This window comes from Rhinolophus sinicus, chromosome 2 (assembly GCF_057876585.1).
Source record: "Rhinolophus sinicus isolate RSI-liver-muscle chromosome 2, RSI-T2T, whole genome shotgun sequence".
In the NCBI taxonomy this organism is placed as follows: Eukaryota; Metazoa; Chordata; class Mammalia; order Chiroptera; family Rhinolophidae; genus Rhinolophus; species Rhinolophus sinicus.
Genome location: NC_142502.1, coordinates 20,979,401 through 21,051,489, shown reverse-complemented (window position 1 = coordinate 21,051,489; position 72,089 = coordinate 20,979,401). Strand labels below are relative to the sequence as shown.

Genomic DNA, 72,089 nt, shown 5'->3' with positions numbered 1-72,089 from the left:
GAATGAATAAAGAATGTGATATACATTCATACAAATGGGCTATTACTCAGAAATAAAAAGAAACAAACGACTGGTATGCATAACATGGATGAGCTCAAAAACATTCTGAGTGAAAGAAGTCAGAAACAAAAGAGTACAAACTATATAATTCCACTCTGTGAAGTTTGGGAATAAGCACAATTTCTATGAACTAATAGAGGTCAGAATAAAAGTCGCCTCTATTCAGTGGGAGAGATTGTCTGGAAAGGAGCAAAAGAACTTTTCCTAGGAAGATCAAAATGTTCTATAATTTGATTGGGTATGGGATACATGGGTGTAATCATTTATCAAGAATCACTAAATTGTACATTTAGAATGTGCATTTGTGCAATTTACTGTACATACAGTAAAATAAATTTAGGAAGAAAGTTTAGAAATCTCATCCATAAGATACAGTACTTCATTTGTCCAAAAGAAAACTCTAGAAATAACTCTATTTATCAAATACAAAAAAAGATGTGGCAATTTGTTATATATAAACAATATAATCCTTCAAAGAATGTCAAAGATTAAAAGGCTATATTATGCTGAGTACCTGTGTTGTGCTGAAACCATTACTATTCTCTTATTGGGCAGAATTCTTCTGTAATACAAATTCTTACAGAATTCTTCTGTAAGCTTAGTATCATCTCATATTAATTGCTCAGGTGACAGTAACTATTATTAAAAATGTATAAAATATATGGAAATATTTGGAGGATAAGGGTGTCATAGTATAAACTTCAGTTAGGGTAGTCACAAAATAAAATTTTCCTCCCTCTTTTATCTAAATGGGGATAATATAATTGCAATCACACTATGATATACTTTATAGGATTTGTTTTCATATCAGGTCAGGATGTCCCCCTCACCCCAATTTTTATATTTGGTACTTCAATTTCTGGTATCTACTAAAAACTTGAGATGTGCTTTTATTTGCAATGGTGAAATAGAAAACTGACTTAAACTGAAGGGGTCAAAACAGTTAAACCAATTTTACTGGCTTTTATAAAAAGCTTAAAGAAATAATTTCTGAGGTTGAGAAAGCTTTTCTCTAGAAATGAAAAAGGCATTATAAAAGGACATTTACTGGGTTCATAAAATTCAAATGAATATATTATTACCAAGTTTCACAATATTAAAAGACAGATGAAAAAAGGAGAAATGAAATACATGAAAGCAAATTGAAATTGATCATCAAAAATGCTGGAAATAAAAGCCCTAAAAATTTCATTGGTAAACCAATTAGAATTATATTACAGTGCAAATGATTCCCATAAAATCTGATATAATTTAATATGAGATTTCAGTTTTCTATTTTCCCAAGTAAATGACAGGACTTAGCCAAGTATACTTAAAATTCCTGTCATTTATCAAGTGTCTGATAACCTAAAATAAATCAATCTCTGAAATGGTGATGTGATATAGTTATTTAATAAGATTCTGGTTAATTTGAGTAAATCTATGTGTCCTTTATTCATTTTTTATCTAGTAACTAAAATTAACAAAATGCTATATTTTGTACTTATAATGCTAATCATCATTTGTTCTGTCATTGCATCTCTTTTATAATCACTTTAGTTCTGTAAAATGGAAGCAGAAGCCAAATGAAGCTGCTATTGCTTATCTGACTGATATCAACTATATTCTAAGAAACTATAAAATCTGCCCTTAGGTAGGCCACCAACCAAGACAATTCCTTCTCTTCAGTATCAGCAGATTTCTGTCATTTACGTGCTATTAGAGGGGCAATTGTTTCTTTTAAGTACTTGACTATAGTGTTATTGTTTGCCTTATCACACATTGATATTTTTGCAAGCAACCCAATAACAGTGCTCTTTCTATAATTAATTAATTTACTTAATCAAAGTAAAGCTATTCAATATAACAATGAGAAAATGATGAGCTCTTAAAAAATTAATTGACTTCATTTTTAGGGCAGTTTTATATTTACAAAAACATTGAACAGAAAGTACAGTTACCATATATTCCCTTTTCTCTCCCCTGCCCGCCCCACAGACTCCCCTATTATTTATATCTTGCATTAGTGTGGCACATTGTTACCACTGATGAACCAATATTTATACATTGTTATTTCCTAAGTCCATAGCTTACATAAGGTTTCACTCTGTGTTGTAAAGTTCTAGGGTTTTTCACAAATGCACAATGTCATATATTCATCATTAAAAGTATTATACAGAATAGTTTTACTGCCCTAAAAATCACCGGGATTTCACCTGTTTATCCATCTCCCTAACCTTTGGCCACCAATGATCTTTTCATTCTCTCTATAATTTTGCTTTTTCCATAAAGTCGTATAGTTGGAATTATGTATTGTATTGATTTTTCTGACTGACTTCTTTCACTTAGAAATATGCATTTGAAGTTCATCCATGTTTTCACAGCTTATTTTTTTATCACTGAAAAATATTCCATTATATTCATGTATCACAGTTTATCCATTCACCTACTGAAGGATATCTTGTTTGCTTCCAAGTTTTGGTAATTATGAATTAAGCACTACAAACTTTGTATGCAAGTTTTTGTGTGGACATAAGTTTTCAACTCATTTGTATAAATACCAAGGAGCACAATTACTGAATCGTACAGTGAGATTACGTTCAGTTTTGTAAGAAACTTCCAAACTGTCTTCCAAAGTGGTTGCACCATTGTGTATTCCCACCAAAAATGATGAGAGTTCTTGTACTTGACATCTTCACAAGCATTTGGTGCCATCAGTGTTTTGAATTTTTGCCATTTTAATCAGTGTAATGGTATCTCATTTTTTTTTTTTTATGCAACTGTCTAATGACATAAGATGTTAAGCGGCTCTTCATATACTTATTTGCACCAGGCCTAGATGGGGTCACTGGTGAACTCCAACAAACCTTTAAGGTAGAAATGCTACCAATTCTCCACAATTTGTTTCAGAAAGTAGAAGCAGAGAGAATACTCCCTAATTCTTTCTATGAAGTCAGTCAGCATTATCTTCAAACTAAAAAAAAAAAAAAAAAGAGGAGAAACTTCTATACTGTAAAAGGTAATACCCATAAAGCTGAAAAATAAAGCTAAACCAGTGATACTCATCTATAGCTATATATCAGAGTCATCTTAGAAGCTTTGAAAAATTTTCAATGCCCAGTTTCCACCCTAGGCCAATTAATCCAGCATGTTTAGGGATGAACTGACCTCTCATGTATAAAAAGAAACACATAAAAAATTCAATGAGTAAACAAGCCCAATGTAACAACATAATAATGAGGAAAATATACAAACTAGCAATTCACAGAAAAAGAAATAAAAGTATTTTTAATCTTACTAAAAATCAAAGAACTGGAAATTAAACAAGGTATAATTTTTATTCATCACATAGAGAAGATTAACAAGATTGATGATATCTAGTAGTGTTGATAAATCTGTGGGAAATACTTTTGCAGGAGTCACAAATAGTTTGGAGAAAAAAATAGTGATATCTATAAATATCTTAATTCAATTTTTTGTCATACAGAAGAAGCATGTGAAAATGTACAGTGGAAGCTCTCCTAACTGACCTCTATCTACTTAGCTACTACACCAGGATTGCTGACACTCTTTTTCATTTGTAAACCACTGGAACAGATGCCCATGGCTTGTCACATACCGACAGCCAGCTAGCTACTTTGTAGTACACTCAGACACTGCTGCTCACACCGATGCATTTAATGCTCACCAAATCAATTCTGTTTGCTCCCAAACCTGCTATGCCATTGAATTTGTAATTGTAATTATATAATTTTGTTAACTATTATGCACACCAGAAATAACATACACCAGAAAAAAAGAGAGAGAATGTTATTCCTGCTAAAAACAATTTTTGAAAATTTGGGGAAGACCTGCAAAAAAAAAATGAAGGCACTAAAACATACTCATCAATTACATGCAAAAGATAATAAGAATGAAACATACAAAATTATTCTGAAGTTAAATATTTTTAATTCTGTTTAAATTCTCACAGAACATTTTACAAAAGTAAACCTAGATACAAAAGAACAGTGGATAAAAAAAAAAAAAAGATGGCATGGGAATATAATTAGTGTTGCCCTCATATAGAGAGTGAAAAAAAGTTGTACATTCATATGTATTCACATTTAAAAGTTAATATTTCTATATACCATTTCTTATCAGTCTTCTTTAATTATCTTTCCAACCATAAGTTCCTACTTTACTGAATGAGTACTTCAATTATGTGCACTAGTATTTATTGTACACTTGTTGTAACAAGAAGCTAGACCAAAATTAATTAAATAAATTGTAACATTGTAAAGAATCAGAGTGATATGAAGTACCAAGAAATGATAGAAGAAATCAATTGCTAATTAGAAATCCCCCCAAAAAATTGTAGAATATTAGACAGAACATGTTCCCCATTTTTTTGTTTTGAGATGATGATTTCACAATACAGATAGAATAATTCCAGGGTAGCTAAACAGAATAAAAGGCTGAAAAAATTTTTATCTAACGATTATATAAGTAATGGCTTCTGTTGCTCTTAATTTTCTTTTTCCTTGATGTACTTTTTTATTTAAATACACAATTTGTGAAAAAAAAATCAGTATTTTCAAATAATTGACAACAGTTTAAAATCAAATTGCCCATTTTTGTTTTTCTAAAAATGCTTTATCAACAGATATTGTATTTGTGTAAAATTAATAAAATGTATTTTACATAAATGACATTTACTTTCTCTACCACCTTTTGCTTTTGAAGACTAATGCTTGAATATACAAAGTTGTGTGGTAGAGCCTTAGACTTTAAGCAAAATGTCAGTCACTTAAATTGCTGATTAATTTTGGCTTGGCACCACTTATCATTTTAGATTAAGTGCTTGATGAAATAATCAGTCATCTGTGCCTGCTTTGAAAAATTAGCATGCGTGTTTATTTGTCAAAATGTCAGAGTGAGCCTTTAATCCATAACTACTGTCCTGGGTAGCATATGTCAACATTTCTCAACATTAAGAGAGTAATACTCTCAAAGCAAGAACAACCAAGACTCTTCTAGCAAGATCATCTTTGTAAAGCTTCCTCTTATATTTCTCATTAGAAATTAGGTAGAGCTAGAGCTTCAGATTGAGGTGATGAGCTCCACAAACCTGTCATCAGAAACCATAGCAAAAGTTAAACGTGTGTTTTTCTTCTTTTAAAAAAAGTCTATTGACATTATTTTATTTAATATAGTTATTAAATGTAAAACAAAGTGCTATTCTAGGTGTTGGGGGAATGAGCCACGAATTATCCCTATCACTGGGGGGTAAGGAGCGCTGAGCATAGGATGAGCACTTTGAAGTCAAACCAAATCAGTAAATATGTTATTATTTATGGAGATCATTATATGTGTAAAACTATATCTCTAAAATTACAAAGAAAGTCAATGATAAAAGTATACAGAATTGGCAGGCAGAAATTACAATCAATCAATGTCAAATTTCAAGATACTATGACTTGAAAAAGGAATGATGCCACTTACTCACAAATAGTAGGATCTAGGGTTTTAAGTGCTCTTCCAATAGTAGATTGCGTTTATGCTGAGACAATGTACTCTTCTTTGCAAGAATAATTTTATCATTAAAACTTACATCTTTATTTAAATGTCTGTTTGTGGTAAACTAGTGAAAATTTCACCCTTCTCTAAATACAATACCTGTGTCTTAAACATCCTTCTCACGCAATGTATGTAGGTAAAATGAAAATGAAGCTAAACAGGAATTTGTATTAATCATTATTTGAAAGTAGATTAATATACTTGCATAGAGAAAAAAAGTAAATATACTTGAAAAGAAATCACTCCTTTCATCACTGGAAAATACAATGTAAATCCCAGCTGTGTTGCAGTTTCCAACTTGCACACATTTTATAAATGAGATAAACAAGATAAATGAATAGGAGAGAGTATAGAGTTAGAAAACGTGGGAAAGAAGTGATACATAAGGACGTTGATTCCATAAATAAACATTTATTAAGTATTTATTATGTTCCACAGACCTGGATGCTCAGTAAACAATACTTACTTTCATGGGGTTTACTAATGTAAGTATTAAAAATTACAAATATACTTCTATGTGCTGCGTTAGCTTACCCCACAATTTGTTGTATCTTCTTTTACATTTGGTTCAAATAATTTTTAATTTTCCATGCAACTTATTATTTTACCCATAGGTTATTCAGAAGTTTGCTGTTTAATTTCCAAATATTTGGAATTTCTCTAAATACCTTACTGTAATTTGATTATCAATCAAATGTAATTGATTTCTAATTTCATTTCATAATGGTCAGAAAAGATACCTTGCATGACCTCAGTCCTTTTAAATTTGTTGAGATTTATTTTATGGCTCATCATGTAGTCTATATATATTTATAAATGAACATATGCCTTTGAACTGCAGCTGTGGGTAACAGGATTTGGTCGTTAACTGGTTGATGAGTACGAGAATAAAATAAAGTGGAAAAAATGATACCACATTTCTTTCCTTGGCTGGTAGTGCCTCTCACTGAAATAAAAGAGAAACAGAAGTTGTAGGTATTAGAGGTGTGGGATGTGAGTATTAGTGAATTTGTGTGGTGCATGTACAAGCATGCTGCAGAAGAAAAAATGGTGGACACAGAACATACATGTCTTGGACGTGCTGAATTTTAGCCAATGAGAAACCAAAGTGCAGATTTCCAGTGAAAGTTGCTATGCAGATATATAACTCAAATGAGAGGTTTAGGACAGAGCTATTATGAAAAGAAAAGTGAAGCAGATCCAAGTGAGACTATGTATGTTGAAAAAATCAGAAAAAATAAAGCAAAGGACAAGGTTTCCTGGCTCTAACAAATTCATTATTGGGACAATCCCTGACTTTTAAAATGTCTGCATACAATACATACACACAGACACACAAAAGGATAGTTAAATGTCTTTTGTAGAATTTTGTCATTATTTTGATCAGAATTTAGAGCTTCTTGTCTCCTGATAAAAAAAATTGTTAGCCAGTTATAACTGTGACAATGCTTTTTTAATTATTTCATGTAAAAAATATATATAATGGCATTTTCAAGACATAGTGTAAGAAAAAAATAGCAAATCTGTTTAGACAGAGTGCCATATTTCCAAAGACTTCCCTTCCTAGAGGTACCAAAAAGCTGGAGTCCTCTACTGGGGAAGGTCTTCCTTTCTAGGAGAAACAAATATGGGACCCAGTAAAGAAATGTCAGCTTAGCCATCCAGATCAGTCAATCAACACAGTGATGATTGAAGCTCCGAGGCCACACAGGCGCCACTTCAGGTCTTTTAAACATAGGTTACAGAAGTCTTATCTTTTTATTTAAATCATGACTATGAATAGTATTTCCAGGAAAATAAGAAGCATTAGTCATAGACTCCTTAGGCAAATGTGCTTAAAGTCCTTGAAATCACAAGGCAATTACTCTAAGTTTGGAAGTAGTGACATCTAATTAGAATGTTAAATTAAGTTCAGTAGTGATATTGCACTTGTTTATACATTCAAACTAATTTCAGTAAAGTAAATTTAGCCAACAGAGATTATTTACTTTGTCACCACCCATTATAGTGAAATAATGAAGGAGATGTAGAGCTTAGAAAATGACTAGCCAACTCTTCTAACTTCTCATTGATAGATTCAGTGAGAAGAAGGAGTACGAGGGACAGAAGAAGAAGAAGAAGAGAAAGAGGAGGAAGAGGAAGAAAGAAGAGAAGAAGGAGAAGAGAAAGAAAAATATACCAGAAAATCAAATGTTTTGACTTCCTTGGAAACCAGCAATATTAATCAATGCTGTCATGTCTCAAAAAATTTCCACTACTCAAAGCATAATTGAATTTCTGAAAACAAACTGGCCTAGCCTTACACATATTCCTACTACAGCAACAGAGTACATTCACAGGCCAGTAAGTCCCAGTAGGCAACCTTCATCCAGTTCACACCCTTTTTCAAAGATTTCCTTTGTTTCTCACGTTTATAGTGAGAAATCCATGTATGCACCATCTTGAATGTATTAATTAGCAGTTACTTTGCACTTTTACAAAATGAATCAGGCCTCTCACCTTGATCTTTTAAAAGGAAATGACCCAAATGAGAATCAAAGAAAAAAGAAATTAAAAACAAAACAGAACGCAGTGGATTTTAATGTGGAGAGTAAGTGATTTAGTAGGAGTGTGAAATGTAACAGACATCTGGGAGCTTTAAGGTTGACATATTATGTAGACAGAAGTCAGGAGAGTCAACTTGGGTGTCTCTCCAGCATAGAAACAACCAAACCCAGGGAGGGACCTTGTACCAAATTCTCCTCAGCCAGTAGCTATCAGTTCAGGCAAATATCACTGCTGATTCTTAAAGAAAATCAGAGAGCCCTAAGACAGTAGTTGTAAAATGAATTCCATTCAGAGCTTGATTTTAGATGAGGATTCTAAGACCTCTGATGCAAAAGAGACACTATGTAGCCAGTTGTCTGCAATGAACTGCTGTGTTGAGTGGAATCACATACCTTCAAGGTTGTAGACTTCCTGGGATTTCTCCATCCATTGCTCTAGAGTCTTTACTTCTAGGAACACTACTAACCCAGAATGCCTTTTACCACTATGCATCTTACCACACTATCCCTTCCTACAAGTATGGTTTCCTAGATGTAACAGGTGGACTCAGAGCAATTGTAGTCTTCTTCAATCCTGAAATTTGGAATAATCCCCTTTTCCCTCTAAGCAAAAGAAGGAAGTTTAAGACGTTTGGTCAAGAGAGTTTTACTTTGCCTGCTCTATTTCACTATTATTCTCTAATTGGAAGGTGGAAGAAAGGTAGCTCTGTATTCCTAGTTGAATATTCTGAATATTCCTAGTTCTTCAAATATAAATGCATACTCAGTGAAAGATGACTTCTGCATCTCTAGATATCACTGTCCTCCTTAATCATCCTTACTCTGTACCAGGACTGGGGAACTTGTTTAAGTTCACAAAGTTTGTGAGCAGCAGAGCTGGTATACAAACTCTGAATCAGAAACCCAAATCTTCGACTACAACTTCAATCTCCCCTACTATAAGATTTGGAATTAGAAATAATTTCAATATATTTGTGCATTTCAAACACTTCTAGAGGTATTACAAATTTTGCAACTTTTCTTAGTTAATGCTTTCCTTAACAAAAAGTACGATAAGATCTCTTTTGATATGTCCACGTTCTCTACTGTCATCTTAAAAATCCCCACATAGAATATTAAGACTGAGAGGGCTTTTGACTGATTCTGTTTGCTATTATATCTAAAAAATAAGAATATGTTCTATTTTCAAAGAGATTCAGATACATACTGAATCTTTTCCTGTTCAACAGACAGTCCTATTTTCATTGTGTAAGTAATGTATATTTGTATATTCTGTTTTATGCCAATATCAATGCAAAACACTCGGTCAATGTGATCTAAACAATATTATAATCATATGGAGGGGTAACCTTAAAAATTTGTGAAGTTTGGTTTAGGGTACCAAGTTCCTTAATTTTACCAAGCTGTCATAAATTTCACTCACAAATTTCAACATTCCCCTCTCATCCCCCTGAAATTTACTTGCTCAGGCCATCCTGAACTTCTAGCTTTATAGAACAGTCAATTGTCCAGCCTGAAATGACTTCATGATAAAGTAATAAATATATACCATTCCTTGTTATATATAATTTTACAGACTCATCCTAAGGGATGATACTAGGTGCATACAATGGGTGTTACCACCATGGGACACAGAGAATGTTTAGGAGGCACAGTGAAATGTAGAGTGAGTAAATGTCAACAGATGGACAAGGAAGGCAACCCAAAAAGTGAATTACTACCTAGAAGTGTGAGCCTTAGTGGGGACAGGGGGCACAGGTCTTAAAGACAGAGCTTGGGAAAATCCAAAGAAGAAGCAAAGAAAGCAATATGTCATGGGAAAGAAGTTCAGGAAGGTAAATACTACTATTATAAATATGCTCAAATTGTGATACAGGATAAACACGTGGGCCACCAGTCTTTAGATGTCTTACTGTTACTTCGCAAAGCAACTCATTCTCATTTTCCTACTTTGCTGAGTCTTTGCCCACCCTCACTAACTCTCCTGTTCTGAATTTCACCCATTGCATTTAATGACGCTGATTTCTGACCACTGGTTTGATTGCACAAAAAGTGTTATAGTTTTACTTTCTTCTTTCTCCTAAATAGTTATCAATTTTATTGTTGTCTGACACCCATTTATGTACCCCAAGGTACAATTATGTCTCCCAAGTTCTGACAATTAAGTTCACAAACTCATCCTAGACAAAGTGCTCCATACCTCATTGCTGAATATCACTACGGTCACCTTCGAAGTACTCCCCTTGGGAAGCTATGCACCAACACCAGCACCTAGTCCACCCTTCAAAGCAATTTGGGAACTCTTTTTCTGGAATGACCATCAGAGCTGCTGTTGTATTACCCTTGATGTCCTGAATGTCATCAAAATATCTTCCTTTCAATATTTCTTTTATCTTTGGGTAAAGAAAGAAGTCATTGGGGGCCAGATCAGGTGAGTAGGGAGGGTGTTCCAATACAGTGATTTGTTTACTGGCTAAAACTCCCCTCACAGACAGTGCCGTGTGAGCTGGTGCGTTGTTGTGATGCAAGAGCGATGAATTATTAGCAAAACGTTCAGGTCGTCTAATTTTTCACGCAGCCTTTTCAGCGCTTCCAAATAGTAAACTTGGTTAACTGTTTGTCCAGTTGGTACAAATTCATAATGAATAATCCCTCTGATATCAAAAAAGGTTAGTAACATTGTTGCAACAAGTTCACAAACATAATTGTCAGACCTCAGTATATTCTAAGCTCCCTGAGCATCAGCAGAGTACAGGGGCCTCCTGCTTCTGGGTTTGTGTTTTCTTTTGTTTTGTTTTTTCCTCAACCTGTTTTGACCTTCTGTTCCCCTGGTATAAATCAGTTCATTCTGTCTGTCTCTGTTCTGTCCTTCCATATCCAAACCTTAAATAGTTTTCCCAGCACAAAGATTATGTCCCAAGTAAGTGATATGCCTACACATTTTGAAAGATTATGAAATCTCAGCTATTAAATTGAGATTGTACTTTAAACCAAAGGAAAGGTTACAAAAAAAGATATAGATATGAAACATCTGTGGGAAAGAAAAGAAAATTTGGTGAATTAAAAGAAAAAAAAAAAAAAGAGTGGGGAGTTGTATAGAAGCCACCCACACTCCTCCCTAATTGATTTGGGGAGGACAGTATAACAAAACATCATTACCCCTTTAGGTTTGAGAATGTAGCAGTAACCTGTTTCTTGTCTATGATTTTAGACTCACTTTATCAATTCCTGTTGTAATTTTTATTAGAATCTCCATGGAATGTATCCCATTGCTCTAAGCCATTTGAGTGAAATCTTTAGTTCTCAACGTAAAGTAATGCATTTCATTGTTTTAAACCACTTGAGAGAAATCTTTAGTTCACTGCAGCTCAATGAACAAACCAAAACACTCCATTTTAAAAACATATCAGGTTTTTATCTCACCATTACTTAGCAGAAGCAAAACCTACACACAAGAGTCAGTGGGTCTCTAGCTAAATCATTAGAACTTCATCCTTTCCTGCTTTCTCCCTCATGCTGGAGACCGGAAGGACTGCTGATGTGTCTCTTTACTGATGTCTGCCTTAGTTTTACTTGTTCTTCTGACTCCAAGGCCTCCATAGAGAGAGACAGAAATTGACCTACTCTGTGCCCAAACATGAGCTGTTGTGAAATGTTCCTCCATCATCTCCTTGGCACATGATGCTCATTTTTATGCTATTGACAATTTCTCTTAAGCATTTGCATGATAAAATATCCTCCAGTAAACTAGTTCTAGTAACCCTCCTATGCCCATTCTCAACTGTCTTTAATCCCTTAAAGGGCAGCGCTTTGCAGTCTCCAAACTCTCTCCATTCTGGGGGTCCTCCTGACTCATATTTGGGGATAATTTGTTTTTTGTACTTTCACGTGAATTTTGTTTTTTCATCCCAAACCTCTTGAATCACGTCTCTAAATGGGTCAAGGTCAATCCCAAAACAAGTGCCAGGAACAAAGTCCTTTCATTTTCCCTTCAGGAGTGTTGACTTCCTCTGTTCTTTTTACTTGATTACATTTCCTACTGCTCCTATCCATCCAGTTTGTCTTATTAACTTAAGTTTTTGCTCTTACCATCACCATTACTGCTATTACCATCCCCACAGCAGTTTGAAAGTTTAAATCTATACCATCCCCATTCTTTACGTTAAGGCATGTAATCTTCTGTGGTAACTTTATTAATGACCATCTAGAACAGGGGTGTCCAAACTGCGGCCTGCCGGCCAACTGCGGCCCATGATCCATTGTTAATTGGCCCGCAGCAAATTCCAAAAATATATTTAGTTTACTTAAATAAACCAAGTGAGGCAATACGTACTTCACCTCGAGTGAATGGCCTGGCTGTTTGTGTATTTTACCGCATATGGCACTTGGTGAAAAACGTAGAAAAAAGTTTGGACACCCCTGATCTAGAACGTTAAAATGAGAAGCCAGCTTAATCTCTCAGCCAGTCTCTGTTTTAGACACTGTGCTAAAAAGCACTAAATGTTGAAAATACCATTGTCTTTACTTATGCAAAAATTATCTACTTTCATGTTAATTTTCTGGGATGATGGAGCTTTAAGTATGTGTTATTACCTACATAAGATTTGTGAAAAACGGTTAAAATGTGCAGGCATATCACTTGTGTGGGGACAGTCATATATTACTTTCTCCAATTTGACATATTTTAGTCAATAATTGATATATTGTGCACATTCACATATCATTTAGAGCAGGGGTGTCCAAACTTTTTGTGGTAAAATACAAAAATAGCAAGGCCACTCACTCGAGGTGAAGTACGTATTGCCTCACCTGGTTTATTTAAGTAAACTAAATATATTTTTGTAATTTGCTGCGGGCCCATTAACAATGGATCATGGGCCACAGTTGGCCCGTGGGCTACAGTTTGGACACCCCTGATTTAGAGCTAATATGTTATTTTTCTAGGAAAATAGAAGACTTTATCAGTTAATTTCAATATATATATACACATATATATGTGTGTGTGTGTATATATATATATATATATCTTAAAAGGAAGTAAATACTAATTCTAAAGTAAGCTAATCTATAGTTTCAAATATACTCACAAGGATTATATTACCATCGCCAATATTGGAAATTTTTTCCCTTTAAAATTACAGATTAGATATTTGCTCTCTGGTCTTTGAAATTTCTGGTATCATAGAAAATAACAAAGCATCATTTTATCTCTGAAAATTAGTACCCCTTACTTTTCTGTGCAGAGATGAGGGGAAGATAAAGCATGACAGTGATCAACATTTAAAAGTGAAAAAGAAAATGTCCTATAGCGTTGTCCCTTCCTTTCCAACCAATCTTTTAATCTGAATTCCTATGTTCCAGTTTGGAAAAACATTTTCTTGTTCTCTTTTAAAGGTCAGTCACAGAAGCCACCCTACACCATCTCTCACTCTTTCATTAAACTAAATTATGAACCATACATACATTTAAAGTAAAATTCAAAGCATTGAAAGAGAATAGTTTTTATTTTTGATTACCCACCACTAACCATTTAATAGCTCCTAGTTGGAAGGCATTGCATATGACTTTGTAGATAGATAATTACAAAAATCATCACTCTGCCTCTGCTTAGAGCTGCCTGATAGTTGCATACACAGTGAAGTGTAAATTTTGTAATTGTCACTATTTTATAAGGCGATAATTTAAGTAGTTACCCAGAGGGATTATGTGGCCCCATCAATTGTCAAGATGTGATGCCAGTGCACACCTGAGAATGAATACAGAGGTTGTCATGGCAACGCTGAAATTTGGCAAAACGGCTCACAAAAGCAGAAGTGTTCCTGGGTATCTCAGGAATGCGTGACTAATGGTTTCTCCTTGCAGGAATTACTGATCACTTGGTCAGAGTATTGCAACAATGATGCAATCAACTTCCTGGCTGTACACCCGTCTATAGGCTTATGATTCTCAGAGAAGCTCTGCTCCTTTTGACCTTTGCTTCATTCACTTCATCACTATCACTGGGTATTTGGAGAATACATAGTATCCAGCTGATAACAAGATGGATTTTTTTACTTAGTTTATAGCAGTGGGTTTATATGTATTTGAAATATATATATAACTTAATGTTAACTAAAAGTGACATTGGGGAATGTATTTAGAAACAGGAAGTTATTCCAAAGGTTACTGTAATTGAAAATAGTTTGTTGGGATTCGTTTGTTTGTTTGTTTGTTTGTTTGTTTGTTTGTTGGGGAATGGAGAAATACAAATGAGACAAATTATCTTGTAGACTCAAAACATTTTAGAGATGTGACCAAAAAGATATTAGTTGTTGATCTTACATCTAAGTGAATGCATACTTATAAATGAATGTGAAAGACCTTGAAAAGCAAAAATCTAACTTTCTTTCCTCTAAAACAGAAGAATAAAATGTTTTGTAAAAATTCAATTAGCAGACCAACACAGTTTATGCACCCAATTCAATAATTTCTAGCTTTTTCTAGAGTAAAATTTAGAGTACTTTTCTAGAACTTTTGAGATGTAGATCATACTGTACTTTCTCATCAAATTATTTTTCAGTATATCTCTAAGTCGCCAAGACCTGAGTGTTTACTATAAACTTGGTACCACTTGATCTGTCTTCTGAAAACATAAAAATCAAACAGGATAGTCAGAAACATTCACTCCAACAACTCTTACAGTGTACAAGGTACTATACTAAACTAAACTATAAAGCATTTTACTGCACTGTAGTTGATGAATCTTCAGAAAACGAAGAAGACAAGATGCAAGCAAAGAGAAAAATGTGAACATAGAAGCAAAACTGAGGACGTACAGGGGCAATGGTCACAATACAGTCTGGCAAGTTGCAAAGAGCAGCTGAAGGTTAAGACCTGACAGGGTCTGGAAGGGTAGTTTTAGGAAATGAGTTTAGGGAGATAGGCGTGAACCATGTTCTGAAAAGCATTAAATGTTTCAAGAAGCAGTGTGATATAATCATATTTGTAACTCTAGTATTAGTGTGGAAATGGATTGAAATAGAGAAGACCAGAGCTGGGAGACCAAGCCAAGAAAAGTGAATAAGGACAGAACCAACAGGAATAAAGAGAAGGGACTTTGACTATAATAATGGCAACAAACACTAATATTTTCCAAGGGCTTACCAAACACATTTTCAAGAAAACTGCTTTTCAAAACATAGTCTCATTTCATCTGCCCCAGACTCTCCTCAAGTACTATTATAATCCCTTATTCATTGGTGGTAAACTGAGGCACTGAAAGGTTAAAGAACTTCTTCCAAGGTCATACAACAGATAAAGACATTTGGAATCAAATCTGTCTGATTCCACTGAGTAACTATAAAGAAGGAAAAGACGAAAATGGGTTAATGTTTTTTTTAACAGCAAATCATTCCTCTCCATCTCTGCTTTCTATAAACAATACTCCTTTCATTAAACACCTTTATTATGTAGAAAAAGTAATAAATCCTGGGCGATGCTTTTAATTAACGTCAGTGGATAATACAGAAATTGTGGTGCAGTTTAATAGAGATTCATTAGCAAATATTATGATATTATACCATTTTGAGTCTGGAAAAGATTCATACAGTATAATAGTGTCTTTTTTTCCCCTAATTTTATCTTCTCCTCTCCAGTATCCATCTAGCACAGTGGACGAGGCAGACACATAATATATTGTTCAACAGAGAGAGGTTTGGATGTCAACTTGACCCTCTCCTTGCTTTACAAATGAAGAAACTGAGATTCAGTTCCATCCTGTGACTTGACAAGGCAAGGCATAAAATTCACATCTTCTAACTTCAGTGAGTCCAGGATAATTTTTATAAAGAGTTAATTTATTTTAATAGACTACTTATAGGAATAACACAGAGAACCAACATTACAAATATGTGCTTGCATGTGTAAGAACCCAACTAGAAAAGCATAGTCAACAGTGGAATCTACTACATAATAAAGTCTACAACCATTTAGTTGTCACCAACAAGAAATTTCTTGGTTTTAAAAAGCTGGCATTGGCAGAACAATTTAACAAGTTTATTTATTCTTGTTATAATGTGGAATTTCTGAAACTTGTTTACTGAAACATTTTGACTTGCCTTAGTTCTTTATGTCCATATATTTATATTAAAATTCACACACAAGTGAAATGAGAAAAATAAAATAAGTTGCCAATATCTGATTCTGCTGCCTGTGCTTTCATGATCATATATTAAGGTAACTTCTGGCCCCATTGGGCCACATTGGAAACTGCTAATAAGAGGAAGAAGAATTTTGTAGTTCAGTTAAAAATGAACTGTTTCCTCTCACAGAGGATTTCAGTATGTTGTTCACATATGCATAAGCCAGCAAGACACCTTTTGGCATAATTGCTATACATTTGCTATAGGTACCATAGGTTGGTCTTTAAATGGACCACCAGATAAGCCTGGCTTTGCTCCTGTGAAACTCCCACAGCAGTAAGTGAAGATCTAATCCCCAACCAAGGTTTTTGCATCAGGACCCAGAAGTGAAGTCTATCAATCAGTAGACTTGTGATATCAGATTTCATAGAGGTCAAATTACCGAACAAGTAATAATAACGTTTCTTCTTCCAGCAGAGGGCGCGCTCTTGTAAGCAGCTCTTGTAGCTGGCTGCTTTCCGAATATTTTACCACCAGCTGCTTTTTGGGCAAAAAATCACTGTAGCAATGCTATCAAAGTGAGGACCCCAAACTGGCTGCTGACTACAAACCACCTATTAACAAAGTGATGTTAGATAAGTTGCAGGACACAGAATATAAATCAACTATGTCACTAAGTGCACTGTTTAGGTCAGTCCGCAATGTATGTGTTAGGAAGGAGCAAGACTTGCTCACTGAGGGAAGCAGTGCTTTCACTTTCATTATGGAGCAAGCCAGTTCACCTTGACCAGGTTTTGGAGAACTCTTTACGTCGCCCCTCCTCTCCTTCTGTTGGATGTCTGCAAGCTAGAGGCGATACTAATGCTAGAGAGCAAAATACAAACCCCAGGAAAATGAAATGATTCATTTTCTTGACTAAATTGTACATGATATTATAGTTAGACTAGTATAAGGAAGCCTTGCATATTATAATCTTGGGAATCATAAATACATAATTTCAGTTTGGGTTTTTTTCTTTTTGACGATGACATTTGATGCTTTAAAATCTAAGTTGCTTTCTATTAGCCTGTTATGATTTATTATTTCATCAATATTCATATTAAGAATTGAAAATTAAAGATGTTTCACAGCTCCTAGAAGTTGCTATTAGGTGTGCATACTAAGACGTTTGGAGGAGTTGATTATTATTGACTGCATATTCATGATTTCTGAGCTTAGAATCAACCTTTGTGTAAGGGAAAGGACATTTTGTTGTCAGATTTTCTATGAATTTTTCCCTTGATGCAAACCATGTTTTTCTTTCTTAATCTGGGGGGTGGGGGGATTGTATTTATTAAGTATTCAAAATGTTCCACAATGTTCTAGATTGTCACCCTACTGCTAGCTAGTTAAAATACAACAGAGATGTAAGGCTTTAATGATCCTTTTACAAAATAAATTAGATGTACTTGGCCACTTCTTGAATTTCAAACATATTTGTTTCTATTTTCATTTGTCTTTCAAAAAGCAATTTAAAAAGTGGAGCCAATGTAGTATAAATATTTTTGCTTTCACATCAATTTCTAAGATAAAAGGGATAGCTTAATGGAGCGTGAGAAACAGCATCAGTTTTATAAAGACTTATTTTCAGTGTGGAAGCTTTTAAGGACATACCCTTTTAAAAAGAAAGCACTGTAAGAAAAAAATTTGGACCATATTTTTTCTGTTGTTTTAAGATTATTGTGCTGTCATGATTTGCACACTATTCTAGATTAATTAGCCATCTTATAGGGCTATAAAACTGAATCAGAACACCACCACCATTTCAAAACGAAGTCAAAGCATTGTGGAATACTAACATATTACACTTTGTGGCTGTATAGGTAAAACTAGATTCCCCTAAAATACATGGGATTACAAATTCATAAGAGGGGTTTTTTGTAGGCTTTCTTATTCTTTTAATCAAATATCAAATGGCTTGAAAGTCTAAGTGCTGTAAATTGGAGAGTTATATTTTATAGGCCAATTCCTAAAAATACAACCTTACTTGAAATAGTAGTTCCTATGGTTGGTTGCAGACTTTTCCGAAAATGAATCACAGAGTCTAGCAGATTCTTAAAATCAGCTAAAATAATCAAATATACATTTGAGCACATTTTATACAAAGACTAGGCATACCACTGTAGACATCATTAGCCAGAGCATCTGTTAATTGTTAATGATGGAAAATTAGCAATCTTATCTGTCTACAGATAATAAAGTTTGTGAAAAATTCCACCAATTAACAGCTGTTGCAAATTATTTTATCTTTTACATGTGGAACTGTTTTGAAATATTTTTTAAAAATCTTTAAGATGAGCTTTTAATTGGGCAAAATAATAGTTTTAATAACTTCACATAATTTTACTACTGCTTACAAAAAAGAGGAATGATCTGCATTCCAAGAAGCAAGATTTTCACTAATTCATTTTGATGAAATATTATTTCTTTTTTTTTCCCTTTTATATCCTGTGCTTTTATTTTATTTTATATTTATTCAAGGCTAAGAATACTGCCTAGCCCTACATTCTGGATATTTTGATTGGGTTTTATTTCCTAAAAATTGTGTAGTCTTACATTTACATGTAAGTATAGAATACATTCTGACTTACTTTTTGTATAACGTGTGAGATTTTAGGGCAATGTTTGCCTTTTTTTTAGTCTATGGATATCCAATTGCTCCAGCACTATTTCTTCAACAGGCTGTCTTTCTGCCATTGAATTGCTTTTGCACCTTTGTCAAAACTCAGGTAATATTGTGTGGGCCTATTTTTGTATTTCATTCTGTTCCATCGATCCATGTGCTATTTCTTCATCGATATCACACTGTCTTGATTACTGTAGCTACACAGTAAGCCTTAATATGGGTAGAGTGATTCCTTGACTATTATTCTTTGTCAAGATTGTTTTAGCTATTCTAGGACCTAGGTCTTTCCATGTAAATTTCAGAATAAGCTTATCTATGTCTACAGAAAACCTCAGAGAGATTTTGATAGCAATTACATTAAACCTATAAACAATTTTGTGGAGAACAGACATTTTTACTATGTTGTCTTCCAATCCATGAAGATAGTGTGTCACTCCATTGATTTAAGTCTTTAATTTTTTTCAACAATATTGGTAATTTTCTGTCTATTGACCCTGTACAATGTTTTCTTAAACATATGTGAGTGGGAACAGTTTAAAGATGGGTATTCACTTTGAGCTTTCTAAATGACATCTACGTGAAAGTATTCAGTAGATCATGCATTTTCTCAAGTAGCTCTCAGCAACTGAGTATAGGGAAAAAAGGAAAAGAAAAAAGTGGGAATAGTTGAGAGCATTTTGTCAGGCAGGTAGTAGGAAAAGGTAGTACAAAGTAGCACTTTTAAGGCCTATGTACCTCTGGTTACTATACTGAGGAAAAGAATAGTTAAACCAGGTCAGGTTGTAAAGATAGGGAAAAAAATACATGAAGTTGACTTCAGTTTGGCAGAAATGAAGATATAAGAGAAATGTGATAGAAATCTGTATGAATAAGATAAAAGTTAAATGAGTAGATACCAGGAAGCACCCAGAAATAAAACAATGAGAATAATGCCCACAAGGCCAAGAAAGACATGATGATGGTGAGAAGGAAGTTTCAGTCAGCAGTTCAATCAAGAAACATCTGTTGTAATTTACCATTTGCTGGGTATCATATTATGGTGCTGTAGCTTAGTGTGAGGAAAGGACAAATATAAAGATGAAGAAAGCAAAGCGCATGCTCTCAAGCAGCCCACAACTCAACACAGGCATGAGACAAGTACATCAATTACTGTATTTAAATCTAATAACCAGAATCCTGATTAAGGCACACAATTATAAGAGACCAGAGTGAGGCACAAAATGAGACATCAGAGCCAGTTGGGAAATCAGGACAGATTTCATAGAGGAAGGGTGAAATAAAAGTTGAAAGATAAATTAGACTCATATACATGTAGATTAGGAGACAGGAAAGTAAAGAGAGAAGTCTTAGAAATGACTGAGGATGAAAAGCTAGAGATGCCCAGATGGTAGCAAGGACACAGGTGAAGGAACTGAAGGTAGCAGACAATTAAAATAAAGACGTTTTGCAATTTTGAATCAATAGAAGTGCTATTTCCTTTGCAGGTCTTTTGCAGTTCAGTGTGTCTATTGTGGAAAAAGAGGGTAAGGGGGATTAAATATATGGTGATGGAAGGAGAACTGACTCTGGGTGGTGAACACACAATGGGATTTATAGATGATGTAATACAGAATTGTACACCTGAAATCTATGTAATTTTACTAACAATTGTCACCCCAATAAATTACAAAAAAGAAAGAGAAACATATATATATATATATATATATATATATATATATATATATATATATATATATATATATTCTTCCTATCTGCTAAGCCTCCATGGCACTAAAATGTTTTTGTCACTGATATGAAGAAAATGTTACATATATATACATATATATGTGTATATATGTGTGTATATATATATATATATATATATATATATATATATATATATATTCTTCCTATCTGCTAAGCCTCCATGGCACTAAAATGTTTTTGTCACTGATATGAAGAAAATGTTACTCACACACACAAATAAATCAGCCATTATGGCATTTCCTGCTCAAGCATAGCTGATCATTTACCAAAAAAAAAAGCATATTGCTTACCACATTTGGCAACAATCCACAAAACTAATATTATTTTATGCTTCAGGGTTTTTTACAAATATAAATACATCTTTCATGGTAGAAACAATTTGAGGAACCACACTGTTCTTTAGCTCATCATTGGAAATGATAATTAGCACATCAGTAAATTACCTGTAGAATTTTATTTCCATGAACAAGAAAATAACGTTATCTCACTCAGTGCAGCAGGCTGATGTGAATTATGACTTTCAGAAAAATGAAGCCTTATGATTATCCACCAAAGGTGCAAATTCACGATGATGATATTGCTGTTCCAGCAACTCATTATTCTGAAGTACAGAGGAATGCTCATGGAATATCCTAAAGCAGTCCCTAGAATAGTTTGAACACAAGTACGTCCTGTCTTATTTCCTTCCCTCTGAAATTAGGGTGCCAAATCTTTTACTATTTCCCTTTGCTTAATTTGGTGTACTTAAACAATCCAAGAAAGCCTCTTCAAATGTATCTATAGCAAATCGCTGTTATACCACAAATTAGGTTTGCTAATTAAAATTTCAAGAAGAAAGCTGGTTTAAAAGCTGATTGAATGATATGGGCAATTCTATATATACTTGCCATCTGCACAGTATTTACACATCACTTTAAATCTCAAAATAGCTTCTAACACTTTTTAAATGTTACCTGTTCCTTCATTTTTCAGTGATTAAGTTTCATTCTGTATTATTAAGCAGTTTACAAAAGAGATGTGTATGTTTTTTCAAATTACTAAAGACAAAATAACCCTAATCTGACTGCTTTACACTACTCATTTAAAAATGTAAAAATCACTGTGACTAATTGCTTTGCAAAAAAGAAATCATGAAAGAAAACTAAGATGGCAGAGTAGGCAAACATTGTGCCTGCATCCTTCCATGAACACATTAAAATTACAACTAAATTATAGAACAACCAACCTGGAGAACCATCTGAAGTCTAGCTGAACAGAAGTTTTATAACTAAGGATATAAAGAAGCCATGGCAAGACTGGAAGGAGGAATGGAGACGCGGAACCTGCTGCAAACCTCCCTGTGGTGGTTGAGAATCAGGAGGGATAGCTCAGCTGTGGACTGCAGCAAGGGACAGCAGCCCCACACCAAGTTCCCCAGCCCAGAGTACTGATGCCAGGAAGAGGAGCCCCCACAAAATCTGGCTGTAAAAAACAGTGGGGATTTCAACCATCTGGGTAGGAAGGAAGAATGCAGAAAAGCCAAACATCCTCTTAAACAGCCCATGCACAGATCACACCCTCTCAGGCACTCACCTGGGGTACTGGTGGAGGGACGGTGAATCAGGGGATGTGGGAGGCATACAGGAGACAGACTGAGGTGTGTGGCTTCAGAGCCACAGCCCAAGGACAGTTGCCATTTTCCTATGCAGCCGGCAGGCAGGCGCCATCTTTCCTGTGTTGAGCCTTCCTCCCACAGGCTAAATCTGAATCTGATTGGCCTGCTGAGCTCCACTGACACACTGGGATCCTGCCCCACCCAACTCCCCCAATGCTAGAGGCACTTTCTCTGCTGGCACCTAGCCCTGTCTGAATTTCACACTTCTTGGAAAACTATTGGAATCTGGCAGGCCCCAGGTGTGTGGCAACTGGCTTTGGTGTGCTCTGAGACTTTTGCTGAGTAGCTCTAGGCTCAGCACTGGCACCAAACTAAAATTTACATTAACCTGGTGACCAACTAACTCTTCCCACTCTAGTGACTCCCTGAGACCCTGTCTTACCCAACTTGCTTAGCGCACAAGGCTATATCAGTGACTGAATCTTAAGGGAGCCAGCAGGTGGTAGCAGGCCTCACAGTACCCTGGCTTTTTGCAGAGCTACCCCAGGCCTGGTGCTGATAGCAGACGTTTTTGGTTCATAGCATGGCCTCTCCCACGTTCCTCCAGTTTTAGTGCAGGAAGAAAACAACTGTGGATCACTTTGTATCTTCTATCAAGTAGCCCCAGGCCTGTCACAAGCAGTGGGTGACCTAGGCCTGCACCAGAGACCCTTCCAAGAGGTCCCAGACCAATGTGCTTGGAGGTTATATTCAGACCACAGCAAAGCACTACCCAATTAGCCCCACAAGCTACACACACAAAGGGCAGTCTCAACAGGAACCAGAGCCTGGCAGGATTGCAGCCCATAAGCTGTGGATGTGGCCAAACCCACAGCCAATCAGCCTGAGGGTCCATCCTACCCACTGATGTGTCAATAGCAATCAAGGTTCAACTATAACAGGAGGGCACATACAACCCAAACAAAGGACACTCTTAGAGCACCAGGAATACATGACCAGAGAGACTGTGCCAGCGCCAAACAGGTCACCTGCTATATAAAGCCACCCAACCAAGACTGGGTGACATAGTAGATCTACCTACAACATAGAAACAAATACAGAGGCAGCCAAAATAAGGAAACAAAGAAATGTGTCCCAAATGAAAGAACAAGAGAAAAATCCATAAAAAGAAATAAACAAAATGAAGGCAAGCAACCTATCAGTTACAGAGTTCAAAACAATGGTTATAATGATGCTCAAGGATCTTAGTGAGAACTTCAACAAAGAGATAGTAAGCATTTAAAAAGACATAGAAACCATAAAAAAGAGCCAGTCAGAAGTGAAGACTACAATAACTAAAATTAAGAATGCACTAGAATGAATCACCAGCAGACTAGATGAAGCAGAGTTTTGAATCAGCAATTTGGAAGACAAGGTAGCAGAAAACACCAAATCAGAGCAGCAAAAAGAAAAACGAACCGCCCCCCCCCCAAAAAAAAAAGAGATCTGTGGGACAATATCAAACATAATAAGATTTGCATCATAGGGGTACCAGAAGGAGAAGAGAGGGCGCAAGGGACTGAGAACTTGTTTGAAGGAATAATAACTGAAAACTTTTCTAACCTAGCAAAGCAAATAGACATACAAGTCCAGGAAGCTCAGAGTCCCAAACAAGATGAACCCAAACAGATCCACACCAAGACACATTGTAATTAAAATGGCAAAGGTTAAAGACAAAGAGAGAATCCTAAAAGCAGCAAGAGAAAGGAAACTGGTAACTCATAAGAAAGATCCCATAAAACTGTCAGCTGATTTCTCAACAGAAACTGCAGGCCAGAAGGATTGGCACAAAATAGTCAATGTGATGAAAAACAAGGACCTACAACCAAGCCTAGTCTACCCACTAAGGCTTTCATTTAAAATTATAGGAGAGAGAACTTTCCAGACAAGTAAAAAAGCTAAAGGAGTTCATCACCACCAAATCACTATTACAAGGAATGTTAAAAGGCCTTCCTTAAGATGGGAAAAAAATCATCAAAATAATAACTTCTACCAACAATTATTTTCAATGGAAATGGATTAAATACACTAATCAAAAGACATAGGAGGGCTGAATGGAAAAGAAAACAAGACCCATACATATGCTGTCTACAAGAGACTCACTTCAGATTGAAAGACACAAAGAGAGAGAGAGAATAAAGGGAGGGAAAAAATATTTTATGAAAATGGAAACAAACAAACAAAAAATGCTGGGGTAGCAATACTTATACCAAACAAAATAGACTTTAAAACAAAGGCTATAAGAACATAAAAGGAAGTACTCAGTAATCCCACTTCTAGGTATTTATCTGGAGAAACCCAAAATGCTACTTTGAGGAGATGTGTGTATCCATATGTTCATTGCAGCATTGTTTACAATGACCAAGATGTGGAGGCAGCCTGGGTGTCCGTCAATGGATGAATGGATAAAGAGGAGGTGGTACACATATACAACGGAATATTGCTCAGCCATGGAAGAGTGGCATGGTTGGACCTGGAGAATATTGTGCTGAGTGGAGTGTCAGACACAGATGTAATGTGATTTTGCTTATATGTGGAATCCAAAAAACAAATTAGCAAACAGAACAGAAACAAACTTAAAGACACAGAAAATATTTTGATGGTTGCCAGACTGCAGGGAGGTTGGGGGTCTGGGTGAAAAAAGGGAAGAGATTAAGAAGTACAAATTGGTTGTTACATAGTCATCATAGGGGTGAAGGGTAGAGCATAAGGAATATAGTCAATAATATTGCAAAAACTATGTGAGGTGTCAGCTGGGTACTAGATTTGTTGGGGTGATAGGTGGGAGAGGGTTGGGGGACAGGTTTAAAAAAGGTAAAAAGATAAAGAAGTACAAACTGGTAGTTACAAGATTGTCATGGGATGTAAAGTAAAGCATAGGAAATGATCAATGATATGGTAACAAATATGTATAGTGCTAGGTGGGTACTAGATGAGTCAGGCGGGTCCCTTCTTAGATTACATAAATGTCTAGCCACTACACTGTACACCTGAAATTAATATAAAAAATATTGAATGTCAACTGTAATTAAAGAATTAAAGAGGGGGAGATAAAGGTCCAAATAAGAGGTCCAAATACGTCACGGGGATGTAATGTACAGCATAGGGAATACAGTCAAAAATATTGTGATAGCATGGTACAGTGACAGACAGTTGCTGGACTTATCATGGTGATCACTTCTTTAGGTATATCAACGTTGAATAACTCTGGTATACCGATGAAACTAATATAATATTGTATGTTAGGTATATTTTTTATAAAAATCTTTAAAAAAGAAATCATGAAATAATAGAATTAAAGTACTGAAGTGAAACATAAGTAATTTAATTTTGAAAACTACCATGCTTAAATCTGCTCTACCCAATCTCAAAAAGTTTTTATCCTGTGCTTCACTAACTCCATTTACAGGGAACTTATTACCTTTAACACATTATATTCTTTTTTTATACACTTATGGTGGCATTCTTTATATTCCCATAGGCTTTATCTACTGTTCCTGATCCCACCTGTGTAAGATAAAATGAAATCTGCTTGAACATTGTATTGCTTTACATATTTTCAGTTAAAGATAATAGAGTAAAACTTATTTTATCCTAGCTCCTCTCAGACCAACTTAAAACAAAGTGTAAATAATAAAAACAAAATTGCAAGAGAGAACTCCTTCTTTAATGAAATTAGGAAATAGCTACCACCTTATAACATAAACTATGATGGTATACACCAAATACAGGCAATTTTGGCCGAATTATGAAAGGATGTTAAATGTAAATATGGATTTCAGGCAGCAAACTGAAGTCTTTAAAAATTGGTGAAATTTTCTTGAAGAATTCAACAAAAGGTAAAAAAGCAAAGTCTAGAGGATGGTTTGTGAGAGCAACCTGTGCCCATTTCATCCTAGAAAGGACAGCAGATGCGGGCCATATGCAGAAGAACCAGAACCTAAACAGATGAGGTATGTAATCAAAAACCAAAGAATACCTAAGCAAATTCTTTAAAAATTATGTGGAAAAAAATATTGCATATAGGAGTTTCTTAGAAGAACATGTTGGAAATAAGTGAATATTTGCTGATGAAAGTGTGAGTTTTAATAACATCTATATTTCTAACTTTTCAGTTTAATACAAATGTCTTTTGAAAATTTCTGACTGGTTATATGTTAAGGTATTACTGTTTTAAATCTAGTTTATTTGTTTCGAAATAATCTCTATTAATCAAAAAAACTAACAGGGACATAGATTCTGCTTGTGAACTGATGAAGTACCAAAAAGACATACTTAAAGTAAATGTAATGATGTATATGGTGATAAATGTCTTTAAAGATAACCAATAAAATTCTTTAGGAATTCATGTAGTAAGACTAAATTCCTATGTTTAAAAGGCCAGAGTAAAGACAGGAGTTTTCTTCCTAGTCTCCTCAAGAAATCACCATTAAGTGAGAAGAATAAAAATCAGAAGCATTTACAGTCACAAAAAAAGGAATGAATTCATTAAACAAATATTTATCATGTCGCAACATTTTCCAGAGATTGTGTCAAGTACCCTGAGTACAAAGACAGATAAAAGAAATATGTTTTTTGTCAATATGAAATATACAATCTATTGAGAGATTAAAATCTACCAATATGCTCTATTATTATATCTTTGAAGAATGAGTGAGTTTCATATTTTGCAGAAACTATAATAAATAAAGAAAAGCAATAACATAATAACAATAGGTAGAAATTATTTTAAGTCACTTCTAGCTTAGCTGTGACAAAAGTATCTAAATAAACATGACAATGTTGATTTAAAGATGACTAAATTAACAAACTAGCATTTTTTCCCCATTTATTGTCACTTTCTTTTTAAGTGAAATGAATATTTTAGGAAGTCGCACATTGGAACATACTGTGTGTCATACACACAATTTAAAAAATGTATTGTTATGATGCCAATTCCTTTCAATGAAAAGACCAAGAATCAGAAACCCAACTCCATCCTTTAGATCTCAGACAAAGCTCACATAACATCTTTCTCCAAAGTAACTGGGACCTCCAAAGGAAAAACCAATAATTTCTCATTGGAACAAGAGGGACAAGTACGAAGAATGGCTAAGAAACAGAACTTCTCTAGGTCCAGTTTGGCATGAGGTTTTGAGAAGCAAAACTAAGTGGGGCTGTATTCAATATTAAGTGGAGGAGGGGCGGGGAAGCATATCTTCAGTCTGTTGGTGAAGATGAAAGAGGAGAAAGGTTGCACTGAGAGACATAACTCTCTGTTATTTTGGTTAGCCTGACTTACAGCTTTGGACCCACGATTTCCCCATGAAATAGTTATACATTGCTGACATAAGGAGAATGCATCACAAATGAGTAAAAATTTAAAATAACCATCATAGGATGTATCCAAAGATATTACAAGCAAAATGTCAACGGGGAACATGGAAAAACAAATAATAAATTAAGAGCACTCGCTAGAGAAATATTGCCACAAAACACATAAAAAACATTGATCAACTATATTGCCATTATTAATAATATATGATGAAGAATTGTATATAAATCAAGAGTACAAGATATCAATACAACAGTTCAAAACTGATGTGTCAAGACCTAACATATGATCAGTTTTCTTACTATTCTATGCTGCTTGAGAAGGAAGCACAGTATTTATATTGAGGTGTAAATTGCATTATATGTATGTAAGGTCTACCATATTGATTACATTGTACATGTCTTCTAGATCTTTACTGTCTTATCTACTTGACTTGGACTGAGGATGATATGTTAAATGTCCTAACATTACAGTATATCTGTACATTTTGTATCTTCTATACTATCTGCTTTGTGGTGGACAATTGCTGTGATATGTGGGGTATTCAGAGTTTTTATATCTTCATTGTAATGTGTAAACTTGAGCATCATTAGTGTTTTACCTACCTACTTTTCTAGTCATATTTTTTTTAACTTTGGCATTCCTCTAACCCTATGTACCTGCTATACCAAATACTTTACAGTTTAATTAATGCGCCATGTTCTGCATGCCCCCCTGCCCCCGCCTTGTGTCCCTAGAACACTCTGCCCCAATTAGTTCACTTGCCACTTCAACTTGTCTATCAGGACTTTGCTCAAGGTCACTCTCTTCCTTTTTCTCTCACTAGAGCATATAAACATCTCAGTCGCGTTATGAGAAAAATATGGTCAACTCAACTATTATTTGCCATGTATGTCCTCTTCTGCACTGTGAACTGTTTTAAGGACAATGGTGTATCTATTATTTATCTCTATATCCTCGCGACCTGGCAGATAGCAAAGGCTCAATGGATGTCCATGATTTAAGGTGGTGTTATGTGGTTTAAGATAATGTCTTAAAGCTACACTCCAGGTATTAGCAAAGGGCAAAGGAAAGGAGGGGTTCGTTCTTACTAAGACCAACAAGGAAAGGAGTTACTTAAGAACAGCCAGGGAAAGTCAAATCCACAGCCGGATAGGTTGGAATTAGGGGCAGAAAAAGAAAAACATATAATCTAGCATAATGCTTATGTAAATAAAACAGTTTAAGAGGATGACGGCTTCCAGGAGTGTGGCCTATAATACACAGAAGCCCATCTCAGACACTGGAATCTGGACAAGCAGAGTAAACCAATTTGGATGACCACTAGACCTCCTTCCCTGTTGTACACACACCTGTGAGCTACTCACGCATTAATCTAGTACTTCGGAGAAAGGATTCTGCAGATATAATTAGATCCCAAATCAGTTGACTTTAAGCAAATTGACTTGGTGAGACTGACCTAATTATGTGAGCCCTTAAAGGGGACTGGGATTTCCTTGGCAAAAGAAATTTGAAGTGGGAGAGGGATTCAACCCAAGAAAGATTCTCCATTTCATGCTTTGAATATGGAGAGGAACGTGTTAGCAAGAGACTGAGAGTAGCCTGTCCCAGCTGAGACAGGCTCTAGCTGACAATCAGGGCCCTAGTCCTACAATCATAAGGCACTGAGTTTTCTAACACCTGCATGAGTTTGGAAGAGGACTCTTGAGTTTCAGATGTAAACATTTCCTGCAGGCACTTTGGTCTTAGCCTTGTGTGACCCTTAGAGGGGAGTCCAGTTATTCTGTGTGCGTAATTCTGAACTTCAGAACTGTGAGCTAATAAATATGTATAGTTTTAAGCTGGTAAATTTGTGGTAATACACTGTATAATAACGGAAGACAAAGAAAACAGGTAGCTAATTTTATACTCCAATCCCTTCCAAATGTGCACAGCCAGGATTGGGTCCAGGGTTATGGATAGGCCTTAGCTTCTAGCTTTCAGATCTTTACTATTTACATCTGAAAAGGTTTCAGAAGGCAGGGCTGATTTAACCAAGCCTTCTGGAGACTGAGTCTTGACCCTGAGACCCAGTCCCAATGACGAGAACCCACCTCCTTCTGTAGAAGGAGATGTCTGCTACCTCCTGTGGCCTGTAACCAATCTTCTAATATTTTTGAAGGTACGCAGATTTCTTTCAAATCCCATTCTATCTTTTAGTTGCTGAATGATTGGGGCAAGATATTTAACTAAACTATTTTCTCATAGGTAAAATGGGGATTCAAATAACTATTTCATAAGGTTATTATGAAGATTAAAGGAGATAATGTCTTTAAGCTTTTAGTGCATTTCCTAGAATGCAGTAAACATTCAGAAACATTAGCTAATATTAATTCACTATCCCAGATGAATTTCTTTCCTTACATAATATTATTTCCTGGTTTGAAAATCACAAATATGTGTATATTGGCCAAAAATAAATACTCATGTGTTCAGAATATAATAGAGGAAATTTTGTAAATAATTTCTGCTTGTAAATGTTAGCATATAAATGCCAATAAACACTTATCTGTCTTCAACAGCAGGTAGATTTAGGTAAGTAGAACACAGTTAAATAACTGGGATTGTGTCCATTTTACAAATACATTTTGTAATATGTTGTCTATATTTTATTTGCAATACCTGTTACTGATTTCTGAATAGAAAATTTTTGTTTATTTATGCTTCAATTAAGTTAGGCAGATAAATATTGCCACGTTGCTTTCCATCATATATTCTACAGTTATTTAGTACCTCTAGCAATATTTTTTTCATTTTAAGAAACTCAATAATAATATTTAACTCAATAATTCTATCAAGCATCCTACTAGATACATAGTTAATTAGTCCATGTGAAGATATTAAGACAAAAGTCATTTCTCTGTCCTAAACTTCAGGAGATTTGGGAGTAAAGGAGACTAATTAGAAAAATTTTGCAATAAATACTAAAAGGAGCATGATGGATAAACTAAGGAGAAGCACATTTAAGAGAAAAGGTAGATACTGATGAAAAAATGTTGTTACGGTAAATCAAGAGCATTTGGAAACCAACCAGGTATGGAGAATGAGAAAGAATAAGGAATGAAAATGCATTCCTTTTTTTCTTATCCAGGACCAATGAGCTAGCAAACCCTGTCAAGTCTATTCCTACAATTCTGAAATCAGAGGGGGGAAAAAAGCACAATCCTTTTCAGTTAGACAAACCTGTGTTTGAGTCTCAATTCTCTCATTTATGATCAACATGGCTATGGGAAAACTTAATTTCCTTGAGATTTGATTTTGTTGATGATAAAATAGTGATGATAAGTGTATTCGGTCATCTGACTTGTTTGAAGTTCAAATGATAATATGCAAAAAGACCACTTAGGTTTTCTTAGGAAGATGGTGATGTCACTGACTGCATTTATTATCAGACAGAGAAAAGCAGATTTCTGGCCAGCTTTGAGGAAGGTGGGGAGTTCAAGTCATGGGGTGTTATATTTAAGAACGAAGCAGGATGTTCAGGTGTAAATATCAAAAAAGCCATTTGGAGACAGTCCTGGGACTCAAGGAAACAGTCATGGCTAAACAAAGAAACAAAAATACAAAACCAAACAAACAAACAAAAAAGAGTTAAGAATCATCTATGTAACACAGATAGTTGGAACTATGAGATATATAAGATGGTCAAAAAAGTTTAAAGGATTAGTCGTAGACTTAAAAAGGAAAATAATGCATTAACTCTTTCATTTGTTTAGTAAGTGAAAACATATTGAATATTTGCTGTATGCAAAATACAGAGTTAAACCCTATCTATACAAAGATGATTAGGAAAAGAAGCTCATCTTTTAAAAGGAAAACCAAATGAAGCTCATCTGTTTAAAGGAAAACCTTGAGCACAAATGAATTTAATTTAATTAAAGATAATAGGGCATAGAGGCTATGCATGTGCAACTTCCTTACGGGCAAGAGAGGTCATCAGGGAGGTTAATAGAGTTAAGCTAATGTTTGGGGAACTGAGGAATAAGTAAGCAAGTAAGAGGCCTTCACAGAAAGTGGATTAATTCCTGCACACATGTGCCTACATAGAGACATAAAAGCCCAGGGGGTGCTAAAGAAACAGCAAATTAACACGTTGCGTACGGATCACGAGAATCTTCACGAGGGATTTAAACCCCGCCGTACACAACGTGATAAGAAACATGACTAAGGTCCAGGGGTGGTAAGAGAGGAAACTAGAGGTAGGGTGGGAGAAGATGATGAATGACAGATTCTTAAGGAATTCAGTTGCTTTTCTTTCTGTAAATGATGAGCAGGCATTAAAGAACAAGAGTATCTAGAGAAAGATGGATGCAGTTAAATTTTACATTTTTAATCAAACATTAACTTCAACAGAATTCACTATAGCAACAAATATTCCATGTCATGAGAGAGAAAATAATAGGTGAATTGCTTTTGACAGCTAATGTAATAGTTTATGTTAAAACGAATTCTATGAGTCTGTAGCAAATTGCAAAAATGGCAACATAGTAGCTCCCATCAAAAAGTGAAGTGTCTTCTCCACCCTTGAATCTGGAATAGGCTTGTTACTGTTGTGCTGGCTATTAGAATGTAGAGCAAACAATTTTATGTGAATGCCAAACATGTCCCCTTTGCACACTTTCACCATGTCTTGGAATCCTGCTACTGCTATGTGAACAAGTCCAAGCTGGTCTGCTAAGGGGTAAGAGACGTGGGGCCACATGAGCTGAAGCCATCTTAGACCATCTAGCCTCCAGCTCTGGCTATGGACCAAGTCATACGAATGAGCCCAGGAAATACTAGTCTGTCCAGCTATAGCGAGCCCAAATTGTTGATCCACAGAATCATGAGCAACATAAAGGATATTATTTTAAGCCACTAAATTTTGGAGTAATCTGTTACACAGTAAAGAAAACTGAAACAGTCTGCCAATTTTATGTATCAGCAAATGCAACTTTTTCATAAACAAATTTCCTCATTTATTGGTCTTTCCATCACAAACTTGAACCACACCATGTGGTAGTCAATCATTCATGCTCCGTTAGTTATTCAAGTACTCAATGCAGTAAAATTAATTTAGATTCCAATCATTTGAAATGGTATCGTTCAAACATGGGCTGTGGTTACTTTGAGTTAGTTTAAGAAGGTTTTTCTACAACCAATGAATAACATAAATAGGATTTGAGAAGAAAAATTTATCCTCCTCAATAAAATAAATTGTTTTCAAGTACTTAGAACTTCCATTAACATAGAAATAACAGAAAAACTAATGAGCTAAACCAAATCATTCTTATCTTTAGTAGTTCATTAACGTAGAATATTATAATTTGTACAATAAAGTAGAATTGCCACTGAAAAGAATATTCTGTTTCTTACTTTGTTTATTCAAATGGATTTTTCTCTCACCTGGTATTAAATTAGTGAGACGTTTCTGATACTTCCCAATCAATAATGTTCCCACTGATTGGCAGCCACGTACATATTTCACACTTATGATAACCTATCTTTCTCTGTATCTAAAATCTAAGGCTGTCTCCTGAGTTATGTCTTACCCCCTCACGTTTTTTTAAAAATAAATACTCTAATGATTGTCTCCCAACATCAAGCCCATGATATCAGTTCACTATTCTGTAAGCAAAATCTTTCATCTACCCTGTTAAAAAGGAAAACACTGTGGTACTAATTACGGACTTTGAAATCTTGATAAAGAAGAAAATAAATATGGGAGGAAGATATTTTGACTACTTGACCTTCTAACATGAGAGTGATCGTTATCATTTTTTAAACATTCATTCCTCCTTGTAGCATACTTTCCATGGGCAACATCTGAGAATTCCTATTTCGCTGCACCTTCTACTACACCAGAAATCATCATTGTTAAAAATGTTGCCAGTTTCTTAAGTAAAACCTGTTATTTTAGCATTTATTTAATTTCCATTCATTTCATTAATGAAATTGAATATATTTTTATCAGTTTATTTGACTTTTTCTTATCAGTTTCTTAGTCATTTCCTCTGATAATAACTCAAATAATTAGGCATATTTTCCTTCCAACTCTCCCAGTTTTCCTTTCTTTCTTCCCTCTTTCTCCTTTGTCATTTTATTCCTCACTTATATTTCCTTTAAACATTGGCTTTATAAAAAAGCGTAAGTGCAGAACAAGTAGTCATGGAGAGAAAATCTACACCAGGAATAAGAAAAGGGAACCTTTCTTCCCCTAAGCTTTCCCTTCAGAAGACACTCATAGTTTTGCCAAGTCCCAAGAATGGATCACTCACCCCTATTAAGAAGGACTTTTCAAGAATCATTCTGGGAGACTTCAGAAAACAATGAGGAATGACTATAATTCTATCTGGGCAGATGATTCACTTGACTTGTTGAAATGTTCTTCCTGAATTCTAGAGCTGAGTGCTTTAGAATCTCAGACTGCACTAGTATATATGCAGAAAAGAACAAAGGGAACAGTTATTCAATTTTTCAATAAAAATTCACAGAAAGAGGCATGACAGCAATGGTTCTCAAAGTATGGATGCCTGGACCAGCAGCAGCAGCATGACCTGAGAAATTAGAACTGCAAATCCTCTGGCCGTGCCGCAGAGCTAGGGAATCAGAAGCTCTGTAGTAGGGCCTGAAATCTGTAGTTAACTAGTCCTCCAGGTGATTCTGAAGCACACTCCACTTTCAGGACTATTCATCTTGGGAACCATGTGCCCACCTACATAAACAAATAAATGACATCTCATTTCCAGGTTGTTCCGATTTGTCTTGTTCTTCCATGTTCGCCATCATTATATGACACTTAATGTAAAGCTTCCCAGAATGTGAGTAATCTGAAGTTACCATTTAAAAGAGAAATACTTATACTCCTGCTTGGAAGCTCAATTAATTTTTAAGATTCTTACTGGGCTTCCTAAGCCTGCCCAGAGATTGGAACTTTAAAAGAAGGGCAATCTTTTTTTTTTTAACTTACAGATCATTATCTGAGGTCTCTCACAGGGAGATTCTCAAAGACTATTCATTCATTCATTCATTCATTCATTCACTCATTCATTTTTTTCATGCTTGTACTATGTGCCAAGGCATGAGTCTGCTATTGGGATATGGAAAGTAGCCAACAGATATGGAGCATTCCCTCACAGCAATTAGTCTAGACAGGATGATTGGTGTGCATTATAAAGTCATACATTCTAAACTATGATAAGTGTCATTACGAAGAGTATGAGAAGCTGTGCAAGGGAATAAAATTCAGGGAAACTTTCCACAAGCGAGTAACAAGCATAGGGGAACACCCAGACTGTCCTCTGGATGTTTGTCCATCTCCTCAAAGAATAACAGAACACTCTTATTGGGTGAGGGGTGGTGAGGCAAAAAAAAATATTTTCTATCTTTTACTGTGGGATAAAGTAAACATACCAAAAAAAAAAAAAAGTGCCTATCACAATACGTATTTCTTTTACCTATCCTGATTATTTTCAGGATTATTATTATGTAAAAGGTGCCACCCTATATGTTTTGAATTAAAAGATGAGTATGTGTGATATCAACCTCCGTTTGATGGGAATGTAAATTGGTGCAGCCACTATGGAAAACAGTATGGAGTCTCCTCAAAAAATTAAAAGTAGAACCCCCTTGGGACCCAGCAATTCCACTCCTGGATACTCATCCAAAGAAATCCAAAACACTAACTTGAAAAGATATACGCACCCCTATGTTTACTGCAGTATTATTCACAATAGCCAAGATAGAGAAACAACTAAAAATGCCCATCAATAGACAATTGGATAAAGAAATTGTGGTACACATATATACAATGCAGTATTACTCGGCCATAAAAAAGAACGCAATCTTAACATGTTCAACGATATGGATGGACCTAGAAGGTCAGCAGAAAGGTGTTCTGGAGCTCGACAGCAGCAGAGGCTCAAGGGGCAGCTCTCTGTCTTGGCTGCATGGGACATGCTTAGGAGCTCTGAGGGTGCCCACTATGCCCACTGCCCAAAATCTTAGAGAAGGAGCGTTGAGGGTCGGGAACATATGCAGACATGGGTTTATTTTTCACACACACAAAAAAAGATGAAAGTGTAAACTGGGTTTTTAACTAAGTAGAGGTGGGGTACCTCTTATCTAAAAAGATGATATGCACCTTTGTTTTCACCTAGTAAAACTGGGTCTTCCCATCAAAGCTAAGTTCAAATGATTGAGCACATTCCAGAAACCAAGTAGTCAAGACCAAACTTTGTCACTACATCCATGGAACTGGAGAAAAAAAGAAGGAACCCTGGGTTAAGAGCCAGAGACAGCAGCAAGCAGCAAAGGCGGTTGGCACTGATGAAGTCCAACATGGCAGTTAAAAGAAAAGGAGCCCCAAAATATCCGATAGCAAGAAAATAGAACAAAATCACATTTGGTACTCAGTTCCCATAGTCATTTGTGGTGGAAAAACGAGGCATGCCTAGAGTGGTTAGAAATATCAAAATGTCCATACAGAAAGCTCAGCATGAAAACAAAAAGTCTTCTCATCAAAATAACAGCATTATTATGTCTACAAAGGAAAGGCTCTTCTGTGACCAGAGCTACAAGAGTGGCCTCCCTCTTCTGCAAAAAATGTAGACATAAAGTAAGGATAATCGGAAGAGCAGGCAAAATAGAGTGCAACCTCTGCAGGAGATATGTTTTTATCTATTCTATGACCACAATTTTATTACATTTTCTTACTTCTTATGTTTGCATTTAATCTTTAAATAGCTAGTGCATTTTATATGGCCCCCCAAAATATAAAAAATTTATGGTAGGGAAATGTCTCCCTCTCACCGCTGTCCTCGGTTTGGCTAGCACTCCTTCCCCTACCGTCCTCGCCAGGTATCAAAATTATTACTTTGTTGTGCATCCTTCCAAAATTTCTTCAAGCATATAAAATTTAAAAACATATATATTTTTCTACCATTTTTACTTCAGGTCAACATGCTATAGCACACTCTGTGTCTGGGACTTTTCACTCAACAATGTATCTAAATAATCTTTCCATGATACTAAAGACAGCTTCTTATATTTTGCAGGTGCACGTCATTGTATTATATTGCAAACTATAATTTATATCTAGTATCCTATTATTGCACATTTAGGTTGCTTCTAATCTTTTCCAACTACAAATAATTATCCAATTAATAGCCTTGTCTATGAATCATATTTTAGGTGTACAAGTATATCAGAGCAATATATTCCCAGAAGTCAAATGGGTGAGTCAAATTTTATTTGTCTTTGTAATTTTGGTAGGTATTAGCATATTGCCACCCATAGCAATTATACCAATTTATACTCCCACCGAGAGATGTATAAAAGAGCCTGTGCCCAATTTTCAGTTTTTGCTTATTTGACAAGTGAAAAATAGACATTCAACAAGCTTCTATGATGAGTGAGGCTAAGAATCTTCTCATATGTTAAAAAGCCAATTGCATTATTTTGTGAACTGTTTATATTATTTGTCCTTTTCTCTGTCAAGGTATTAGAAAGTTTGATGTTAAAAACTTTAACAATCAATATGGCATGGTCACCAGACAATAGTAAATGGTGCCAGCCAACTTGAATGGATGCCAGCTATAAATACCTGCAATGCCTGTGGCATCACATTCCAGTGAAAATTAGCTCTGACCCTTGGTCTTTTTCTAGGTGCTTTCAGTATAGAAGAAGAGTTGAAAATAACTTTTTCTATATCATTTATCTTCTGCATTTTTTATGTTATTTTTTGGAGGGTAATCCAAATGTTTTTCATTTTAGATCATTCAATATCCAAACCCTTGTTCTATGCCATCTACTTTTTCAATTAGTTTTGTAATCCCAAAACTTGAGAAAATTATTTTATTTTTGGAGTACATGTGACTTCAAATTTTCACACTTAAACTTTTAAAAGATTTGGTTGATATCCTAGTACATATTGTGAGATGTAAACATAAATCTTTCCTTATTTTTTCTGGATACTTACTTGTTGTCTAACTCGACTTATTGATTAGTCCATCTTTTATCCCCATTGACACAAAAGCAGCCTTACCCATATACTAAATTACCATATGAATCTGGGCTTATTTGTATACTTTCTATTCTACTTCATTGATCTGTATAAATCTTCACATGCTACCTCATTTCCTCGAAAATAAGACCTAACCAAAAAATAAGCCCTAGCATGATTTTTCAGGATAACATCCACTGAACATAAGCCCTAACGCGTCATTTGGAGCAAAAATTAATATAAGACCCGGTCTTATTTTTGGGAAAACACGGTAGTACCACATTGTTTTAATTAGTAAATCTTTATAATATACTTTAAACCATTTTAAGTCTTTTCTACCCACATTGTTCTTCTTTTTCAAATTTATTTTATTTCTGTTTATTTTCCCACATTAGATATAAATTTGGTTCCCCTATGCTTCAAAAAAGATGTTGATGCCACATGTATACACCACTGGTGGGGACAAAAAATATGGAAGGGAAGTTGGTAACACACTAAAATCTCATGTGCATTTTCCCTTTGAAAAGCAATCCTAATTCTAGTGATCTAGCCCAAAGAATCATTAGCAAAAAAAAGAAAAAAGATATAGGCACAAAAGAATTCATCAAAGCACTATTTGTAATAGCAAAAAAAAAAAAAAAAAAAAAAAAAAAAAAAAAAAAAACATTCGGGAATCCTAAATTATTAACAAGAAGAAGCTAGTTGAATAAAATATGTATATGTATACAATGGAGTAATGTGCAGCTATAACAAGGAATAAGGACCATCAATATCTACTACTATAGAGTGAGCTGAGTAAAGTGATGTCTAGTGAGTTTTTTATTTTTTTTCTTTTTAGTGAGTTTTTTAAACTTCCTTTCTTTGATGGGTTTTTACCTCTTATCATTACTTTATGGTGCATTTCCTCTTTCTTTCTTCAGTAGGATAGATAGTAATTTATCTAATTATTGTTTTTCAAAGAGCTAGCTTTGGTATTTATAAATGCCATACTTTTTGTGTTTTCTGACACATTTTGTTGTTTCTTTTATAACCTCTAGATTCAGATACTCGATGACTTATTTTCAATTTTCTCTTTTGTTTATACCACTGATTTTTGCATTCAGAAAATTCCTTTCTGTGTTGTGAAATACTTCCATATGTGAACATGTTTTACCACATGTAAATTGAAATTATCTTAGGGAAATGAAATGTCCTTAAAAATCCTGCAGGCACATAGTTGTCCACACTGTTCAAAGAGGGTAGACCTCATTAAAAGTTTGTTTATGGTTATTAGCTCCTAAGTATAAATTGCCTTTTCAGTTAACTGGTTTTAGTACCTTGAGGAAACGAACAAGAGCTAGAGGAAGAACAATTTTGAAAGAAACCTTAATGGAGAGATTTAGGGTGAGCAGAAAGCTCATGAGTACCTATAAGCAGAGAGGAGGCAGAAAGATAAAGAGGAGCAAAAATTTAATTAAGAAATTTCATAGATAAAAAAAGAATGGTAGAAGAGGGATGACGATTTACTTTGTTTAATTCACATTTTTACTGAGGTAATCCCCTTCTCCAAAGTCTAAGCTATAGCATGCCTGATCAATCTGTGAACTTAAGACATTTTTTCCCTAACATCTTATGAAAATCTTCAAATATGCAGCGAAGTTGAAAGAATTTTAATATAAAACTAGTATATTCACTCGCTAGATTCTTCCATTAACATTTACTTATGTTTGTCAACCACATATCTACTCATTTACTTGTCCATCAATGTCTCAGTTTTTGATGCATTTTAAAGTAAATTGCGGAATCTGTACACTTCCACGTAAGTGCTCCAGAATGCATATTTTACATTAGAGTTCGATATTTTTATAGTTTGTTTTCTTTAAATGCAAAATTTATGGTGTAAGATACCATTAACTGACAGCTAACGGGGCAACTCTGATCTTATTTCCAGAAATGCCTAGAGGTCTGGTACCAAGAAAACACAAAGGAGATTAACTAAAGACTCATAATGTGTTGTTTAAATCTCAAACTTTAAACTTTATACCCAGGACCAACTTGTTTAGTAATCCCTTATACCTGGTGAACCACCCTAACTTGGCTATGTGACTAGTGGGGCATAAATGACTCTGTGGGAAGTTTGTCTTCATCATCTCCTGAAACTAAGATTCCTTACTCACATATCCCTGGCTCCTAATGCACAAACTCAGGGCTTTCTAGAAAACTGAAACAGACCCCCGGAAGCAGAGCCTCGGAATCTCTCTGGCTCCCATGCTTGCCTACATTCGAAATATGCTATGCCATTATTTTTGCTTTGATAAAACCTTAGATGAGCATGTTCTGTGAAATACTGAAAGTCTTGTCATTTATCTAATCCTGTGAAATTGTTTCATTAATATAAAATGAAATACATATAATTTAAGTGATATTTACTGGGTTTTAAGAAATGGATACAGCTGTGTAACCCAAACCCCTGTCATGATACAGAATATTATTATTTATCCCGGAATGTTTCCTCATGCCCTTACGCAGTCAGTCCCTAGCCCACCCACAGGGATACCTGTTGTTCTGTTTGCTTTTTCCCACTATAGACTAGATTTGCCTGTTGCAAAACTTCATATATATGTATGGAACCATACAATATGTGCTTTTATGTTTGCCTTCTTTACTTAGCATTATTAGCTGAATTAATATTCCATTGTATGAATGAATATACCACAGATTGTTTATCTATTCTTATATTGATGTGCACCTAGTTTTTGTTCGTTTGTTTTTCTAGTTTGGAGAAATTTGGAATAGAGTAGCATGAGTACAATTGTAAGAGTCTTTTTTTTTTTCACAACTTTTGGGTAAATACCAAAGGGGTCACAGGATCAGTGTATATTTTGTTTTATAGGAAAGTGCCAGTACTTTCCCAAAGTGGCTGTTGCATTTTACATTCCCATCTGTAATGTATGGGAGTTTTACTTACTCCACATCCTTGCCAACATTTGATATTATTGGTCTTTTTAATTTTAGTCACTTGAGTGGAGGTATAATACTATCTTATTATAGTTTTAATATGTATGTTCCTGGTGACTAATGATATTGAGTAGTTTTACATATACTTAATGAACATTTGTATGTTTTCGTTTGTGAAGTGTCTGTTAAAATATTTTGCCCATTTTTTAATTGGATTGTTTGTCTTTTCATTGTTGAATTGTGGGATTTTTTATTATATATTCTAGGTACTAGTCTTTTTGCAGTTTTGTATCCTGGAAATATCATCAAGGCTGTGATTTGCTTATTCATTTCTCTTCTTAATGATGTCTTTTGATGAACAGAGGTGTTCATCTGACGAACAGAGGAGAGCACTAAACTATGTATATCTTGTGCACCCCCTAAAAAATACTGGACAGGTATAAAACTGAACATATTTACTAGAACAAATATGGATCAAGACTTTCTGATATATTCCCCCATCCATGCACTAATACTAAAGAACAGAAATCCTTCATGCATTATGCAAAGATTACACGGAAGCTCTTAAAATCTTCCAAGAAGGGAGCTCCATTTTAAAATGTTGATTAGTACTTTTTTCAAGTTCTGGCTCTTAGTAATTTGCTTGACATAACCAACAACACCTTTTCAATGTGAAACATCAGTTGACTAAAATTATGTGGGCCACAAAACAAATTGAGACTCGAGTTATATAATTATGGTTGTACTAGCTATAATATAAAACAATCGATTATAAATATTATAAGAGTGTCTTTTCTCATACACACCAGGGGATAATACTTAATGATATGATAGACTCTTATGGAAGGTACTAACTAATGTCAATGAGGACTGTGATTTTTTTTCCTAAAAAGACAATTACAAATTATAAAGCTGTCTTTGACTCATTTTTATTTTAATACGAAGAGATTAACATAAAAACCATTCTGTACATGAATGATATTCTTTTTTAAGTTCCATGCCTTCTAGAAAAAAAGAAATAAAAAATCTTAAGAACAGAATGACAATATGAATTTTGGGGACAAAATGAAAAGGTTTAATAATGTCTTTGCAAAATTCAAAATCACAAAAAACTATAGTCTAATTGTGAAATGATCATATTATCATGAGGATAAGTTTTTAAACAGTATTCCCTTATTTAGGCTCTATTGGGTCATTTGAGACTTGCCTTTTTCTCTTGAAAAAGTAAGCTAAGATCCACGTCTATCCATTCATTCCACAAGTATTCAGTAGATACCAACTATATGCCATGTATTGTTGTAAGCTCTGAAAATACAACAATAACCATAATGAAACATTCACTACCCCCAAGGAGCACACTTTACAATAGGAATGAATAATGAGTAAATAAATAAATGATATATCTAGAGGTGATAGGGATCAAGAGAAAAATAAAACAGGGTAAGGGGTTAGTAAGTGCTTAGAGAAAGGAGCCCTATTTTCCATAGGATGGCCTGGGAAAGATCTATGTAACCGATGATGCTTAAGGAGATAAAGGGTGTGAGAAAGCAACTCATTTAGCTTGCCTGAGGGATCATGGTCTAAGAAAAGGAAAAGAAAGGGCAAAGATCTTGGCCGTACATTGCATCCATCTTCCAGGAATTCAATGAGGCTGGAGCAGAGTGACAATAGGGAGCTATAGCTGGGGTCAAATCAGCTAATGTCGTTTAGGCTACAGTAGACGTGTGCTTTTCCTCTGACTGAAGAGAAATGCCTTTAGATGATTTTGAGCAGATGAATCTGCCTTGAACCAGGAGGGGTAACATCAGAAATGACCCATAGGTGGTTGGATAAGCAAGTCAGGAATTCCACGGGGACTCCTGGGGAAGACTGGATTGGAGACATACATATGAAGGACTGTACCGTAGAAATGATATTTCAAGCCTCAAAATGGATGAGATCATTTTGTAAGTGGATGTGAACAGAGAAAGAGCTGAGGAAGACAGAGAAAGAACAAGAAATGAAGAAGTCAAGCCAGGTTGTAGGTGAGCCAGAAAAGTGTGGTGTCCCACCAAGCAAGCGAAGAAAGTGAATCTGGAAGGAAGGAGAAAGAGTTCATTTCATCAAATTTTAGATTAAGTAAGGTGAGAACTGAGAAATGGCCATTGGATTTGTCAACATGAAGGTCACTGGTAACAGGAACAATTCTGTGGTGTGGTAGGGGCAAACACCTAGCGGACAGGGTTGGAATCAGCAAATGTAGACCATTCTTTCTTGACAAGAAGAGAAAATGTATTTCTTGAAATATGTTGGACCATCTTTGAGAATGCACACTAGATTTCCCACATTTCCTAGATACCATTTCTCCAATGGAAAGAATCATCCCCACAAGGACCAGCACCAACTTCTCTCCATAGTATCACTATTCCAGCCATTTTTGCCCTACATATTTCTCCTCCTCTCATGTCTTTTCTGAAAACAGAAAAAAAGAAAGCTGCTCTGAGTGTCAAAGGAATACACCTTCACCATGAAAAGAGATACTAGAGAACTCTAGGAGGACAATAAAGAAAACATTACTCAAATTTGTATCACTCAATATTTTGGGTTGATTTCTCTATTACTATGCAGAATTTCTGGTATTTAGCACACCAGAAATCACATATAAAAGTTGCAGTTAAAATGATGCAGCCACTATTTTCCAATGATAATAAAATGCTAAAAATTTTTAAGTTATGCATTTTTTAAGTTTTATAAGTTATGCATTTTTTCACTATATAGATATACCATAGTTGAGTTTGAAACATGCAGGTATTGGCTGATGTTTTTGCCATTATAAAAAAGACATTTTAAATTTGTATTCTATACATCTATTTGCTCTTAGAAATACTCATTAGAGTATTTATTCAGAAATAGAATTTGTGAGTCAAAGCATATGAACAAAGTTAGGCTCTGGGTCGTAGAAGTTGGAAAAAAAAAACCTATTTTCCAATTTATACTTCCCCTAGCACTAAGTAGTAGGGTAATTGTTAATGTTTTATATTTTTTATAATTTACTCAAAATGAAATATTATAGTTATGATTTACCTACTCATTATTAGTATGAGTGATCTCTTTCAAATGTTAATTAACCATTTGCCTTTCTATTTTTTTGAACAGTTCATGGTCTTCCTAATTCTCCATTGCTTACTTTGGGGCATTTATCCCTCTGTGAATTGGGTTAATGTCTTTATAATTGAAGAACACTAACACTCTGTCACATTTCATTTCAAATATTTCCATATCAAAAATATTTCCGTATTTTAAAATTTAATTTAGTTTTTTTTCTTTTTACTTTAGTTACTTGTTAAAATTTACATACAGTAAGATAAATTGGTCATCTGTAGGTGTTTGATTTCATTCAGATTCATAAAGCTTATCTCCACTCACAAATTAGATTAATATTCACCAATATCTTCTGGGTGTTTTTTTTTTTTTAGTTTCAATTTCTATATGTAGCTCTTTCATCCTTTTACAATTTATTTTGATGAAATAGAGTGAAGTATAATCATAATAGATTTTTTTAACTAGCTCATCAATACTCGCAGCAATACATTTGAACGATTCATTTCTTTCTCCTGATACATCAGAATTTATTTATTATGCATTACATTATAGGAGCTGGTTCCATGATAGTATTCTACTCCATTGACCTGTCAGTCTAGCTTTCACCCACTAATCATATAGTTTAATTATTTAAGTTACATATTTAATTATTGTTGTCTTATAGTAAGTTTTATTATCTTGTAAAACTAGTTCCTACATTCTTTCTGTTCAAAAGTTTTGACATGTCTCACATTTGCTTGTTTTTTAAGATAAGAATGAAGTACCTGTTTTTGCTGCAGTTTTGTACAGTGCCTTAAGAGCACTCATTCTAAATCCAGTTTGCATAGGTTCAAAATCCCAGCCCAATCACATATTAGCTCTATAACCGTGAATATGAACATTCTGTGAACATTCTATGCCTCAATTTTACATCTGTAACATGGGTGTAATTGAAGACCTCATAGAATTGTTATGATGATAGAGTGAATGATTAAGTTATATGTAAAATGCTGAGAATAATATGTGGCAACATAATATAGAATATTATACAGAAGTATTTCCTATTATTATTTAGTGACAACCTCTTTGCTAAGCTTTATGTGCATTTTATCATTGAATCCCTACTTGGGCCTACCTCTCAGGAGTCTCTGTCTGACTTAGTGACCTTGTGAAAACTAACCAAGTTAAAATAATTCCACGTTTGATTGTGAGCAAACAGTCTCACAGGGGAAAAAAGAAAACCCAAGACTTATATTTCCATTTCTTTTGAAATTATTTTCATAGGTATTATCTCACTTGAGGTTACTGATTTTCTTGACTTTCCAATCCACACGATGGGAAAAAATAAGACAAATGCTAGTGTACATATGTTTGTTTAAAATAATTCTTAATTCATTTTTATTGAAACATTGCATTATTGTGTGCTTTCTGTTATGATTTTATTCAATCTATATAGCTTATAGTTTGTCCTAACTACATACATGTACATAATATGATCTTAGTTGGTTCTTTATGATGCAGGCCCAATAGCTTGGGCTTTCAGTTGGAGAGAGAGAGAGACAAAGAGAGACAGAGAGAGAGAGATTTACCAATAGCACATATTAAAATCGAAGATTCCAGAGATTCTGACTTAATAAATTTTCACATTTAGCAAGCCCACCACCCCCACCACCCCCACCCCACACCACCCAGTGATTCCAAAGAGCAGATTTTGAGAAGTATTAACCAGAAGAGGGACACAAGAAGAAGCATCTGGCAATATAATATTGCCTATAATTGTGGCTGGTTCCTTATGAAAAAGAAGACAAACTTCTCAGATTAAAAGAGATGTTATCAGATTACAGTGAAGTGGAATGAGTTCAGAGTGAAAAAAAAAAAAAAAAAGATATAGACACACCTAGATATGCTGCTGGTGTTGCAACAACAGCTGCTGAAAATCAACAGCTACATTGATTGTCAAGCAGGGTCTGGAGATCAGTTTTCTTTCCCCCAAATGTAGAAAGAATCCCTTCCTCAGTGCAACTTCTCTGGTTTAAAAGAAAAGAGAACAAAAAAAAAAAAATACCAAGACAGTAGCCTGGCAAGAAAAGTTAAGAAAGGGTCTCAACACATCCCCTGTTTGAATTGCGTCTTTCCATAATGACTTCAAAATTCAGGATGTAGCTTCTCTTGTTCCCACCTCTGATGGCTGACTCCTCATTTAAGTATGGTCAGTTAGAAGAAGGAGGGGAAATTGCTAAACCTTTCTATGTTTTAACATAAATATGTGGCATAAGAATGTCTCTTTCAAAATGCCTCCAACGCATATCTAGGATCGCATTCAATGATTCTATACTAATTGAGATTTTAACTCTATAATGATCCTCACCGATATGTTATCAACGTAAATTAAACTGTCCACTTTTCCAGCAGAGATGTCTTCTCTTACATATGTTACCTCCCTCTCTCCGGTCACTTCTCCTACCATCAGCACTTTATTGTAATGAATTCCACATGTCAGTGAGATCCATGGTATTTTGAGAACCATTCTAGGGATTAATGTTTCAGAAAGTTCATAAAAAGTGCAAAATTTCATAAGAACTATGAGAGAAATGGGTTCCCAGAGAAGTATTAGTCATGTATAACTTGCAACAAGCTAATATTTCCATGGTCTAACATGCTTCAAGTGTATGATAAACTTTTATAGACAGAAAATTAGGCCAGGTTTCTTTTTCCAAAAATTGGTTATTAGTCACTGAGTTTCTTTTATGGTTTAATATTTGCTTAGATTTTTACAGACCATTCATTGGGTTCTGTTAGAAATATTCATCTTTAAATGATGCTTAAGGATGGTAGTTTGTAATGCAGTCAGTTATCTGGGCAGTGATAAAATAGTCTTAGGTAATAACATCCATCATCTTCAACTCACTGCAGGCAGGTGGTTTTAGTGAATAAGTTGTACATTTCACTGACCAATTTTCTTCACTTAGGAAACCACGTCGGTAGTAACATAAAAGCCATGAAGCAAAACTTCAAAGAAATACTGAATGGGCAAAAAGAATGACATGAAAAGACAATGAATCAATATCTAAGAACCAAAAAAAAAGTGGGACTCAATGAACATTAACAATCTGAGGTGTGAAAATAATTGACTCCCAATAAGAATGAAACAGAAACAGACTGTCTTTTTCTTAGGCAATTTTTAAGACATTAAGATATTAACTATACCTGAGAATAACTTCCACCATATCAAGTAAGCAATTAGGAACCAACAATAGAGAACATTTTAAGGTTACTGGAGTACCACCATGGGAGTATAATGTGACATTTGATTTCCCTGAAGACTGTTTTTATAAGCAGGAGCCTTCCTTCTGACAGTTGTAGCTGAATCAGTCAGATATATAATAATCTTTTGGTCTCTGTGATGATGATGTTCCTCACCCCATCCTCATGTCACAGACTGGTTTAATGCCAATGGGATACCATGAAACTGCAGGGCCAATCTTAGAATTCCAGTGGAACTTTAGAGCTGAAACAGAAAGCCCAGGGACACCACTTTGTGACAAGGCCACCTTCCAGGTGGCTAAGGCACAGTGAGAATGACTCCAGACTTGCGGTCAGAAGGCCCAGGTTCAAACTCAGGTTCCTCTGCTTCCTATCTGTGTAATCTTCAGCAAATCACACCACCCTCTCAGGCTGTTTCCTCACTGTGAAGCAGTTACACCTAAATCATAGGATTAAATGTGGCAACGTATGCAAAATGGTCTTGCCCAGCCCTTGACTATAAGCAAGTATTCAGAATTACAGTTGAACCTAAATCTAAGTGTTGAGGTGATTCCAGAACCTCTCAATTTAATTTCTACTCTCTCAAACCTGAGAGTTTCTGTCACACCAACTTGGAGAGCACTTCTCCAGTGCACACAAAGTGTCAGTAATTGTCCTCTTTGTTACACATCGGGGGTCTGCAGGACCCTGGCACATATTTCATGTATAGTCCACTTAGTGGCAGGAGAAGTAATTTAATAAATGTTACTGACTTGAATAAAAATAATAGCAAACATAATGTGTCAGGCTCTATCCTAACTGCATTGCCTGTATTAACTTATTTAACCTATACAATAAGCTAACGAAGATAAGAGTTCATTTATTTTTGTGAACCTAAAGAGAACAGAATCCCTTGTGTCTTAGAAATGCTGCTACATAATGAGAAGCCTGATTTTGTGCAGCTGTTCTCCTTTGCATCCCCTTAGCTCCAGTGTGTTTTAAAAATACAGGGAGTCACTCCAAATCCAAGATGCAGGATTCCATAGAAACGGTCCAGGTGGCTGGCTGGTTAAGAGAGGTGCATAAAAGCTAGGACTATAAGCTGTTGGAGCTAAAGACAAGGAAAGGTCAACCTAATTCAATCACAATACCATTAATCAAAACAAATTTTTCATAAATCACTGAGGATTATAAAGGATAAAGGGAAATTTTCTTCCTTTCACTTTTTACTCTTTCTTGATTTTTTTTTGTATGCTCCAAATCAAGAACGTTTTATTTTTTCACATTGATGGCTGGTATAGTATTTTCTCAGATGCTATCAGATGGTTGGAAGTATTAAAAAGATCGCATTTTAAGATGTCAAAGAAAGAGACACAATAAAGACAAGCTCATGTTGACAGCATATAGTGGCATTTGGTCACATTGTCACCTTTTATATAGTTATGTTTCTTATTGTTCTTTTTCCCCACTAAACTTGCAGCTATTCTGTAAATGTTTGCTGGGATTCAAAAAATTTTGCTTTAAAGTACATATTTTAGAAATTATTGAATCATCTTCTAGCAATAATCAAGATTGTGTTTGTACATTTTGAAACATAATGAAGCAAGTGCTTTAAAACAGACATAAGAAATTCAAAGACATTCACCAGAATGTACAATGATTTTAGAAATCAACAAATTTTGAGAGGCTGTATATGTTAAATTTTCCAATATAATAAGGAGACAATGTTTCTTTCTCCCTTATAACAGCTCTTTCTCTCCATATCAAATTCTTCCATATATGATTATTCTATTTTCAAAAAGTACAGTGCTCATTTTTAATGTTTTCTTTTTCATTGCAGTGCCTTAATGCAATGTCAAAAACTATGTTACTATGTTGCCAAGGCTGTGTTTCCACATAAATTGGATTCTCTTTCATTATATAATTAATTTTTTAAAAGGGAAATCATGTTCATGCAACTCTAACTTTATCTATTATTACTAAGGGTACTTGGAAGCCATATAGTTTTAAAACTTTTTTTTAGTGAGATATTATTTTGATGTTAAGAATAAAGTGATTTTCAATTGCCTAAATTATTCTATATCGACATGATATATAAGGCTATAGTTACAATTTGAAATATACAATTAAGAATTTCAGGATTGTGCTAAATGAAAAAAAACGGTGGTCATATTCCACCTTACTACATTTGGACATGCAATTGTCTTCAAAATCCTGAATTATAAAAATCATTAAGCATTTCTCTGACGGTGAAATGGGGAACATTGAAGGTTGAAAGAAAAATGTTCAAATAGGAAAAGACAAAGCAGAGGGAGAAAAACCCAACCACTGACACCTGCAAAGGACCAATTACTAAAGAGAGCTTGATGGAAGAAAACGACTCCAAATAGAGGAACTCCGAGTATTTTTATATTGCTGAAGCAAAGGATTCAAGTTGCAGAGAGACGAAAGAAAGGTCAGGGGAGAGGTAAGTCAGAACAGGCTTTTAGAGACTCTATAACCGTTCAAGGACTTTGAATGTCATCCTAAGTCAGCAGTTCCAGGGTGAACTGGAAACATCTGGAGACCGTGTTCAAACAGAGCCTGGATCCCAAATCCAGAGTTTCTGTTATAGTAGGTCTGGGATGGAGCCTGAGAATTTGCATTTTTAGCAAGTTCCCTGGAATTTTTGATGCCTGTGATCTACAATCACAGTTTGAGAACCTCTGTTTTGAGTAAAACCTCTGAAGGACTTTCAATAGGGGAGAGACCTGCTCTTTAGAAAATTCACTTTTACTATGGAGTGAAAATGGATTCGAGAGAAGGAAGTGTGGAGGATATCAAGAAGCAGTTACTATGGTACAGGCAAGGCAGCAGAGAAGGAAAATAGTAATCAAGAAATATGCAGAGGTAGATGTCACACAATTTTTCTCAAGGTTCTCGCTTGAACACCTGGGTGAATGGCTGTGATATTATCTTTAATAATGCTAATAAAAGGATCACTTTTAGGGAGAGGGCAGTGCTGGGCATGTGAAGGATGAGGGACTGTGTTGTTCTGGTAATTGTTTAACATCTGTTCTTCTGGGATGTGTGTCAGGGGGAAGCCTGGTTTTCAGGGCTCCCTAGTTCACACTGGGTAAATACTCCCATCATGATGTCACAGAATAAGGAAGAGATATACTGTAGCACCCATTATGTATCATTTCCACTTATAGGTACAAAGCCAAATTCTGGACCCAGGGGTGCTGCATAGGAATTGTGGACAACACTTGGGGGCATATTAAGTTGCAACTACAACCGTAAGTTTCCATGAGACTAACAAAACACAGGCAAGGATCTATCTGTGACACTGGATCACGGTCTGGCTGAGCCCATGGGTGACCAAGGCAGTAAAGGCATGGGTCCCAAGAGATGTGGGAGGAGAGATTTGGAAGGGAGGAGGGTAGTCCTGGAAGAACAGGCAGAGTCACAATGGGGATGGATACAATGGGGGTTAACCAGCAGACAGCAGGCCAGTTGCAATAACCCAGTTGTGGCTCAAGACTGGGGTTCTCATCTCCCCAGAAGAGCAGTAGGTAAAGTAAGGCAGTGACTTAGTATTAAGGAGCAGGGATATTAGATTACCTAAACAAGGGCTGTGGTATGATTCAGTCCAAGTTATACATGAGGGGCACTCAATGGGAGTAGATTTCATAGAATGTAAAAAACAAACAAACAAACAAAAACCTGATTATCCAGACTGCTGGCCAAAGTCAGAGGCAAACGACGAATCAGGTACAAAAATGCTGAGCTGTACAATGGTGGGGTCAATCCTGTCCTTGGATCATGATAAACTATAAAATCTAAGACATTTAGGGGAGGTTTAGCCCATGTGAGGTTAAAGGAGGGTTTTAGAGACTGGGAATCAATCAGAGTGTAAAAGTTATACAACTTATTTGCACTAATTCCTCTTGATTATCTTGTAGAGCATATATTCCTTATGAAGTATCACTGTCCATGGGTAACAGGTGACAATTGTTAGGATTGCCGTGATTGATATGATACAATCACACTATTTACTCCCAAGATAGAGAAGAAAGACACTTTCTTAAAATGTAGCTTTTATATGTTTTGCTTATGGTCACTTGTTAATAGATTCCATGTGAAATGAAAATGTAATAAAACATGAGCCCCATCAAAACTTAAATATAAAGAGACAGCTTGAGTGCTCCAATGTTGAATGTGTTAATTGGAGTAGTCAGAAACTATCATTGCACCTTGTAGATCATATAGTAAATAAATGCAATAAAAGCAATTGCAAAATTATCTGAGCTAATAACATCTTGAGGAGGAGGAAAATTTTGTTTTCTAAAACAGGAAAATTTTGTTTTCTAAAGCTAGCACTGTATTTCTGTATTGAGGTTCCCTATACTCAATTGAAAAGCATGACAAGTACACTGATCTATTTCTTGCAGTGAAATGAATCATTTCAGCTTCCTACCCCTATATTTATTGCACTTATAACAACAGAAATTAAGTTAATTTTTTCACAGCAGTAGACGATGTCAAAAGCCAACTTGAACATATTCCTATTAAAAAAAAGAAGAAGAAAATATGTCTCCAAAAGAACTTTTAAGGGCCTATGGATTTTCGTAATGCTATAAGGGGAAATATTTAAGTGTTTTTTTCTTTCCTAACACTTTTTTTTTCTAGTGCTATACTCTGTTATTTTCACCAGATTTTTGAGATTGTTTCTTTAAAAAATTGGTCATTCCACTTGGTTTCTATAGTAACAAAAACTAATTTCTGGGTTTCTTCATGAGCTATGATCGTGTTGAAACCAAAGAGGACTCATGGGTCTTACAAACTTCGTAAAGCTCTGAACAAATAGAACTGCCATCTTCTGTCATTTGTCTGAAATGACAGTTAATTGTATCAGTTCAGCATCCTAACCATAAGCCCCGTCCGCCCATACATCCTCCTGTTATTTCTAACACAGTATAATGATGGGACACACGATCAGACAGTTCTTGAGCGACCACGTCAAGTTGCAGATAAGCCTTTTGTCCTAAAGTGAACATGAAGTGAGGATATCTTAATGCAAACATTTGTTCCAGAAACTTAAAAGATGAATATACTGGGAACTAAAAGAACCAGAATCTTCCCACTTTTTTCAAGAGATTATTTAATTGTTTCAGATTGAAAAAATCTTCAAGCATAAGCCATGCAGTTCAAAGGGAATTTCTACCAGTGATTACTATGACAGATTTTTTTCTCTCCAAGGAAAGAGTGGAAGGAGGATGAATGAGAGGGCACTTCCTCCCGCCCTTTATAGCTGACAGCAGTGAGTTATGAGGTGTTACAGAGTAAAACAGAGTTACCGTAAGAGCTGTCCAAATAACTTATGGCAATGAATCACAACACCATCTTTGGAAGATAATTCATGTCACCAGTGAACACTCAGTAATATGGATTTTCTCCAAAACACCATATTTAACAGGCAACACCACGGAGAGGTGAATTTAATGGCAAAGTGAATTATTTAATAGAATTGAACTATACTCCAACATGGAACAAGAGCTGATTAAAATGTATGCATAGTTGATAAAATCATTTAAACTAAATACTGGTTGTTGGTATCAAATAATAATCAGTCCAAAATGTTGAGATGCCAGCCAAATCAAAGATTAAAGAGAGTAAAGAGTAATCTGATTAGGATTTATATGTATTTCAACACAGACTTTTTGTTATTACAGATATAACAGTAAATAAATTTTAAATGCATATTCTGCCAGAATAGTTTATTGTTGCAATAGCTGTTCTTTACAATATTAGGCACAACAAGTAACTACTTGAATAAATGATTTATTTATTCTAATATTGATATTACCATTACTAAAAGAAAATATTCCTCCATCATTAAGTCCAGTGCAGTTGTGGAATTTCATATTTACAATGTAAAAATTGTTCCATGAAACCTTTCATTTATGAATTGAAAAATTATATGTAAGCTGTCCCAAATGTGAGCTAGAGTCTGCTCATCAATAATAGATTAATTGAGATAACTATGGAATATTATAATATGCAATGGAAGTAATAAAATGGTATTGATTCCATTTGAACAATATCACTACTACTTGCCTCAAGTAAAACTGGCTCAAACAGACTGAAATGGAACTTTAAAGAATTTCCCACTAAAGATCACGCCACTATGAAAAGAGTTGAAATATTATAGTTAGTCATTGGTTTTGTCTCCATGATCAGTGTGACATTCTGTTCCAGTATGAATTTCCAACTCTGATCCACTTCTAATTGTATCTGGTTAGTTTACCCAGCATGGCTACAGACATTTCTCTGCACTGTGTAGACTTTAAAATGGAATCTCAGAGGGCCCTTGCTCTCTTTCCAGATCAAGAAATTTTCCACTTCACAGGTTCCCTCAATAATAGAGATAGTTGGGGAGATCCAAGATCGTAAAGTAGATAAATACTGGGCTTGCATCCTTCTGTGAACACATTAAAATTACAACTAAATTATAGAACAATCAAACTAGAGAACCATCTGAAGTCTAGCTGAACAGAAGTCCTGTAACTGAAAATATAAAGTAGAAGCCACATTGAAAATGATAGGAAGGGATGGGACGCAAAACAGGTCCCAAATCTCTGTGACAGTTGAGAATCAGGAGAGATATCTCAGCCACAAAGGTTCCCCCCAGAGGAGTGAGGGACCCCAGCCCCACATCAAGCTCCTGAGCCCAGAATACTAGTCCTGGGAAGAGGAGCCCCACAATATCTGGCTGTGAAAATCAGGAGGGATTCTGACCCTCCAGGTGGGATGAAAAGCTCTGGGAAACCCAGGCGTCCATCCTCTTAAACGGCACACACACAGACTGACTCACTGAAAGGCACTCACCCTGGGCTCTGGTGAAGAGATGGTGACTCGAGATGTCGAAGGCACATGAGGGGCAGACTGAGGTGTGTGGCTACAAAGCAAGAGCTGGAGGACAGTTGCCATTGTCTCTGTGAGAGGTTTATTTTGCCCCATGCAACCGGCAGGCAGACGCCATCTTTCCTGTGTTGAGCCCTCCCCCACAGGCCAAATCTGAATCTGATTGGTCTGGTGAGCTCCGCTGGGACCCTGCCCCATTTAACACCAGAAGCACTTTCTCCAGGAGCAGCCAGCCCCACTCACACTGCATTCTTTCTTGGAAGCTATCAGAGTTCGGCTAGCCCCAGACATGGACAGCAACTGGCTTCATTGTGCTTTGAGACTTTATTGAGTCCCCCCAGGCTCAGCACTGACACCAAACCAGAATTTACATTAACCTAGTGACCACAACTCTTCCCACTCTCGTGACCCCCCTGAGACCCTGTCTCATCCAACTTGTGTATGGTGGTAGGCTCTATCAGTGGCTGAACTTTAAGGGATCCCATAGGTGGCAGCATTCCTCAGGGTGTCCTGGCTTTTGTGCAGCTACCCCAGGCTGTACAGGCGGTGGACGTCCTCAGTTCACAGCATGGCCTCTCCCATGCACCTGCAGTTTTAGCACAGGCAGCAAACAACTGTGGATTTCTTTGTAGCTCCTACCAAGTAGCCCTTGGATAGTCACAAGCATTGGGTGACCTGGGCCTGCACTGGAGATCCCCTCAGGAAGTTTCAGAACCAACATAGTTGAAGGTTGTATTCAGACCACAGCAGAGTACTGCCCATTTAGCCCCACAAGCTACAAAGGGCAGTCTCAACAGGCACCAGAGCCCACTGGGGAAAATCCCACTCACGTATAAAACAAATAAGGCATGGGGATGTAAGGTACAGCTTAGGGAATATAGTCAAAACCATTGTGATAATGTGGTACAGTGTCAGATGGTTGCTGGACTTACCATGGTGATCACTTCATTAGGTATGTAAATGTTGAGTAACTATAAATGTTGAGTAACACCTGAAACTAATATAATATTGTATGTTAGCTCTATATTTGATAAAGGACTTAAAAAATAAAAAAAAAATAGAGTTAGTTGTACCAGTCAGAAGTCTTATAAACAGGCAATTATTAAAGTAAAGAATATGTACCTACCACAACTCTATATACCCTATTGAATACCCTGTGGGCTCAATTTATCTTTAAATTATCTTTGGCACTCACCATCTTCTTTCTATTCTCACTTCCAACACCTTAGTTCAGGTCATCACAGTTTGTTTTATGTGCACTACTCTGAGCAATAATCTCCACTTGTTTCCTAACAGTCTCTACCCACTGCAAACCATTCATTCTACTTTCATATTAGTCACCTGAAGGCACAATTTTGATTAAGACATCCCTTTGCTCAAAATCAGCTATTGCCCTTAACTTGCAACACAGAATCCTGTTGTGGCATGTCTTTCAAACCGTTCACAGCCTGACACCAATTTACCTTCTTAACTCTTGCTTCTACAGTTCCATCTGTGAAGTTTATTCTCACAAGTACTTAGCAGGATTTTAGTTTTAACTATAAAATTATATAATTACCTTAATCTAAAATTATACTTACAGTGATGTTTAGATTTTAAATGATTTAAGGAAATGCTAGGAAAGGAAAGAGTATAATTATGAGATAATTTAAGTAGAAATTTCTCTGCTTCACACCAAAATAGTGTTCTAAGAAAACTGTAGAACTTGACTCTAGAGCTTTGTGATTTTTGTTACATATGTAACTTTTCTACTCTGATTTTATTAATTAAAAAGAAGCCAATGTGGTGTTCTAAAACTGTGGTCAATATAAAATAAAGGACTAAAAAGCATTAAAAGTGTTCAAACATTTATCTTTATTTTCTATTTTTTTTTAAATTTCATTCACTAATAATAAATACTCCTAGAGAAATGTATCCTCCTGCCCTTTACAGTGAGATATGCCAGATCATTTTATTCAAACAATGATATACTTCACTAATATGTTCCTTGGCAAAATGCCTAAAGAGGAGAAACAAGTTCTAATTTTTAAATACTCAGCTTATTGTAGCTTAGGCTGAAATGCAAAATTAATGCAGGCATCAAGCACACCTGAAATTCAACATGCACTTTTATATGGTCCACGTGGATTCCAAGAGATTGATTTGATTAAACACATAAGCAGAAATAACAGTACTCTTGTTAATTTGCTATTTGGATAAATTTGTGTTTTTAAAATAACTTAGGAGTGTACACTAAACTCAATTGCCCATTGAGTTTTATTATTTGCAAGATACCATATAGTCATTTGATCAAAATCTTCCTGCTTTTCCATGAAAAAACTTTATTCATTGGAAACCAGAAACTTAGGATTAGCAAGTCCAACGGAAACAACAGGGTCATATTAAAATAATTTGTGGATTTTTCTTTTCTCCTACTTCTGTGCTCTCATAGGACAATCTTTACATACTCTTTCTTTTAGACATGCACATAAATAAACATACAAAATGGTAAAAGATGGATCATACTACTGAGGGCTTACACTTTTTGGTTTGAAGAATGCAGCAGAATACCACATATTAAAAGTAAATGGACACATTTCTAACATTCAGCAGAAAATTATAAGTTTTAATTAATATACTCATGCTTCCCAAATAAATTTTTGCAACATATGCAACAATTTCAACATTCAAGTATTTGATTTTCAGATTTAATTAACTACAATGCTAAAATACCTCAAATGATTACAGGTTTCCATTTCAAATAGTTCTGTTAAGTACCATAAAATATCTTAAAAATAAATTTTAGGTCCCTGAGTGGATTAAATTTATATTATTCTTCTGCTATGAGGAATAATTATTATCTGTTTATTGCCCAAGAGGAGAGTTAGTTCCTAGAAATAACATGTTAGTTAAATTTTGTTCTATGCTATTTCAAACAAAAATTACCCACCATACATTAAGACTTGGGTCTGTATGTAAGAAAATTTCTTGTTTGAGATTTTGGTAAGACACAACACGTGGAAAAAATAGAGCTCTTGGAATAACTTTGTAAAGTAACTTAGAAAATAAAATGGTGTAAAATGCTGTAACCACAATACACAAGTAACGTTTCCTCCAATAATCATTAAAGATGCAGTTATACCAGACTTTCTTTAGCCCTCTTTTTTTCATTCTTTCATAACTTGGAAAAATGGCTTCCTCACCAAAACTGACCATATTTACTCACACATTGCCCCCTTGTTATGAAAAAATCTAAAGAAAATATGCACACATGTTAATTTATTTGAAGTTGAAATACATATGCTTGCTCTATTTTAAGAGAAGCATGATGGTTGAAACATTTCATTTCTCAGAAACTTAATGGAAATATTTCCTAAATGTACAGTGAAGCCAGTAATAAAATATTAGTAAATGGAAAAATTATACTTGTTCAAAATCCATTAACTATTTTACAGCTCTATAGAATCGTATAAAAATTTAAGTCATCTTCTAACAAGCAAATAGTCAAATAAAATATGTGTTTTGGTATCAAAAATGTTCCATTAACTTTTATTATTCTCTTTAACCTTTTTTTATATAATATGCACAAAATGGAGGAACAAACTCAGGGGCAGAAATTATGGTTATAAAGGTATTCACCTGGGTGACTCAGAATTTAAGCTAGTATTCTTACCCTAAGAATGATAAAAGTAAACTCAGAGAAACATTCTTTTTTGTCCTCCATCATCAGATAACTTCTACCTTTCAGGGAGGAAAATGTTGACATGTTTATTTCCATCTTCCAATGAATTATATGAATTCCAGATTCCTGGAAATATTGACTATAGATAGAATATACGAATTTAAATTCAGATAGACAAGAGTTCAACAATAAGTTCTTCCATCCTTACACTGTCTGCTTATTACCTCCAGTTTCCTCATTCATAGAATGTGAATCAGAATAATGCTGGTCTTGTAAACTGACATGAAGCATTCCTGTAAAGGATATAATACAGCATCTGACAAATCTTATAGTGCGTGTTTAATAAACTCCATTACTATTTTACTACATGTAGAAAGATAACTTTAAAACACAATGATAAAATCTACTTTTACTGGAAGCTTACTAACATGCCAGGCACCACATGAGTATTTTACATGCATTATCTAATTTAACCCTTATGATGTTTTTAACCCATTTTACAGACAAGATAACTAAAGGGGAGCATTCTCTTCTCCAAGCATTCCAACGACACTAACATTTTGTAGTTCTTTTGAACTGCTGGTTTAAAGAGAAGACTGACATGAAAGGACATGTCTTATACTTACCCTAAAAATAATAATTTGGTGATATTTCCCTCCACTTAGGCAGATGTTACCATATTAGAATAGTTTTCTCCTAACATTTCTTGAATTAAGATATCATTAGATGAAATTATATAAATCAGGAAATTGATACCTTTTTAAAGGTCTGTTTCACTCTATGTTTATTTTACCAGATTTGGAGTTTGGCATTTTGTTCTACTCTGCCTAATATGAATAATCGGTTTGATTTGCTTTTGTGTAGGTTGACGTTATAGATAAATTTGGGGTTTATTTCTTTTAACTTTATTCTTTAATGATAAGAACAATAAAATCTTCAAATGAAATGCCCAGAAATAAATATAATTATTTCAAAAATAAATACATAAAACATGTATAAGTAAACATAAAATTCAATCAATGCCAAAGTTTCAGCTCTAATTGTGATATGAACCCATTCTCATACGCGAGTGAGTGTATGTTTATATGTGTATGGTATGAAGTTTTGTTTGACTTGGAAGTATGCGATAAAGGCAAATATTAAATATTTGCCTTCATCGTACTAAATATAGAATATGTGCTAATATATTACCTCTCAGGACGCTATTTCTAATAAAGGGAATAGTTGAGAAAATGGTGCAATTCACAGGACTTTTGAAAAGGAGAAATCATAACAGTGAGTGAATTGGGATTATATCCCAGCAGTGAAGTGCAACAGCCAGATTCAAAAATGTTTACACAATCCTCAACCTGCTTAATTTATGAACAGAGCTATAAGTATTGACTGAGTCTCCCAAACCAGGGCTCAGCCTCAAGAGAAAATCTGACTTTCAATATTAATATTGACCACAAAGAAAAATTTTAAATGCAGCCAAAAGTTTGACAATATCGGTAATATTATATAATCATATATGTGGCTATTGTTAAATTATTTTTTAAAAGAAAAACTGAAAGTTTTGGTGTCATTTTTAATGCATTAGTGCCATTTGAAAAAAAGATTTTTAACAAGACATTTGTAAACAAAATGTTTCTAAAATATTTAATCAATAAATGTTTTTTATTCCTGAAAAATACATCCAATAACAGGTTATATAACAGTATTTTTCTCTTAAACTTTACATTATCAAGACATTATACTTAACATGTACATGTATATGCCCCTCAGCTTCATATATATACATATATTTAAAAATTTATATGGATATAAAGCAATATGTCTGTATATATATGAAATTAAAAGGAGCTTTCGAAATGTATATATCTTGCAATCCTCTCATGTGTACTTCTACCATCATCTTACAACCAGCAAGGATAAATTTTGCATTGACCAAGGATTACCCTTGGTTCCTTAGATTTTAATGAATGAGTCTTAAAAGATTTATAAAATACCCAGTGTCAGTATAAAATCTGTGCGAAATATTTTGCACCTTTCTAATGAATGGAACTAAACTTTCCCAAAGGTTGAAAACAACTATCCAAGACAAAAGGAAAAAAAAAAAAAAGAAAAGCCACAACTGAGTGGTGGTAGAATAGTGAGGGCAACACCGTGGTGTGGTATCTATCCAGCTTTAAATCCCACCCTTCCCATGGTTGTGTAATCCTCTTTAGGTTTCTTCATATCTCTGAGACTCAGTTTCCCAATTTGTAAAATAAAGATAATAACGAGACATGTTTCAGAGGTAGAATTACCATGAAGTGAACAAAGCTTAAGTTCAGGGCCCTGGCAATGTGTTCACATAATCAGGTATTTTTGTAAAATTTGCAGCATTGTGTATTTTTTTAATAGAGACAACCCCCATTGTAACTTCATACATATTCTACTTTTCTTTTTCACTTCATGGTTTATATATTGAGGATTAAGTTAGATAGTACGTGTAATGCTTTAGGTTTATACCTAGAACATGGAAAATATTTGATTAATGTTCATTATCATTATTATTATCAACTATCATAGGCAATTTTCTTGTGTTTATTCTTCCCACTGCTACATACAATTGATAGTTTCATATCTTCAGTAGTATAGGTTAGGGATATTTAAGAAAGAGCTCAGTATACTAACAGAGTTTTCTTTCCACTCAGCAAATATGGAAAGAGAAAATAGTATGAAATATATTAATCCAAATGTTAGATTTATAGATACATACGTAAGAAGGGGTAGCTTTTAGAATTTAATCAATACCATCTTTATATATTGGTGAAAAAACCCAAGACATTTATTCAGAGAGAATTGTGATAGCACGCAGAGTAAACTTACCTTGTCAGCTGGCTGTTGCAAGAAATGATGATTTCATGGTTGAACTCACCAGAATTACACAAATCTTATCAGAGCTATAACAGAATCATCCAAATATTCAGGGATTTAGGAAAGTACAGAAAGGTGACCATGCCAATTTCTGAGTCACAGTTTCATCATTTGGAACACATGATATCTATTTTATATTCATCATGGAAATCATATTCAGTTGATATATTTTACCATTTATAGTAGTAATGCCCTCAGACCTTCTAATCACATACCTAGAAGTTACAGGTATATTTGTACAAATTATGATTAATCACACAAAGAATTACAATAAGTGTTATTGACTTGTTATTAAGTTTCACGTTTTGAATTTTTAATTATTTTATTCAAACAAAGGAGATATATACATGCCCTAGGAAGGAGTAAAATTCACTCGGAAAATATGACTTGTATTTCAATTAGGAGTTTCAGTATTACCCTCATTGAATCATTGAGTCAATACAGGAACTTATTTCCTGCTTCAAGATAAAACAAATTTAAGATAAATACGCTAAAGTTGACTCTAGCAACAGCTTAAATCCTGAAGCATTATTGATCTATACACATAGAATTGCTTTTTGAATCACTTTTAATGTAATACATATTTTTAAATGTAACTTGCCTTGCCTTTTCTAAGTCAATCATGAAATTATCTAATGAATTAGCTGAGAACTAGCAAGAAAGAGAGAATTGCTTCCTTTTGCTCTACTCAATAGAAACAGAAAAGTAAGTTCTTTCCAGGTAGTGAGTTGAATGGTGAAACTCACAGTGCCATTTCCTGCTTCATGCTATGCCCATTTAGTAAAACAGAATTGGTCACTGCCTTCTTAGCGTTGTTTTTCAGAGATGTCATACGCACTGCAGAAGAGCTGACTAAGTAGCTGGTTGATCTCTCCGCATAGGACTTCCTCCCACAAAAGAGTTGGCTATTGAAATGCCTCCTGAAGCTTTCGCTGAGTAGGTAAAGAGCAAATGGATTGACACAAGAATTGCAAAAGCTCAGAACCCGAGCAACTAAAGTGACAATCATATGGCCTAGAGATGGGTCAATCTGGTTGTAGTTGAAAGACCTATACATGTAGAGGATGTGATTTGGAAACCAACAGAAGACAAAGCAGCCCACAAAAACCAGCACAATTTTTGCCAGGCGTTTCCGTGTTTCCATCTGCAAATACAAAGAAATATTCTCATTGGTTAAAATGCATGTTAAAAAAAAAAAAAAAAAAGCCTTCCAAGACGTTCTAATGGTCCCAGGCCCAAATGGCAGAGAAGCTGGACCTCAGTGAGCCATAACAGAGCTAGGATATGGCCACACATTAGAGACCCCCCAGTGCTCCTTCTAGTTCAGGCCAGTACATGGCCCTCTGACTTTTACAATCCTTCCTAGTAGTGACAGCCCATGAAATAGAACACAAAATAGCAGTTACTGCAGCTGACCCCGCATCCCCAACACGCGCACGCACACACGCATGCACAGGCTTACCTGCTTTTTGGTATGTTCATTGTATTCTCCAGGAAGATTATGTACACTTTTAATTAATGTCTTTGCAATATGATAATAATAAACACTAATAATAGCAAGGGGTATGAGGAAATAGACCAAGAAGACGAGCACTGAATGAATCTTTGGATGTAATTCATCAGTCTGAGGGTAGGGTACGCACGCTGTGAAGCTGCCATTATCCAAGTTATCAATGCGCACCACCTCTGAAAACACTGCTTCAGGAACAGCCAGCAGCACAGAAACTACCCAGATGCCGAGGGCCTTCACACAGGTCCACAGCACCGCCCCTGACATCTGGATGTCCATGGGATTTACAATGGCTCTGTACCTGGGAAGACAATACATCACAAATTACTCTTAAGAACGAAGAAAAGAAAGGGGAGGGGAGAGGAGGGGACAGGAGGAGAGAAGGGGGGAGGAGAGTGGAGGGGAGGGGAGGGGAGGGGAGGGGAAGGAAAGGGAGGGGGAGGGGAGGGGAGAGGAAAGACAGGAAAGAGAAATCTTTCTAAGAGAGAGGTGCCAGCACTCCATTATTCCCTAGCTGTTCTGTAGTGTATGGAATATCTAAGATCCCTGATGCCTCCGTCTGAAAGTCATTCCACTGCTTATTAGCACAGAAGACAGGAAGACAGAGGAAAATATCTGAAGTTGTCATTTCCCAAATTGTAGTAATTTGTTTAGTACTTACACAGTTTTGTGGTGCTTTTTTTTCCCAAAATCCACACATACTACAAGTATCCTCATTTATTAAATGTTATTCTTTAAATACTTGTATTTTTAAAAAATCTCTCACTACTGTAATTGCTATAATATGCATTAACCACAAAATATAAAACGTCCACAAAATAATATCATCAAATTCTACCTTGATACTCTTCTTGAGTTTCTGAGCCTGAGTTCCACACTTTTTTTCTAAGGACATGAGTAAATCTGACAGACTAATCCAAACTGGGTGTTTCTCCATAATTCAATCATAAGAACTGAAAGCAATGGAATAATATTCTATCTTTATACTTCAAATTTATTTAATGTCAGGACCTCATGACATCCTCTCTTCTCCCACCTGACACCATCATAGAGGTAAAGAAACCACACTTCAGAACCCAATGGCCTAAACTATCCAAACCTACAATTAACTCAATCAATAATAATGCAAACAAAGCAAAAAATTGTATGTAAACCTCAAATTATTTATATTTGCCTTTGAAAATATTTCAGGTTAAGGTATACCTAGGAGGTTAACAATATACAGTAAAACGTGACTTTAGTCAAACAAATCTGAGGTGTTTTCTCTGATATCTGTTGAAAATTCACTGAAGGTCTTTTTCTTCCTCTGTAAATTGGGGATAAAAACACTTCCCTCAAACTTTCGTGATTAGAAAAAAAATGTATAGAGCACCTGCTACAGTGAGGTGCCTGGCAATGAGCAGATACACACTATACCATAACCCTGTATTTACACTTGATTTAGCCTAATGTTCTAAAATTTCAAAATATCTCAAGCTACATAACAAGCGGTTAAGGTCTCTTTCTGAGGTTCTGTAAAGATGCTACCCATTCCCCACAGGACATAAGAGCTCCCAGCCTCAAACCAGCTCTCTGGATCCTGTCTCTGTCCTGACTTTCATCAAAGTGTCATCCCCAGACCTTCAGTAAGAGAAAAGCCATTTGCATTTTGATCTGAAGGACCTTCCCACGTGAAACAGGAAATGTATAGAAATTAAAGTGGAGGAATAGCAAGGGGCTTCAACACCAAATTAAATAGCGTGCCATCATGCATTTTACCCAGATTTTACACATGGCAGAACTCACTCAGCTTGTGTTCCCTTCTCCTATTGTTTCATTTCACATTCTTAAGAAATTTAAGGGAGAGTTACAATCAGTAACTAGAAGGAGCTATTTTTGCTGCTTTATTTTTTAATCAGATTAATACATTCACAGAGGTTTGTTTGTTTGTTTTATGAATCAGAGAGCATTAAAAGTCCTATAAAGAAAATATAGACGTCCCTTGTTATATCTCAAGTCCCACTCCTGAGTTAAAACAAATTTCACATCATTTCCTCCATATATCTAAAAAGTGCTTCTGTCACTAACTCTTGAATCAAATATTATAACCCTTAGTTCTTGACATCCTGTTATGGTAGTTGAAGATTTTCTCTCTACTACATCTATTTCCCTCATTCCCAATTTCCTGATTTAGTAAGATATATTATGTGTTTATAATATAGTCAATACATAACTATTATGACTAAAAAATAGCACTCACTGCAGAATTAAGTAGTATATTATGAGGACGTTCTCTTACTTACACATGGCTCTGATTTTCCTAGAGTTACTATGTGGTAATTTTTTTTCATTTACATAATTTTCCATTTACTTGAATTTAATCCTTTTCTAAAGGATTAAACCACCTCTCTGAATAATTGAAGCCCCAGTGCTTGAATCTCAGTTCTTCTTTCTTAATTTCTGACTTTATCAAACTGATTTCTACCTTCTTTTTGGTTTTATTTTCTAAGATAATTTATTAACTTTAGTTTACATCCTTTCTTCTGAATTATCATTATTTTTAAATTCTAGAAGATCTTTCTAGTTTTCAAGTTAGCATATATCTATGGATCTAATAGAGAAAATGCTTAGTTTTTTTCTCCTTCTAGAATAGTGCCCAGTTTTGTTTGTTTGTTTGGTCTGTTTATGCTGGGACCATATTCCCCTTAAATATCCACAAATAAGAAAAGAAAGAAGAAGATCTACATTGGAAGTTGAAAAAATATTCTTATTGAAAAGCTGATTATGAAAGAAATTAAAATTAATAACAAATAGATGAATCAAGGGAGGTGTTAGGAAGAAGTGAAGGTTTAGCATTTATTCTTGCTCCCCATGAAGACCTTTGAAAAACAGGAAATAGAAGATATTGCCAAGAACCTCAATTAATTAGCAGTGTTCACGAAGGATGGGCTGTGGACCTAATAATATTTAATATTTTGCATCAATAATTAAAACAATAAGTTAAGCGATAGCTCATTAAGTTTGAAGCTAGCAAAATCAGGCTGGATCATCACTTTGGAACATGAAAATGAAAATAACCTTGGTCATGTGGAAACAAATGAGACTAAAAGAACAAAAACAGAAAATACAGGATAAAAAATAAATGGAAGTTTGATGAAGACATGTGTTCTATATAGAAAAACCAATGAACATTCAAAATACCAGGTTGTCAGTACATTTAGGGTGTGTCTGAGGTTCTCCAACGAGCTGAAGAAAATCTATGAACAATAATAAATAATCTAATAAACAATAACAAAATATTGTCCAAAACCTATATAAGACCTAGGAAATTGTCAACCCTCCTGGGAGATCTGCAATTGCAAGGACCAAGGTAAATCGTTATTTTGGGGGTTGAAACACACAAATAGGAACTGTACTACTGGTGACAACTACCAATAAGTAAGTGTTGAAATTTACTGTCTGATCTTATGGCTCAGCCAGAATGGATGGCTCCCTATTTATTGTATCACTAGGGGCAAAAGTCTGACCAGTACATCTTAGAAGATCTTTATTTCCACCTAGAAGTGGACAAAGAGAAGCAGCATAAATAATTAAGTAAGAGACTTGTCTGAGATGTCGTAACATGGTATAGCGCAATAGGCAGCGTGCTGGAACACCGAACCAAGCATCTAGTTGCCTCCCTAATTACCAAGAGTACCTTCTCTTTGAGTCACTCTTTGCTCAATACTCAGAGAGGGAGGTAGTAGTATACCATTTTAGGACCCTCAACTGTACAGTTGAAAATAGCACTCTTATTTTAAAAATGAGGAAAATAGTGCCTTATGGGCATGCTGTTTGTGCTATTTTATCATTTTGTCCAACTTGAACATTTGACCGTAACAGGTGCAGGACTAGTAGCTAGATTCCAGAAGCCCCAGCCTGGTTTATTCTCTTCTAATTTATAGTGTGTCCCAAAGGTTCCAGGTCAAGGTGGATGAATAATCTTCAAAGCCTATAAAGTAACACATAAATTATGGCAATAGTGTGAATATTGTAAGGGTTGTATAGCACCTAATTCAATGTGAGAATTAGAAGGGGAAAGGAAGTAAGCTAGAATTATTTGAGACTAATGAATAAAAGCTATCTGATTTATTGGAGTCAAATATAACAACCTTTATTTATATATGGAAGAGCCATATAAATTCAAATTAAAAAGTAATAAATTAAGTGCAGATTGCAATTCATCTTGTGTCTACAGCTATGTAAAAATAACAACTGAACACTTGTTATGCAAAACAAATTGTCCTTTTGAATTAGCAGGTAGAAAGCTCTCAAACAAATACAAGACTCACATTTCCTGAAAGTATGGGTCACTTTTATTTTCCCTATACCCGGTTTTCCTCCCTTTTTTATTCCCTGTATGTTATATGTATCTTTATCTTTAAGCTGCCTCAAATTCTTTTGGAAGAAGGTGAAAATGAATGCCATCACTTGGAAACATGGGTTATCTGTAGGGTGAGTGTGGATTCTTTTCTTAGGTATCTATAGCCAGCCTGAACTCTTCAGAAGAGCTTAGAAAAGCACGCTGAGTGCCGATCTCAGCACCTACTGAGAGAAGTAGGAGCTTCTCAGCGTACTGCCCAGGGCTGTGGACCAAAGAAGAAAGCATTTCCAGTCAGGTCTAGCTGGTTAATCAGTACCAAGCTTCTGTCAAGAATTTTGGTAAGAAACCACCAAACAGATAACGGCCCTCCCGCTCAGCACTGGACAAAGACTAATGAAAAAGCTTCCTAAAACCTTGGGAGTGTTAGACCTAAGGGCCACAGTTGATCTGTTTCAATATTTTAACAAATAGTTATGCTGAAGAAATTATCTGTTTGCTTTGGTATGATATGAATGATTCAAGGTTCATACCTAAGAGAACTAGCTCAGTTACGGCACAAAATCTGTTTATCCTAAGTAGCAAACAAAAGCTTGAGATTATTAATACATAGGCACTTTAGTCAGATTAGGTGCAATATTATTTTTCCCTTCAATCCAACATTGGCTATTTTGTATCAGAAAAAAAAACAACATAACCTGGTACATTCCATTGATATTAATTTCATTTTTATTGTTTTATAGATTTTTAAATTTTAATTTGTAAATGCATTTTAGTTAACATTTAAATAAAAAAAACAGAGTATGGAAATGATATCTAGTTTTACACTTGTAAGTACATAAAAGGATAACATTTATAGTTTAGCACTAGGAATCTGTGGGAATTTTTGCTATAAAGGAAAAAGGAGAACCCATTCTTAAAAGTTACTTTGCATTTTAATTATGGGTTTTTAGAGGCCAAAAGATTTTCAAGAATGAAAGAAATAGTATTCTAAGTTTGGAACCACAGCTACCATAGTAGATAATGAAGAAGATATCTATAATACAAACCACAATCAAAATGTGATCGATGGAATTCCGCCTACCCAGTATCACAGTACACATGTCCCAACACTGGGGGTGGGAAAGTGTTTGTGTAAAACTGGTAGTAAATAGAAAGAATACAACACAGAATATGCAAATACTTTTTACCAGCTATTTAATGTGAGCAAGCAAAAGAAGTACATTTTTAAAACAGTAACCAAAAAATCCAGCAAGATAAAAGTAAAAAAATAAACTGAGAGCACTACGGTCACCACTGCAGATCATGTACTGTCTCTCCTCCCATTGTGGTTATGAAATGCTTTTGAAGCACAGCCACAGTGGACACAAATGAACGTAATCTTAAGGATGGATCAGCTGAAGCTACTCATAAGAATTTGGAAAGTCAAGGGTTAATAATCACAAGTAACAAAAGTATCACCCATACCACCCATGTGAAACTAGGTGATTTACACATGATGGAAGGTAGATTCATAAATATTGTATTTCTTATTTCAGTTTCTGCTATCCAGTGATGCTGTCATCAATGACATATAACATCAACTTTCCATTTTACATTGCTACATGCTTTCCAAAATCTAATTATCTTCCTGTTTCTTTTTCTGTACTACTGTGATCTCTATTTCTAAACTCTCTACCTTTATTTTCTTAGGGAGACAGTTCAGCCATTTCATGAAGGTAGAATATTTGGTTTGGTTTAGCAAACTATTGAATTTGTTGTTTAAAAACTATCATAAAAACTCTTTTATTTTTCAATTATCCTCTTGTTACGATCATTACTTCATTTTGAACTCAAGGTGTTTCTTTTATTTTGCAATTACATTTATGACATTCTTTCATTCTATTGAATCTAATGAATCAGCTTTTGCCATCTTTTTTTATTATTCTTGGGTGCTTTGTTTTAATTTTTTAGTCTGCCATTAAACAGGAAAAAAAATTAGTAATTTCTTTTTACTAAGTAATAATGTGGCTTAATGGTAAAGACTGCAAGCTTGGAACTGGTTTCAAATGCTGGCTCCTTCACTGTGAGATCATGAAAATGTTGCTTAATTTCAAGCCTTAGTTTTCTTCAGTTTAAAATGGTAATTTAGTACCTACCTCATAGCATTTAAGGATAATAAACTCACGCAAAAAAACTTAGCAGAATGCTAAGTGAAATTAGTCTTACACTTGTTTCCAAATCCACAAGAATAAAAATATTTGGTGAGATAAAGTATGAGGAGATCAAGTACAAATAAACACGTAGATTACTATGTTCTGGAAGAACAACAGAAGTATAGACAAATATAACAAAACATTTTCAAGTCATTTCAGTTAATGTTTGGGATGTATTGTGTTATTTCATCACCAGTTATTTCAGTTCCTTAATTTATATTTCCAAAATACATATTGATAGGCCAGAGTAGTTTCTGCACCACGTAGAAAAGGCAACCCACCTTTCTTTATCATTATTATTAAAGTATCCATGCTTTAATTTACAAAGTACATAATACACATAAGAAACTGGAAAAGTCAGTAAATATGTGAGGAATAGCATTTTCTCTAACCTTTGTCAGAGCCAATTTACCTGTCTCCATGACAATAGAGAAAAGAAGTGTGAAATATACTTAAGTCCTAGGTCTTGCTAATAACATTGCCTTTAAAAATGAAAGCATAATGATAGTAGTTTTAAATGTTATAGTGATAGCAATTCGTTAAATTTTATTTAATAACTAAGTAGAATTTTTAAAAACTTTGTATTTAAAATAGGTCCTCTAAGGAAGGGCAGTTAAATTACAAAGTCACATTTTAATTATGAATTTAAAGAAAACTTGTTTAAAAGATAATAGAAATCGTGTCATAAAGTAAGGAGTGTAATTTATCCAACGGCACCCATTTTTATAAGAATGTGGTTTTAGAAAAAATATTACACAGACAAGAAACAATCAATAGTATTGGGTTTAAAAAGACAGTGGCTGTTCACTGCATATTGTCTTCTTTCAATGAAGATGAACTTTTCAATGCCAAAATGATGTAAGGGTATTATTGTATGTGTCAGGAAATTTAGATGGACTAATTTTTCATTACTAACAATATGTAAAATTAAAGAGGAGAGTGAACACCACCTTAATCATCCAACTTCAATTATTTATACCCCTGAGGGAATTAGAGTACAGCTCCATGCAATGATGCCCAACTGGACATTTTGCTCCCACCTCCATCCAGACATCCCTCCTGCTTAAATGTGTGAAACCGTTTAGAATGTAGAGAGCCTGCAGCAGTGGCACTGGATTCTCTCAGCTCTGCCAGGGGAACTTACATTCCCTGGGCCTCAATAGCCTCACTTGGAAAATGACGCAGTTAAACTAGTTGATTTACAAGGTAGAATACTGGACACTTCCCACCTTTAAAAATATGTGAAAAGTAGGTTTGACATCAAAGATGTATTTTTACAACACTGTTTTAAGATACAAAATTTTGGTACCTACCTATTTGTGGGAGAAAAAATATATATATGTAATATATTTATAAATTTATATATATATATATATATATATTTATATATATATATATATATATATATATATATATATATATATATATATCACTTGACTTGAGTAATTAAAACAAAAAGTATGTGTAAAGTCATCTGTCATTTACCATTCTAGTTGTTTTTGCTTCAAATAGATAGCAGAAATTAGTTAATAAGTATAGGTGATGTTTCCTCTTATTTGGAAAAAAAATCAGAATCAAGCATTTCCCTAATATTAAGGCAGACATTCTTACCTATCAGGTTGTTAAACTACCGAATAAGGAAAGTGAACGTCTCAGATTTAAGGCACACACAGAAAGCTTACACAAGATAGAAGCTCTGTTGCCCATTTATTCTATAGCCTTTTAATGATATAGGTAATAAGATTCCCAAGGTGTGTGGAGGGGAGGAGGAAGACTATTACATGCAATTTTAAAACTAATTTCAAAATAATGCAATTTTAATTATCTAAAAAGTAATAATTTTTGTATGTTTTTCAAGCTTCATATCTCAGTCCATTTTAACTTTTTTTTTTTTTACTAATTCTCAGACACTCCCTCTCCCATCTCCTCTTCCTCCTCCCAGCTATTCCTTTCTCCTCCTCTCCCAGGTGCACTTCCTAGCACTTTCCTAGGCCATCCCACCAGTACCTGTGCCCTTACCTGTCGGCGCTGAGGGCAGTGAGAGTAAACACAGACACCCCCACGGAGGTGAGCTGGATGACAGGGATCAGTTTGCAGCCCACCTTCCCGAACATCCACTCGTCGAAGAAGTAGCGGGAGGCATCCACGGGGACACAGGTGAGCAGCAGCAGCATGTCCCCGGCCGCCAAGTTGGAGATGAAGATGTTGGGGACGCTCCTCATGGCGCTGTTGGTGATGAAGATCTTCACCAGCATGATATTGCCCAGCAAGCCCACCGTGATGATGAGCAGGTAGAGGGACGGGATCACACAGCGGATCACAAACTCGGCGGTGGTCCCGTCGGGGGCGGGCAGGAAATCCCTGTCCGACACCCCGGGAGAGACACCGCTCTGATTCGCGCCGGCGGTCTGGGAGAGGTTGCAAAGAGACTGGGGGGGCATGGTCTCCTCTCCAGGAGAGTCCGCCGGAGTTTCCGTGCGCCCAGGTACCCTGAAAAGTGGAACGCGCACGACTCAGGCTTAATGGATTTCCCTCTCGCCAGGACAAGTGTACTGCCTGCGGGGAATGCGTCACACCGCGCGTCCCAGGGACCACAGGGCCGGTGAGAGGGATGTCCGCACGCTTCAGTGCTTCACTTCTGGAAGGCGCACGTTGGCTCCTTCTGGCTCCGAATTTTAAAAAATAAATACAAATTTAAAAGGCAAAGCAGTTGCTTCTTCGTTCCAATCTTCACGGATTTATTCTCGCTTATAGCTGGCAGAGAACAGCCCTTTTGTGAACAAAGATTTATCCCTCTGGGATTAATAATAGTACCTGCCCGACTGTTCTTTGGGAAGGGAGGAAGTCGTCCTGTCGCTGTCCAGAGAACCGGAGCTGAAACACTGGGAACTAGCATGAGGCAGCTGGCACTTGGCTGCTCCTACAGCTTGGCTCTTGTTTCTGTTATATTGTGTGGGACTGGAGGGGATCTGAGACCTCTCTCTCACACTGAGTCCCTCCATCCCTACCCGCCTCCGAGCGGGAGGAGCCCCAGACAAGAAGTTTGTGAACCTCTGAGGATTTGGAGGCTGAACTGACAAGTCGCTGATGTAACACTAAATTTAGGAAAGAGAATGAGTGACAAAGGCTGAAGTAAATGAGTGCAATTCCCTCCCCAGTATTCTTCCATGATCCACTTTTCTCACCCCAAATATGGAAACTCTTTCCTACAGCTGGTATATTATGTTAAAATTTATGAGTTATTGAAGTACAACATGCAGAACAGACACAATTCTTTAACGTACAGTTCAATCTAACCACCATTCAGAACCTACAATCTAACCATGATCCTTTAAGGTAACCACATTCATTCTGCCTTTTATCATCTAAGAGTAGTTGGCCTGCTCTTGAGCATAATATAAATGGGATTATAAAGCATGTAATCTTGCGTCCAGCTTCTTTCACTCAACAATACATTTGTGAGATCCACCCATGCTGTTATGTATAGAATTTGTCATTGCTCTAAAGTATTCCAGTATAAATCACATGCATGTGTAGGTTGATTGGTATTTGGATTCTTTATAGTTTTAGCTAATTTGAATAGTGTTTGTGTCCTGTCTTCTGATGCACGTTTGAATCCCAGATGTAGATTTGCGAGGTCACAATGATTATGTTCAATGTTAGCTGAAACTGACAATTTTTCAAAGTGAATTCC

The 72,089-nt window shown here is 35.3% G+C and overlaps 1 protein-coding gene and 1 long non-coding RNA gene across 2 annotated transcripts in view; both read right to left on the bottom strand.

Moving 5' to 3' along the window:
- The window catches only part of LOC148758754 (uncharacterized), a 340,106-nt gene extending 317,684 nt beyond the window's left edge, over positions 1-22,422 (bottom strand). The window contains exon 1 of the long non-coding RNA XR_016019673.1: positions 22,248-22,422. This is a non-coding gene — a long non-coding RNA (uncharacterized LOC148758754). The remainder of the gene's footprint in view (positions 1-22,247) is intronic.
- Positions 22,423-55,619: 33,197 nt separating this feature from the next.
- NMBR (neuromedin B receptor) lies at positions 55,620-71,426 on the bottom strand. The gene is made up of 3 exons (XM_019756629.3): positions 70,415-71,426; positions 61,814-62,162; positions 55,620-61,495 (listed from the first exon to the last, which is right to left on the bottom strand). Exons 1-3 carry the CDS (start codon positions 70,834-70,836, stop codon positions 61,094-61,096), a joined length of 1,173 nt encoding a protein of 390 aa, XP_019612188.2. The 5' UTR covers positions 70,837-71,426; the 3' UTR covers positions 55,620-61,093.
- Positions 71,427-72,089: the final 663 nt, after the last annotated feature.

Excerpts from the sequence above, each read along its gene's own strand:
- NMBR (XM_019756629.3), bottom strand. The coding sequence starts at position 70,836 with ATGCCCCCCCAGTCTCTTTGCAACCTCTCCCAGACCGCCGGCGCGAAT. Across the intron at positions 62,163-70,414 it reads ACTGCCCTCAGCGCCGACAG|GTACAGAGCCATTGTAAATC; the intron begins GTAAGGGCACAG and ends TTGTCTTCCCAG. Across the intron at positions 61,496-61,813 it reads ATGAACATACCAAAAAGCAG|ATGGAAACACGGAAACGCCT; the intron begins GTAAGCCTGTGC and ends TTGTATTTGCAG.